At 38.8% G+C, this 72,089-nt stretch overlaps 3 protein-coding genes across 6 annotated transcripts in view; all 3 read right to left on the reverse strand.

Annotated features, from left to right (window-relative positions):
* Nucleotides 1-17,895: 17,895 nt before the first annotated feature.
* On the reverse strand, nucleotides 17,896-31,536 carry mn1b (meningioma 1b). Its single transcript, XM_042757050.1, has 2 exons — nucleotides 26,969-31,536; nucleotides 17,896-19,083 (listed from the first exon to the last, which is right to left on the reverse strand). The coding sequence occupies exons 1-2, from the start codon at nucleotides 30,456-30,458 to the stop codon at nucleotides 18,884-18,886; spliced, it is 3,690 nt and encodes a 1,229-aa protein (XP_042612984.1). The 5' UTR covers nucleotides 30,459-31,536; the 3' UTR covers nucleotides 17,896-18,883.
* Nucleotides 31,537-47,190: 15,654 nt separating this feature from the next.
* kat5b (K(lysine) acetyltransferase 5b) lies at nucleotides 47,191-54,295 on the reverse strand. 3 transcript variants are annotated; one of them, XM_042757053.1, is made up of 17 exons: nucleotides 54,122-54,295; nucleotides 53,569-53,706; nucleotides 53,417-53,483; nucleotides 53,113-53,181; nucleotides 52,868-53,004; nucleotides 52,722-52,790; nucleotides 51,741-51,745; nucleotides 51,540-51,708; nucleotides 51,369-51,440; nucleotides 50,963-51,025; nucleotides 50,451-50,699; nucleotides 50,234-50,323; nucleotides 49,972-50,112; nucleotides 49,774-49,867; nucleotides 49,468-49,627; nucleotides 48,040-48,121; nucleotides 47,191-47,708 (listed from the first exon to the last, which is right to left on the reverse strand). In XM_042757053.1, the coding sequence occupies exons 2-17, from the start codon at nucleotides 53,581-53,583 to the stop codon at nucleotides 47,574-47,576; spliced, it is 1,617 nt and encodes a 538-aa protein (XP_042612987.1). In that variant the 5' UTR covers nucleotides 53,584-53,706; nucleotides 54,122-54,295; the 3' UTR covers nucleotides 47,191-47,573. The 3 variants fall into 3 exon arrangements, with proteins under 3 accessions (XP_042612987.1, XP_042612985.1, XP_042612986.1); XM_042757051.1 differs by lacking the exons at nucleotides 51,741-51,745; nucleotides 52,722-52,790 and having other exon boundaries at nucleotides 52,863-53,004; XM_042757052.1 differs by lacking the exons at nucleotides 50,963-51,025; nucleotides 51,741-51,745; nucleotides 52,722-52,790 and having other exon boundaries at nucleotides 52,863-53,004; nucleotides 54,122-54,294.
* Nucleotides 54,296-58,524: 4,229 nt separating this feature from the next.
* im:7154036 (fermitin family homolog 3) overlaps nucleotides 58,525-72,089 on the reverse strand; it is a 14,994-nt gene continuing 1,429 nt past the window's right edge. For both annotated transcript variants that reach the window (XM_042757054.1, XM_042757056.1), the window contains exons 3-15: nucleotides 71,240-71,473; nucleotides 71,047-71,163; nucleotides 70,017-70,185; nucleotides 69,702-69,804; nucleotides 68,521-68,628; nucleotides 68,265-68,393; nucleotides 65,499-65,545; nucleotides 65,190-65,314; nucleotides 65,004-65,110; nucleotides 64,603-64,818; nucleotides 64,236-64,360; nucleotides 59,109-59,250; nucleotides 58,525-59,005 (exon numbers count right to left, since the gene is read on the reverse strand). In XM_042757054.1, the coding sequence (XP_042612988.1) occupies nucleotides 58,826-59,005; nucleotides 59,109-59,250; nucleotides 64,236-64,360; nucleotides 64,603-64,818; nucleotides 65,004-65,110; nucleotides 65,190-65,314; nucleotides 65,499-65,545; nucleotides 68,265-68,393; nucleotides 68,521-68,628; nucleotides 69,702-69,804; nucleotides 70,017-70,185; nucleotides 71,047-71,163; nucleotides 71,240-71,473 (1,802 nt within the window). In that variant the 3' untranslated portion in view covers nucleotides 58,525-58,825. The remainder of the gene's footprint in view (nucleotides 59,006-59,108; nucleotides 59,251-64,235; nucleotides 64,361-64,602; nucleotides 64,819-65,003; nucleotides 65,111-65,189; nucleotides 65,315-65,498; nucleotides 65,546-68,264; nucleotides 68,394-68,520; nucleotides 68,629-69,701; nucleotides 69,805-70,016; nucleotides 70,186-71,046; nucleotides 71,164-71,239; nucleotides 71,474-72,089) is intronic.

Here is a 72,089-nt window from a genome sequence, read left to right on the forward strand (position 1 = left end):
CATGTGTTAGGTGAGTGGGCGGAAGTTGGCATGAAAGTCTGCCTTGTCTATTTTGTAAATGTATGTTTAGATTTTCTTGTGAATGATTCATACATTTTTAAAACCTTGTAATGTTTCATCAAAATGCTATAACTCAATCTTCCAGTGAAAATGTAATTAACTATGTTTCATTGCGACTTAATTACAACTGAACAATAAAAAGTGTGCCTGACACATTATGGCACTGGTATGTCATCTACACAAAATTTGGAGTTTAATTTGTACAAGCATTATATATTTCCATATGGCCCAGCCATAAAACTGCTCTATGTTAAATTGTGAAAAGTGCTAAGTGTCTAAATTTGACTAGACTTGCTTCACTGGTGTACGGTATGCATTTCCACTATAAATATGATGGGGTCACATGCATTGTTACAGCCATTTGTTGTTTCAGTGATTCAGTTACAAAACTTTTTTGACCCGGTTTCCACCTAAATAAAACATACAGTTACCTCTTTTCATTTCAGGAATGAACGAATGTCAGGGGGCCCTTCTCTCCCCTCACTTGTGTGCTCGTCCTCTGCCTGTGCTCTAGCAGAAGGTCAGTTGAGGTCATTAGCAGAAGAGGGATGAAGGTAAACTTGACTGCAGTTCCTCCTTATCTTAATTCTTTACACTCACGCTTTTGTTTCAAGGACTTTATTTTACACCCAGCCCATTAATCAACTCCTGGGTCCTATCTGTTTCTCTGCAGGCAACAATAAGGACAGACCAAACACCCCTTTAAGCACATTCAGCTTCATTATTTAAATTAAAACAATAATGCTCAAGAACTGCAGTGTTACTCTTTCCTTTGTTAGCTTTTGTTATATGATGACAGTGGGGTATTCAGTGGATCTTGGGTATCTATTCATTGGATCGTACTCGTCAAACAACGCTCTGAATGTTTTTCAAGAAATATAGTCAGTTCCAGTACTTTTATTGTTGCTAGTAGTATGGATACAGACATGAAAACCTGTTCAGAGTACTCTATGGTCATTCTTATTTAGTATGCAAGGCAAAATCACTTGAAGCACTTTGAGAAGTTGGCAAAAGCTTGATTTTTAATTAGCTGCTGGCAGTTATTCATTTAGGTCTGGTGCAGCATTGAAAATGAACTGATGATCTGTCAGGCAGAACAAAGAGATGTGCTGCGAGCTTGTGTGCAATGTATCGCTACAGAACAGCAGCGGGTCTGGAATGTGTGTTTACATGCATGCCTCACAGTACTAAAGGAATACTTCGCTCAAAAAAAAAAAAAAATTACTAATTTTTGTAACTATTTACTCACCTAAAACATGAACAGTTTGACTTTCAGAATGTGCTGGTTGTTATTTTCAGCGTAATTTCAATGATTAGGGACTGTGGGTTTTAAAAAAGAAATTAAAGCATCATAAAGGTGTTGTCTGTAGAACATTACTCCTACAGTTTGGTGGATTTTATGACCCCATGAATACTGTATATGTTACATGTAATGTTAAACGACTTTGCATGCATAGTTTGTACCCTCGTTAATTCTGACCCTGTCATCCGAATGTTGCAGCAGAAATCAAAACCAACTCATCAGACCAGACAAATTTTTTCGATCTTCTATTGTCTAATTTTGGTGATCCCATGCAAATTATAGCCCTCGTTTCCAGTTCTTAGCTGAGAGGCGTGGCACCCTTCTGTAATAACATTATAAAATGTTGTTGTTGTGGTTGTTTGACAGTGGGGTTAATGTGATGAACTACACCTGTGCTCAGCTTAACTTTGAAAGCATGTTGGCCTTGCACATTCCTCCAGCATTGAATCTGGTTCTTACATGCTGTCTATAGCTCAAACAGTAGAACATGGATCCAAAGAACACCAGAGCCATACGTTCAAATTCCATAAGAATCATAAAGTAATAAAGTGTGCACCTGGAATGCAGTGTATTCTGGATTAAAATCTTAAAGTTTAAGCGATGCAGCATATTTGGGTTGACTCAAAGTCAATGACTACTTAGTCCCACACTTCTGGATCATTCCTTCAAATACCTTTGTGTTTAAAACAGCATACTTTCACACACTCTCTAAGATATTTCTTAACAGTGTTTAACTATATATTACTGTCAAATAAAAGCCTCTTTGTAAAATATCACTACTAATACTGCTGATATTATGACTTCATTATCACAGATTTTGGAGTCTCGATAAGTATTAATTGCATCCAAACTGATGTCTCTGTTTAAACAGGCTCTGTCCAATGTGTTTCCACACATACTGTAAATGATCACAAGTAGTCACAAACCTGCAATTAATGTTCTTATAATTTAACAACTAAAGATACATCTGATCGATTCTACACCATTCACAGAGGAAATGTCCATCTCTAAGCTTTTTTGTTTCTGTCATCTTACAGGTTTAACATTCACATCTGTCAAAGTCACAGGATGTGACACATGGCAGAACCAACACAAATACCACATGCAGCGGTAGGCCAAACAGATTTGGCATTATTAGCCTCTTATTATGTGTACAAATCATATTAGGATGTCCACCAAAGAAGATGTATGCAAATCTTCAACATCATCAGTGATGCGGTTACAGCGTTATAATGGATTTTCAGCTGTAGCACAATCCCTAGGTGCTGTGTGAGAAATTCAGTGCTTGGACAGCTAATAAATGTATAAATATACAGTAAAGAAAGTGATATGAACATTTATTGATTAAATGAATCCAATCCAAAAGAAAAAAAAAATATTAATTTCATAATTTTTGACCACAAGGTGTGGCATGGTCTGAAGAATATCTGATTTGATTTTCTCAAACAGTCAGACAAAGAGTCTAGGGAAACTTTGAAAAAGTAGTTTAAAAATTTAAATAAAATGTAAAATAGTGGGAAAAATTCTGTGTTGAAAAATTGTCATTTGCCACAAAGAATTGTGTTGCTTGTTTATTCATTGCCTAGTTACACATATGTGAATATGAGTGAAACTGTACACACTGTTTCAGAGGAATCGTTAATATAACCAGAAATGTAAATGAAAAGAAATTAAAATATCTGAACATGACAGATGTGTGAGTGCATTGAATTTACTCTCATAGAACTAATTATTCATCGTTTAAACTGTAGGGAAGTGCCGGCAGTCGAGCTGTCATACAGATGTAATTACACACACACACACACACACACACACACACTCCTGCGGTGTGACCTCTTCTTCCATTGCTATTTATGAGACATGTTGATGGCTGAAGGGGAAAAATTGTAAGGGGAAATGAAGACAAAAACCAACCGTAATCCTAGGAAATTAAATAATTAATTGCAAAATTAGGGCAAAATAGACCATTCTGGTGATAAAGAATTACATACAACATGTACATCTCACTTTAAAACCTTCACATCTTTTGACTGTCAACAAATATTTGAATACATTTTAATGAAACACTATTTAAATCTATGACACCACATTGAGAACTATAACCAACATGTTACTTTTCATCTAAACATTTGGAAACTTTTTCAGTATGCTCCTTAAGCAACAATCAATCTTCAAACAAGACATTTGCTATTAATAAACCCAGACACACAAATATTCTCAGTCCTCCAATATACAGCAAACATGACAGTTCACACGGGCCACAGCTGGCTAACAAACAACAGCTTGAGCCTGTGGCAAGACAGACCCCTTCAGAGGACTAGACACTGGACTTTATGGGCTTTTCTGAAGTTCATATAACCATTTTTGACATGCTGAAAACCAATGAAACCCATTCCACCCAATAAATTACCAGAGATACAATTTAAAATATATAAAACAGAATACTGATATTAAAGCAAATTATTTAGTTATCATTTACTCACTTCTTGCAAACCCATATGACTTTCTTTCATCTAAAAATCATTGGCAGAATATTCAAGCTGCTCTTTTATATTCAGTGTATATTGTAACCTCACAGGAGGCTAAGCGACTTTCTCTTGTAAGTTTAAGAATACATGGATAACCTCAACTCTCATTTCCAAAAGATGAGCTAACTTTAAGGATAAGTAACCAAACATACTTATTCTCTGAACCTAATCTGCTCTGGAGGCTCCAGTGAGCGTGGTAATTAGTCATTCAGCGATCCTACAGCCTGAACCACTGTAGAGAAACCAACCTTACATCGCATCACAAATGTGGAAACAAAAAGGCAAAACAAAAAACGAAACTATACAGTTGTCAGACCCTCGTCTCACATGTTTTGTGTGTGTTTTTGCTCTCCATGTGCTCTGTGACCCAGTTTCTGTCTCCCATTGATTGTGTTAATTTGATTCCAAGGGCCCATTTCAGAAAGGAGGTTAAGAAAAACTCTGAGTATGTTAACCCTGAAATGAGGGAAATTCTGGGTTTTCGGTCTCCTCCCCCTTTTCAAAGTGCAAGCCATGTTTAAATACTTCATTCATACATGGACGCTGCAAAAATGCTTTTCTTACTAAGTATTTTTTCCCCCTTATTTCAAGTACAAATATTTTTCTTACCATATTGGCAGATCATTTGTAAAATAAGAAAAGTGCACTTAAATTTTTTTTTTGCCCATGAGAAACCATGAAAATGAATAGCCTATTAGTTCAATAACCTACTGTTCTGCCAGGTTTCACCTGTGATATTATAACAGTGATAAGAAATAAACTTGTATTGAGTCTGAAGTATGCAGATGTCTTTTGGCGGGAGCTGTTGCCATGGTGAATTGTAATATCCATTGATCATGGCTTTTTTTAGTCGAGGTGCACACACTAAACTCAGAGTCAACCTACTCAAAGTTTACTGAACTTACACAATTCAGTTGTTCTGAACCCGAAAACTCAGAGTTTCCCATCTCAGAGTAAGTCAATTCAGAGTTGAAGTTTTAAGTCAGAGTTGGTTGAACTTCCTTATTGAAACGGGCCCCAGGTGTATCTCGTTCCTCCCTGATTATCCTGTGTTTAAAAGCCCCAGTCCATTCAGTTAGTGTTTGTCTGTTCTACTTGTAACGTCGATGTTGTGTTCTTGTGTGTCTCTGCCTGTACTGTGTTCCTTGGAGTTTTGAGTTTGGATTATTAAAAGACTGTTTATGTTGAGTTTATCCTCGTCTCCTCGTTCCTTCATTTGCCACAGAGCTCAACCGTCAAAACAGTATAATAACAGACCAAGCACAAACTGAGAAAAGGGGGGAAATAAAAAAGGGATAAGATTAAAAATGATTTCACAACAGCATGGTAAATTTACACATTTATGGAACTGATAACTGTGCTTAGGTTAGAAGAATGCATGTTTTTACCTCTATATATTACCTCTATAAATCAGATATAATAATTTTAAAATATTGAATTACAGTAAAATAACAGGGTTATTGTGATCATCATTAACTTCAATGAACGAGCCTGAGTATGGTACATTATTTTGAAGGAGACTGAAATTACACAAGCTACAAACAGGTCCAATGACAAATTAATTTACAATCAGAAAATACTTAACAGAAATTACTTTGAACCCAATAATTAACTTGCGAAATGTTTAGCATGAAAAGTTAAGGTTAGTTATGGGTCCCAAAATCATCAGACTACAGTAAAGGTAAAATGGAAAAACAACCACAAAAATGTGGGGTGCTGGCCAAAGTAAACGCTGGTGCACTTTCCTTTTTTGAAATAAATACCACTTGGTTGGATGTTTTGTTCTAGCTAATATCTGATGCAAAGACATTTATTGATGGTAAGTGTGGTTTAAGTGTCCATATATTTTTTTAGGGACTCTACTTTTTGGGCTTATTCAAAGGAAAACGCATTCTGTCTCTTCTTTAGACATAAACTCTCTCTCTCTCTCTTACACACACACACACACACATACACACACACACACACACACACACACACAAAATGAGTAAAAAGATTGAATACACTTTGAGTTTTTCCAAACAAGTCATTTGCACACCAATTGTTTTTTCTTTTCTTTTCTGTGAAGGCAGAGAGACAGAAGGGGTCCGCCTCATTCCTCTCCTTCTCTTTCTCTCTCTCTAACCCTTTCTTCGTGGATCGCTTCTTTACTCCTCCCACTCAAAAGCATGTGAATAGTGGGTTAGAATGAATTAATCAAAAAAAAAAAAATGAGTGGATGTGAGAATCACACATTTATATGCACACTGCTTAGATATGTAGGCAAAAATAAATACATAGCACAATTTTTATTTAAGGGTAAATGTTTAAACTTCAGTGTATAATAATCTTTGTAATACATTGTAAGACCTAAGAGGAAAGTAAACATATATAAGAAGTTTAACACTTTGTTCAAATACCTAACAGTGTTCTTGCATTTACAAGCAGCACAAAAAAATTAATAAATAAATAAATAAATAAATGTAAATAATAAAACAGGGCCAATACTTTTTATTGGTCCCCTATTCGCCTAGGTATCCTCTGTAATAAAATGAGCCATTCCTCTATAATTTTCAAGTCCCAAAATCATCAGACTACAGTAAAAGTAAAATGGAAAAGCAAGCACAAAAATGTGGGGTGCTGGCCAAAGCAAACGCTGGTGCTGTCTTGGGATGCAGCAGGTTGACGAAACCTTGGCTGACCTGCCTTTCCGGTTTCCATCCTTGGGACAGGAGCCTAGAGAAAGAGTTAACACTTCACCAGCCAGCAGCGGAAAAGATTGTCTGTGGTGGGTTGTTTAAAGGTGTGTATAGGGAATAAAGGTGTATTAATACATCACTCTACAGGAAGTGGAGAGGGACATTTACCCAGCAGTCATTGTGTATCTTTACAGTTTGTAAAGACGTTTGATTAAAGGCAGTAAAAATTAATTGGTTAAACTTGTGGCCACGTGAAAAGGAAGTTGTTACCTCAACAGAGGATCTTGAGGCCACTACTTCACATTGTGTGACCACAACGATAGAATGATCTTGTGAACATGATGTATTATCACATTTTATTTTTTTATTTTTTTCTTCTTCTTTTCATTATCGGTCCATTCACAATAATGAGTGGTGTCTAGTTGTTTCAGATTCTGTAGAGCATATGACTGGACAGAAAATCTGCTGCGCAGAATGTACAGAATAATGTCATTACAATTTCTGAACCGTATTGGTGGTAGCGAAAGATTTTATATTTTGAATGCATTTATCTTCTAAATGCAAATTGTGTTTGGGAACACACTAGCTTATAGGCTAACACAAATACTCAAAAAACTTCCATTTTGATTTCATGGGGATTTCAAAATATCCCCATAATAATAATTTCAGCCAAAAATATGTTCCTTGAAAGCATTAAACTCTCCATCCAGGTTTCTCATCACAATGAATGGTGTCAGAATGACCATTCAACGTTGCATACAAAACAGACTGCACCAGTACTGTGAAGCTGGCGATCATATCTCAGAACGCCCCGTGAAACCTCCTCGTCTTCCTGTGAGTTCCATTGATACTCACTCACCATGGTGAACTAAAGTCACAGAGACGGCCCTCCTCAGCGTCATCTCTGGAGAAATCCGCCCCTCCATGACTGCCTGGTCCACTACACTCCTGATTCAGTTAATAGTAGACAAAAGACTTGCAAAAGAAGTGCACCATGACTCAGACCAATGGACAGACTTCACATTGGATGCACTCACTACTAAAGTGATGGACTCCACAGCCAACATCCTCCTGGAATGCCCCTGGCTTCTACATCACTCTCCAGCGATCTCATGGTCCACCGAAGTGCTAGCGTGGGAAGATAACTGCTTCCAGCAGGAAGCGGGCTCTGTTCTATTCTTGTCTGTTCTCCTATAGTCCTGGTTTCAAGAACATCAAGGTGGAAGGTCTGTCATGACTTCATGTTCCTCACACTCCAAGTTCCAAGACCTACTAGAAATTGCAGAAGCTTCAACCACTGAAACTGCTTCACCAGGAAGCCTGTAAGGGCTCTTTACATAACCTCTGTTGTCAAAGAAACAATTGATATACTGAAAATTTGTTCTTTTTTTTGTTTTGTTTTTTTGTACTTTCTTATGTATCTACACCAGGACCACTTGAGCAGTGACCAACAGTAGAGGCTGTCAAGTGATGTAATTTGAGAGTCAGCTTTGTTTTTTTTTCAATGGTCAAAACATTTGTACACTAATGAGCTGTAGTGTGATTTGCTCAAATTTGTATGACCACTAGGGAACAGAGAAAATAAGTTTCCAAGGAACTGAGATAATGCCACGGAATGTCTTGCATTCAAAGGAAGAGGAATTCAGCAACAGCACACACACAAATCCACAGTGTCGACTTAGTGGCCAGATGTGATAAATCATTGCCAGAGTAGTTGACGTGAAGCAGTTTGTAAGCCTTAATGAGGCTCTTCCGATGGCCAGCTTGCTGTCATTCACTAATTAGGTTTGTTTATGCATTTGTGTTTGAGTGGGACTCATAGAGATGGATGGAGGGAAGGGGAGCGAGGGAGTCGCTTGTCTTCTTCAGCAGCAGCCTGTGATGTTGTGACTGTGCAGTGACATGCCATCCAGGAGAGGGAGAAATAGGAATAGGAGATAGAGAAAAAAACGATATTTTCCTAAACGTATCAGCCACCAGAAGCATGGGCAACACATAGGAAGAAAGAGCGAAAAACTGTGTTTATGTGAGCAGTTTTTTTCTCCCTTCCAATCTCAAAGTCAGCAGTATCAGTCTAGAACAGGGATAGACAACATCAATCCTGGAGTGCTGATGTCCTGCAGAGTTCAGCTCCAACCCTGAAAAAAAACCCTCACTTGTCTGTAGCCTTAGTAATCCTGAAGGCCTTGATTAGCTTGTTCAGGTGTGTTTGATTAGGGTTAGAGCTAAACTCTGCAGGACTGACATTGCTTATCCTTGGTCTAGAAAGAGAAAGGAAGGAAAATAAAAAATAAACAGTAAATGGGTGTTTTGGTGAGCTGAGAGTATAAATTGCATTGATATTTAGATTTTTACACTCGCTGGGACACATTTCTCAGTATTTGGCTCACTTTTTCAAAACACACACCTCTCTCTCAATTTTCAGCTTGGCACAGCAGTAAATGTCTCATACAAAATGGACTAAAACACTTAACGCATGTTTAAAATCAAGCCATTCTTCCATGACATCAAGGGTGTCACCCAACCAACACAGTTTATTACTCATAAAACAATGACCTACAAACTCGAGTAGCATTTTAAGGGGGGGGGGGGGGATTCAGAGTTATTCATATAAGTGTAGCAAACTGCTGACTTGTTCAGTTTTTGCATTGGGCTAAAGTTTAACTTAAGTCAGTTTTGAAAAAAGTACGCCAAAGTGCAAACTGCCCTTTAGTTACATGGAAGGTAGGCAGTGGTTGTGTTTGAGTGAGAAAAGAGTTCGTGTGATTTGAAAGATGTAGTCCTTGAATGCATTTTGTGCCAAAGCAATGAGAAACAGTCCACAGTCTAGCCCACATACACTGCTGTTGTGCTCAGTGCGTGAAAACATTTGGAAAATGTGACCGAAGTATTGAGAAACTGACCCTGTAATAGATGTAAAAATTGTTTCAGCTACTTAGTTTTGGTCTTTATTCCAAATCCTTAATTATTTTATGAATGAGCGGTTCATTAAGAAGAAAACATCTATTAAACAGAACAGCTAAACATGATATTGGACATGCATTACAGCATTCTTTTGGTTACACTTTTTTAAGTAACTTTGCATCTATATGTCAACTAACTCTGATTGGAGTGTTAGTAGACTGGTAGGTTAGGGTTAGGGTTAGACTTAGGGGTTAGGGTTAGTAGAATAAGTTGACATAGTTACATATAAGTACAATGTGTGTTGGGAAACCATCAAAATAAACTGTTTTTGTGCAGATATTAAGCAGACAGTCTACTTATACTCCAATGACTTTCAATTGACATAGTTGCTTACAGTTACTTACAGTTAGTAGAATTTCTAAAGCGCAATCATATCTAATCTCCCCACTGGACACACCACTCTTAATCAGAGACTTTATTATTATTATGATTATTGGTAACCATGAATCTAGTCATTGTAGTACACCAAAGAATGTGAAACATGTGATTGTGTAGCATGAAAGAGAAATGTTTACATTTGTAGAAGAGCTTATTACTTAAATCTACATTGAACAACACAATTCAGAGCTTACAATCTACTTTTAAAATGAAGTCAGATTAATGGGATTGCTTTGCATAAGTGTGTCACTGCATGACATACAGAAAACGATCTGTATCTACTTGGCTAAGCATAAAGCCTTTGTCTTGGTGAACTGGTTATGTGTTCTGTGAGTAGGTGGTCCTTCATTGTTGTCTGGGGGCACATCGGGATGCATTAGCGTTTACACTACAAATGAAATGTTGCCTTATGTGTCCCTGAGCAGCTTCAAAGCCGGACATCTGATTGGATTACAAATGCATTCGAGGACACATGTGGACCCCTTTTATACCTGTATTTGGCACTGTCAGCTTGTCACTGGATCTCCCGAAATGGATGCTGATGCCAGTTGTTACCATGTCTGGTTCTGTGTGTGAAAGTGGTGTTTAAGATAGAGTTCAGGTCCAGAAGGGGGTCAGCAGACTGGGAAATAAGGAGAAGCCTCCTGCTCACTAAACACACAATCACCTGATCTCAAATCATCTGTAGCAGATTGGGTTCTGATAACATGTGATGTCTGTGAAACAGGAATTTTCTAAAAACAAAGGATTGTCAGTGGTTCTTTGTAGCACCTTAGATTCAGCCAAAGAACCATTGTGCTCTTTAAGGTTCTTGAGTTGTCTGTGTTGATGTTACATTCTAGATTCCTACAGTAAGATTCTCATACCTTTAAATCACCAGTACATATAGGCTATGGTCTTCTAAAGAACTACACAATTAAAAGTTAATTTACAAACAGACCAAAAACTGTCTTTATTCACAGATAATCTTACTCTGTACTCAAATTTATGAAAGACTGTTAAAGTTAACTGTACACTTTATATTTTGCAATTTGACTTTATAGCTTACAGTTTGACTTAACATGCCACAATCTGACCCATAATCTGTGAAGAAGAGTTGAGAATTGCCTTTCATTTGCAGCTTTATAACCCTATAAAATTGTACATCTACATTTTCAAGTGTGACATTTGTAGTAATTGTGACTTTTTACTGTGACTATTGTTCATTTATTTATTTTTATTTATTTATTTAAAAAAAATGTCTTACAAACTTTCCTGGTGTTGTATGGAAGAAAGTCATACAGATGATGCGAGGTTGAGTGAAAAAAAATAACAGAATTTCCTTTTTATGCAATGTAATCAAAGTGAGTGAAAGATAATCAAACAAAAATAAACATATGTACAAAATATCTCCAACAGAAACACGTCACAGACATGTACACTGGAAAAACACACAAGGCTATGCTAGCAAGTGTAAAAAGTAGTGTTACAGCCATCTTAATTTTCTTTGAATAGAATTGGAGAAGAATATTTCTCTTGTTATTTTGCTAACGGAGAATCAATGAAACTTTGTTATTCTTCTGAATTTAATAACTACCCCTAGTGTGTGTAGACGGGTTACTGTAGGACACCTGTGGGGTCCTACTTAAAGAGATGTAGTAGCAAGGACGGATTGCCTGTCTGTAAAAAACAAACCCTTTTCAACTGCATGGTATATTGACGCCTTGTTAATTTTTGCCAATTATGTTGAACTCGTTTAGAATGAAGGAACATACCATACGTTGGACAAAGGAATTGTACTTCTTTTTGATGAAAATAAATAAAACATATTTATCAGGAAGTGTGGACTGTGTGGCTGGTACAGATGGTGAACAATGAAATAAAATGGTTCAGAAAGCTTCACATAAATCCTCCTCAGACATCCCAGACAAACACACCCAGGGGGCGGGCAGTCATCTCTGCTCAGTCAGACGGGGGTGGCAACATGCCATGGGGTGGAAAGAGCACAAACCGCCCCCACAACCCACCCTGTGCTCTGTCTTACAACCTGGGGCTCCTTCCTGAATTAGCCCCCCACAGGGTGGAAATATTTAGACAAGAGGACTAGGGCAGCTCCACACATCCAAGAACACAAGCACACACACTCACACTGACCTGTGTAGTACTACACAAGCGGACACACACAGCACGTTACAGTATATGCAGGACATAAGTTTGGTGTATGAGGAGCTTTGCTGAAACTTTTGCCACTAGACGTGATTACATAAAAATCACAAATGAGATAATACTTCATAGAATATGCTGCATTGAAATAAATAAATAAGTACATAAATATAAATAAAAATCATGCATTTAAAAAAATCATGATAAGAGTGGACTCGAGACTAGGCCTAAAGATCTACAGTGCATTTTCTGTGTCATAAGGACAAATGCTTTCCCATGGCACAAAACACTACACTGAAAAAAACAAAAACAAAAATCTATACAGTATTTTATTTTATTTTTTAGGACACATTTCTGAATACTTAGATCACAGTCTATGTGGGCTAACTTGGATTATTTATCATTGCTTTGGCACAAAATGCATTCAATGACAGCATCTTTCAAATTGCATCACTTTTCTCGTTCAGACACAAACACCACCAAAACTCGATGTACCTACAGTGCAGTTTGCACAAAACGTTTTTATACATATTGAAATATATTCTGCATTTTAAAAATATACTATCAAAGCATTTGATGCAGTTGAACAAACTGAGTAAACCAGGGAAGAATTTTCTTCTGTAATCTACTGCAGTGAATTATGAAACGTAGAGAGTCTCATTCTTGTTTAGTAAAGAAATTATGAAGTGTTTTACTGCATTTTGGATGTAAAATTAACTTATGTGCCAAGTTGAAGTTGGCTAGGAGAACTTTGTGAACAGTTTTGAAAAAAAAAAAAATCACCAGAATATTGAAAAATGTGCCCTAGCGATTGTCAAAAAACTGTAATTTAATATACTGTGTTGCCTCTCACTCACCACGGGCTGAACTGAGTCTCATGATGCCCTGTGGGGTATATATGGTGAATCTCATATGTACATTTTTATTTTTATATCAGAATAAGACATACTGATTTAGCCAAATCTTTCAAAGAATTTTAACAGTGTTGGCTGTGTGTAGAAAATGTGTGAGGTTATATGAATGAAAAAAAATAAAAATAAAAATAATAATAATAATAATAATAAAAGAGTTAATTTTGGAAGATGTTGTCTCTGAATGCATTGTGTGTGAAAGCAATAAAAATGTTCACGATGTGAAGAGTTTTTACAGTGTGACTTCAGTTTTAACCAATACATGTTAGCAATCTGATAAAAAATAAAGAAAAAAAATCTAAGACTCACTGCTGAAAGTTCAAGAGCCTGACCTCTACACATATATTCCCCTGTGCTTAAAAGAGTTCCTGCTGTGGATGGTAGGAGCTAAACGGCTTAGTGGCTTTCAGACCCACTTCTCCATATGTGTAGAAGACAGTTCTTTGTGTGTGTGTGTGTGTGTGTGTGTGTGTGTGTGTGTGTGTGTGTGTGTGTGTGTGTGTGTGTGTGTGTGTGTGTGTGTGTGTGTGTGTGTGCGTGTGGTGCATAAAGAAGATCTGTAAAGTTGCAAAGACTAAAGTCTCAAATCCAAAGAGATATTCTTTATATAAGTTAATAGTCAACCACACCCCCATAAAATGGCTCGTTCTAACACGCCCCCACATGTCTACATCACAATGTGGGAAGATTTGTATAACGCCGCCCAAATGTTCATGCAAAGAAAGAAGGCGTAACTTTGATTCTCGCTGTTGCCGCCACTGCCATGTTGTGGAGATGCTGTTTCATTATGAAAGTGAAAATACTTTGTTTGGCCTTCCAAAAGACGACACAACTAGAAACCAGTGGTTAAGTTGCATTTACAACACTGTTCCAGAACAGTTTAATCCAAATATTTAGTGTGCAGCACATTTTATGTTCTGTTCCTGGGAGAGAAGACTACAGTGCCGGCTGTTCTGACTCACAGTCTGTAAGTACGTTTACACATGTAAAGGATTTGTCACTGATGACTCAAACACGAGTTTAGATCAGTGTAGAGCAGCGGTTCCAGTCCTCGCGCCCCCTGCTCTGCACATTTTGTATGTTTCTCTTATGGCTTCAGACATTTGTTCTATTCGAACATAAGTGCCCTGTGAAGTGGACATTACAGGATATTCCACCATGATTCCAGTTTGAAGCGAACGTATATGTTCCATTCAAAGGTCATTGAAGTGTGCGACACATGAATTTAAATTGTATTTATTTACAGAGGTATATGATGTCATACTTGTCCATGTGTGAAGATGTGAATCCGTGAATGAATGTTCTGAAGTGAGGTTAACTTCAACAGATTTCCCCTGCTCAGGGAATAGGGAGCAATGAACACTGTGTAGGGAGCATGTCAATGGGAACACAGTTCATGCTCAGAGCTCACTTCTAACGAGCTGATTATCTGAATCAGGTGTGTTAACAAAGAGAGACATGCAAAATATGCAGAGCTGAGGGCACGAGGACTGGAATTGAGAACCGCTGGTGTAGAGTAGAACTAGCTGTTTGTTGTTTCTCCGAACACAAATGCAGACATGGTTTTATGTTTGCGCAGCGAGATGCAACTCAGCGCGTAAAAACACAGTATAAGTCATTATAATCCGTAATTATGTCCACACTGGATGCAACAAATGGCTCGTTTGTAATGCGTTTTATTGTTTTTGTCTTGTCTCGCCGGTGTTCTGACTGGACACGCATCACAGTATGGCAAGGCGCGTAACATTTCCATCACACGCATGAGCATTCGGCCAATCACAACGCACTGGATAGCTGGCCAATTAGAGCACACCTCGCTTTTCAGTCCGATGAGCTTTGTAAAAAACAACGTGTTTCAGAAGCGGGGCATTGAGAAGAAACAATAATGTACAGTATGTGAAAAATAATGTGTTTTTTGAACCTTAAACTTCATAAACACATTTAATTACACCAAATACACCAAATATTGTTCTTTTTAGCAACATCATATGACCTCTTTAAGAATCTAGGATTATCACTTAAATCATGATCTTGAACACTGAAAAGTTTAGAGTATATTAGTTTTAGTGGAAACACAGTGGAGAGAAAATGTTTTAGGAGTGTATTTGACACCCGTTTAAAAATTGGGTAAAAGAATGCTCCGGAGCAGAGGTGAGAGCTGGGAGCATGTGAAGGAATGTGTGTAAGTGCATGTATGTCTTTTGGGAAAGAATGAATGGAGGACTACTGTGCTGCTGGCAGTATATTTTCCACTTTCTCACTTGCACACCAGCTGTAGATCATTAGCAGCACTCAATAACCTTTAATCTGTTCCCCAATATGATTTCAACAGGTAGATCTGGATTTGATTTAATGCACAGACTAGGTGTTTGGGTAAAGAAATGGAGAAAGAAATGCTAGACCAGTGGCCAAACAGAGCAGAAACACTGAGTGGTATACTCAGACACATCTGTACGAAACACTACAGCAGCACAGACCGAATACAAGCATTTACTCAGATACACAGTTTACCTCAAGACTGAGTGTCCTTGTTTTATGTTCTTTAAAGTGTACAAAAATACTTGCCCTATAAAAACACCAGCCATACATTATGAACAAACCTGTAAAAATGTAAGGTGCTGTTTATATGTTGGAGCTCTTCTGTCATTGGCTGTGATGGGTTTGAATTATACATTTGCTTGCAAAACTTACCAACTTGCTAAAATGATACACTGTCATAGATATTTATATTTTTTTTATTTCTAGAAATTAAAATCAACACAAATGAGACAGTTTGACTGTCATCTTATTGGCATTTTCTTCATTAGTAAGTACATTCAAAGTGCAATTTACATTAAATACATTTAATTTAATTTAATTTAATTTAATTTAATTTAATTTAATTTAATTTAATTTAATTTAATTTAATTTAATTTAATTTAATTTAATGTAAAGTTTACAAAAAATAAATGTAACAGTTTGATTTTACTTAAAACCTTAAGCCAGCAATTTTCAGCAATTAAACCAAAGTTTTAGTGGGTTGATTTTATTAGTGTTGGCAATTTGGTTTCTGATCTAAGAAGAGTTTGAGACATTGTTTAGATCATTTATGAAACTTTAGAGTGATACTAATAAGATGTCTTTTACTCAAAATAAAATAAAAAGTTTACTTTCCATACTTTCAATTTATCCGTACTGCTTTTAAAAATTTAATCTCATTGCTTTCTACAAAACAAAAACAAACAAACCGAAAAAAAGGGTGAACAGAACAAAATCAAGAATGGAGTTGCTTCAGTTCATTTTGGCAAAGTAACTTAAAAAAGCAGCAAAACTGTCCAACTCTGTGTACCCTTTTAAAAGCTATTGTTCCAAAAATGAGGTTTTGGGAGCTTTATCAGATTCACACACACACACACACACACACACACACACACACACACACACACACACACACACAAAGACTCAGACACACACACACACACACACACACACACACAGACTCAGACACACTCTGTGTGTGTGTGTGTGTGTGTGTGTGTGTGTGTGTGTGTGTGTGTGTGTGTGTGTGTGTGTGTGTGTGTGTCTGAGTCTTTGTGTGTGTGTCTGAGTCTTTGTGTGTGTGTCTGAGTCTTTGTGTGTGTGTGTGTGTGTGTGTGTGTGTGTGTGTGTGTGTGTGTGTGTGTGTGTGTGTGTGTGTGTGTGTGTGTGTGTGTGTGTGTGTGTGTGTGTGTGTAAAATGAGTAAAGCTTTCTCTGAACAAATGTAGACTGAAGCCCTCCTATGACTACTGGCATTCGTAAACAGCTATGACCCGCTGAAAATCAAATGATGTCATGTTATAACATAATTTTAGTCCTTTTCTGTGGCTCAGAGTCTCAAGGCTTTGATAAACCTCTCTCTATGGGTTACATAAAGTGCATTCAAGGGATCGCATCCACAACTATGCTTCAGTTTCTCTTGTGAAGTGGGAATAATCTGCCAGTGCCTTTGTTGTTTTCAAAGCTAGGAGTCCCATCAAGGCTCCTTTGTTTTAACTCTGACTTCTCTTCTTGGTTTTCTCTCTTTCTCCTGTCTTTCCTTTTTTAAATGTAAAGTTCAGTAAAACCAGGCCTGTAAGTGAAAGGCAGCGTGACTAAAGCAATTTCAGCACCTATGTTACTGACGCAAATGTAGCGCTCCCGCACATTCTCTCTCTCTCTCCTCTGCGAGACATTCACCTCTGGGTCTCTGTGAACGCTGGGTGGAGGGGTGCGTTCATAAGCAGGGCGGTTTTAGAGGGGGGAGGAAGCAAACTTAGGTCAACATTGTGGTATTTTCTCAAAGATGTATGTCTGCCCTGAACAAACATGCTGTGTATTTATAGGAATTAAGCATCCAGCTCAAACGGCATGAGGCCAGTTGGCTTTTTCTGCAGTATTTGCTTTGCTGCAAAGCTCCATGGGGGTTTTTAATTGAATGGTTTACACTTAGTTAGACTTAACAGGCCTGCTGATAAAAAGAACAACAGCTTACAGCTAAACATATGGGAAACACTTTATAATAAACGTCATTAACGGGAAATTAACGGATTAGTAGTTAATGCATCATTAGATCATTTACTGTTATGAGTATATTAAAAAGTTTCATGACATTCATAGCTATTGGGATTACATTAACAAATGATATATTAATCATTATTTAAATTATTTTATTATAAAATGTTCATAAAAAGATTTCTGCTTCTGGGACAAAGGATAAAAACACATTTACAATTTTGGTCAACTCTTGTAAAGGCCTATACAATTCTAATTTCATGTCATGTATGTGTCACGTATGTGCTCTTTTGAGAATTAGTAATTGACACTTAAATACTATAAATATCTGATGTGTAAATATTTTATATAACTATACCTGTTACTTGATACTCACAGCAAAAGCAGCATAAACATACAAAAAAAGACAAAAGCTGTCACCATTGACATCATATTTATTGTTATTTTACTCAATAAAACATATACATATATATACAATATGAAGGAAAACAGACAACTGCACGTTACATGTTACTTTAAAAAAATGAAAAGAAACAAGGACCTCTGTAAATCTTCACATTGCCATTAAGACCTCTGTCAGGTATTCAGGGTCGACTGAAGCATTTTTCTAACGAGTATAAGATTGCTTAAAAAATTACATGTGCAATACCAATATTCTGGTTTCTATATGTTATCCACGTAACATCAAATGGTTTCCTCTTAGCTGTGTGGCATACCAGTGCTGAAGCATCTGATGGGCTAAATATGGAAAACGCTGTGAACCCAATACACAAGTCAACAGAGTAACCAAAAACATCAGAGAAAGGCTGGTGGTGGGGGGGGGGGATCAGCGACGGACGGCTTGAAAAGACACGGCACATCATTGAATTTCAGGTTCTGAAAGGACTCCTCTTTGACTTGACTCCGAGGAAGCCAGCGGGCAGCATGCTCACAAGGACCACGGTTCAAAGCGCGCTTGTGTCCCTTGATGACAATAGAATTACCTGCCCTGAGGTCTAGCATGTGGACTACAGGGTCAGGAACAGACTCTAGATCTTAAACAGAATAAGGGGCATTTAATAAGATGAAAGAACAATCATTAATTCAAAGATGGAAAAAATGAAACCCCCAGAGAGGGCAAAGAAGAGGCTATGAGAAGCACAGGAAACACAAAACTGGATAAAAAGAAAAGCCATCAGAATGCATAGACATAAAAAGGAATATTGAGGGGTGGATTTAAAAACAGCATCAGTACTGGTACACCCTTTATACACCATCCTACAGTAAGATCCTCATGTTTTTAGTCTTTTCTACAAAAAAGGGCACAAATTTTCCAGACAAAGAAACACTGATTTATCCGGCTAAAACAGGAAGTCTTGTTTCCTTTTTCTCATCCCAGTAGGTGAGAGGTGTTTTCACCCCGTTTTCTTCAAGTCAACGCAGCTACGAAGGTTCCAAAGCGGTTTGAGATGTCCGAGTGAAGGGAACGCCAGGAAGGAGCAGATCCCTTCGACTCCTCAAGTTCATCTGTGCAGTGCACTGACAGCCGCTGGAGATGAGAACCCATGCCTCCAGTGGTCCCCGAGGAACCTGATACTGCTGTGCTCTTATTCTGAGAGACGTCTGCTTCTGGAGAAAAAAAAAAAAAAAGGAGGGAAGAATTCAGTAGGTGGACTGCCCATTGCACTTTTCATTGCAGTCTATGTACTGACGAGATCATACAGCTCTTTAAAAATGTCTGCTGTTGTGATGGACAAATTAATCAAGTTTTTAATTAATTATTTACTCAATTAATCAGGTCACTAGTGTAGGGAAGAACTTGTCTATTCCTGGCAACCGTGTGAATGCTTTGAGAGCGTGTATTTTAGAAGTGTGTGATCTTAAAATCCATCAAGCCTCATGCAGGAGCATTGGCTTTAGGTCCTATTGACCTCGTGCAACCACGCAAGACCAGAGAGACCTTTCAGTCAAGGAGTCACAATGCTCTGAGAAAACTGACCTTTGACCCTGTTTGACCCTATTTACCTGCATAATGACCCTACCAAAGCACTGACCCACACGCCAGCCCCTCACAAAACAAAATCCATAGCCAGGATTATAAGGGGTTTTGTTTGAAATGTCAATTCGAGGGAAAAAGTGATTGATGGACAGAGAAATCGAGAACAATGGCAGTACAGTCGTATCAGTTTGGTACCCAATTCACATCTTAGTTCAGATATATATGCAAAAACATCTTTAAAATGTTTCTTTTTTAGGGTTGTAATTTTATTTACAACAATCAAATTATAATTTTAAACACAATATAGCTCTATTTCGTTTAATGTAAAAAGTATCACACATTTCCCTTTTAATACAGAATAAGTGTTTGAAATGTTCAATGGTATCTAAAGCATTTTTGGTCATAAATTTAATCATGCTAAATATGTCAAAGACAATGGAGGTAAAATTTCACATCTTAGGGCTAGACATTTTTTCAATAAATGCAAAAATCAAAATGTGTCACAAATATCCCTGCTCTCCCCTAAAGAAAAACACCTACACACACACACACACACACACACACACACAGGCGCCTGGTCTCGCCCTCGAGCCTGTCTGGACCAGTACTGCAGAAATAAATGGTAAGGTGTAGGGAAAGGTCAATAACCCGACACCATCCCCCAAACCCTGAGGATAGAGGAACAAAAATAAAGGGAAAAGGAATTCAGAGAGGAGGGAAGACATGAGCGGTTAAGAGAAAAGACAAATGTGCGACTGCACATCCAAGTATCATTTGACTTGGGAAGTTCCTAAATGCGTGCTAAATAATGACACACAAAACAGCATTTCTGCATACGGTGTCTTAAACTATTATATGCTATGATATATAGCAAGAAGTTCATATATGCATAGAGCCCCCTCCCCATCTTCACACGCCTAAGGCAATAACACACACACACACACACACACACACACACACACACACACACAGTCCTTTTCTCTTGTCTTACGTCCTGCAGAGTCTGCCAATAGTCTGTGGTAGCTGGGCACAGCATGCTGCACTACGGCCTGGAAAAGCAACCAAGCATTCCCAACACACACACACACACACACACTGCTCAGCAGCCATCAAGCTGCCTGCTGCTACCCCCAACGCACGTGCACACACACACACACACACACACACACACACACACACACACAAATGTATGCATTTCAGAGGCCCAGTCTCTCAACACAGCAGCCTCGTGTGCACACATAACAAACACAGCACTTTCTATGTTAAATCCACACACAACATAGCCCTTTTAAAAAAAGAAAAACTTGTCAAACATAAATATCATCACAGTCCTGTACTGATATTGTTCAGAAATTTACTTTTCGAAATGTACTTGTTTGCCTCCGAAACCCTTAACGCTAAGCATCTAAACCTGGATCAAAATAATTAAATGTAAAAATAAATTAGCATTGTACGGCATATTAAATTGTGATTGGTCTTCTTTCTTTATTATTTTTATATTGGATTATTGGTCTTATCTGTAACTACACTGAAAAAAGAAATGGTGTAGGATTTACTTTGAAACAATTTTAACAAATTCCTAGTAAATTTCACAAATTCTAATTTTAATTATAATAACATGGCAATGAGAGTTTCTTGTAAAACATACATCAAATTAAAAATAAATAAAAAAAAGCTTAAAATATACTTAAAAAAATAAGAAAGCCCATTAATTTCTGATCAGCAAACAGAGCTTCTTTTAGAGAAGAGATGCTCATGTTGATCTCTTTGCTGGCTCTTTAACTGCTATCCACAAGAGAATTTGCAAAAGACTTATTTGCAGGTTTGAACGCTTAAATTCCCCTTCCTGCAGGAGTCTGGTGGGAGGTCTCTTGTCTTCCTCTACTCTCTCTCTCGCTCTCTCCCTCCCCCTCAAGAAACTAACACACACATCAGCAATATGGCAAGTGATTTACTGCTGCAAGACATAAATCTTCAGCAAATCCTGCTTCTATTTGACTTCTAAGTGGAGAACATGATATAACTGTCTGATCTAATATTTTTAAATGATAAGAATAGACTGAAAAATATTAAAATAACAACAATATTTATGCAGTATTTTAAATTATGTAAACATTATGTAAATTAGTTTTGTTAATACTACAAAATTATATATTTTTTTAATTATTATTGCCATTTTAAAGCAATAATCTATATACTTAGTCATTTATACTTTCTTAATTTCCCAAGTGTGCAAATTACTCAGCTCTCTTTTTATATCATTTTCCTCTCCTTTAACAGCACAATTATCTACATACTTTGGATGTCTATAAGCAGAATTGAGCATTGCAATTTTACCCGAAATGTCATAACTCCCCCTAGCTGCCTGGTATCATTCTTTCAGGCACGTTACAGTAACGACAAAAGTATTTGGAGAACACAGTTTAAAGAAGAAGAAGAAAACTAATTCTCTAAGCATGCACAAAGAAGAAGCTTCTAGAACCAAAATGAAGCATATAAATCTATAGCATGCACTTGCAAAGTCTACACCTGTCACCTGTGAAGTCAGCATGCGCTCTGCTGTAGATATGCATGAGCACATCAGAGACTGCAGTTGTCAAATCCATCCTCAAATGTTCTTGGCTACTTTTTATAAGGAACGAATCTTTGGCTACAGTTTCTTAAAAAAACACACACAAAAAAACAAAAAAAAAAAAAAACAAACAAAAACAATGCTGTGCTATTACTTGGCATCCAAAAAGCTTTCACAAAACCTTAAATGTGTTTTTTTCTTCTTCTTCTTCCTCTCTCCTTTCCCATCTTTATACACATAGACAGTGAGTCATCTGAAGGTTAATTCCACAGAAAGGCATTAAACTATAGAGCTATTAAACAACTGCTTGGTGTATTGGTCACATAGAAAATTACAAAACATGTCACACTTCAGCTTTAAAATTCCACCTGGGTTTAATATTAATATTGCATTTTTAATAATATCATATCTTTGTAATGTTAGTGCAAATCCATTTCTTATCTGCAACCCCTGATAAAGTGATTGGTGAATCGGTGAATACATACGTTGTAAAGGAAGTCGATAAGAAGCAAGCTAGTGACAGAATGAGAGCATGGGTTGCCCTGAGCTGTTTTTCCATTTTACACCAAATGTGAATCACAGCTTTGTTTTTGGGGTGTTAGGAATGGAATGAAAGAAACAAAACAAAAAAGCTATTAAAATTATTTATGTTTTGCAACTTGTCACAAATGAAGCCTCAGTAAAGTGTGATACCCACACCCTGTCATAAAAAAAAAATCATGTTTTACAGAACTATGGTTACTTTGGGTGTTTAGTGACCTGTCAGTGCTATATATAAAATATATATGCAATATATAAAGTCATATCTTACTAAAGCTCTTGAGCACATAAGGGGCACAAACACAACTGACATTACTTTGTATTGATTTGTAGAGTTTTAATGCAGAAATGTTGTCAGGCATAATAAAACCTCTCCTAACTTGCTCTGTCATTTATCATGTTCACAAAGAGTCCAGTGGGGGCCATTAGAACCATTTGCAGAACAGACTTCAGGGGCCCAGTGAGAAATCCTCACCAGTGCCTCACTGCAGTAATGACTGATCTCTAGCAAAAACCCCAAACAATAAATACAATAAATATATTCACACATGCACAAGACATTTGAAAACCTCTCTAGTTCTAGCTTTATCTAAAAGAAATAAATATATTAATTAAAATACGACTGTATACTGGGACTAACTGAAGAATTCATTAATATTAAAAGCAGTATATACATATATTTCACAGAGGCTACAGACATCAGTAACACCGGTCACTCATAGCAAGAGCTCTTCAAAGGTGCGGTGAGAGAGAGAGAGAGAGAGAGAGAGAGAGAGAGAATGTATATGTGTGTGTGTGTGTGCTAGAGAGAGAGAGAGAATGTATATGTGTGTGTGTGTGTGTGTGTGTGTGTGTGTGTGTGTGTGTGTGTGTGTGTGTGTGTGTGTGTGTGTTAGAGAGAGAGAGTAATTTTTTTACTTTGTGTGTGTGTGTGTGTGTGTGTGTGTGTGTGTGTGTGTGTGTGTGTGTGTGTGTGTGAGAGAGAGAGAGAGAGAGAGAGAGAGAGAGAATGTATATGTGTGTGTGTGTGTGTGTGTGTGTGTGTGTGTGTGTGTGTGTGTGTGTGTGAGAGAGAGAGAGAAAGAGAGTGTGTGTGTGTGTGAGTGTTTGTGTGTGAGAGAGAGAGAGAGAGAGAGAGAGAGAGAGAATGTGTGGTGTGTGTGTGTGTGTGTGTGTGTGTGTGTGTGTGTGTGTGAGAGAGAGAGAGAGAGAGAGAGAGAGAGAGTATGTGTGTGTGTGTGTGTGTGTGTGTGTGTGTGTGTGTGTGTGTGTGTGAGAGAGAGAGAGAGAGAGAGAGAGAGAATGTGTGTGTGTTTTTTTGTGTGTTGGTGTGTGTGTGTGTGTGTGTGTGTGTGTGTGTGAGAGAGAGAGAGAGAGAGAGAGAGAGAGAGAGAGCATGTGTGCGTGTGTGTGTTTTACGATTGGAAGGACTGTGGATTTAAGAAAGATCCAATGATATTTTCTAACAAAACATTATTACATGAAAATTAATTGAAATTTTATTTTTAAATACAAATCAAAAACTCGATGTTAAAATGAATATTTTGCACATTATGCAAATATAAATTGACATAACCTGTCCCTCAAACTGTACTTAAAATCTTATTTATGACATATATGTAAAATTACACACTGATGCACAAGCAATTGTGTTAGTTTAGTTTAGTTTAGTTTAGTTTAGTTTAGTTTAGTTTAGTTTAGTTTAGTTTAGTTTAGTTTAGTTTAGTTTAGTTTAGTTTAGGCTTTGCGCTGCTAGAACTGACATCTGAGTTCATGTATATTCCTTGCATAAGGTGGTGTTATTTGTTGTTATTTTATGAAAACAAATAAAAAAAGACATAACATATAATTAAATAAAAAGACATAATATACATGTATTCCCAATCATTACATTGTGAGCTAAAGCATTTACTCTTATATAAAAAACGTGCACCCTTACCTACATGAAAAACTGTTAACCTTGGTAGCCTTGCTCTTCAAGTACCTCATGACTTAACCTTGAAACAAACTGGTTTTATTATGTCAAAAACAGTATTTAATACCTTGCTACTTCAAGTTACACCAAGCAAAAATTTTATTGGTCATATCTGCTAGAAATAGCTCCTTTATTTCACAACTACACATATTCACTTTATATATCGCTGTGCAATTAATTCCAAGGCGCCTTAAAATGATCTTGAGACTCATAAACTGAATTACTGCATCCTATAAATCTATATTAGCAAAGTCCTATAAGCACCTCAGTCACCTAATTAAAATTACTAGAAGCATTCCTATCCTTTGAAAGTTAAGTGTTATAAAGGCCTGTAAAATATTATGGTGTGAATGAACCTCTTCTAGAATTTAACAGTCCCCTTGTGTGCTGGCACGCAATGCATCCGATGCAAACACTTTGTAACCCTTCTCTCATCTCTGCTGTCTACGCCACTCAAATGAAAATCTGTCAAGGCTGGTGATTTGTGCTAACTAGCTATCGATCGCACCAGCACGACGTGCGTTTACAGCTCTGGGGCTTGAATGCGAGGAGGAGAGGGAAAAAAAAGGGAGAGAAGGAGACTGCAAAATAAGAAGAGCAATGCACAGTTGGTGGGGGAAAAGAAAAGGGAAAAAATACAATGTTTTGCATTTGGTTTACATCGAGTACGTAGACAGATGCGAGACAAATCCATCTGACTGTGTGGTGGTGGATGCGTTTGCTAGTCTATAACACAAAATAAGCACGGAGAGATGGGGATGGTGCACTTGACAACAGTGAATGTTAAACAATGGGCCTTGACTTCTCTGAAAGCACCCCCTTGCACCCTCCCACCTTCCGTTAGCCCAAACAAAGGGGCACATAATGCACACCGGGGGCGAACTATTAACACGTGTGAAAGCGCACTCCGGCTGTGGCGATTCAATTATGCGTGTCCGTCCCGCTGCCTTTTCAGTAAAGACAATTACCGTTTCATACACTGATTAAACTAAAGGACAAGTGCCAAGTGAAGGACACACACATCAAATATATGAGCTCATGGTTTAAATAATTATGCTGCTTCATGTAAATTATTACGATATTATTATTAATAATAAGTAATATGTACTGTCAGTAATAATAATGCTATATATAGTAACATTCTAGTTTTGCACTTATATTATTATTTGTATTGTATTGTTTTGTTAATTGTTATATGTTATTTCTTTCTAATTTTTATATTGTGGATCAGTAGTTTTATACAGTTTTATATTGTGGATCAGTAGAGTTGGAAATGTGTGGACTTGTTATGTGTGTCGTGTGTGTTTTTTGCGCGTTGAAGCTGCTGTGAAAATGTAATTTCCTGTAAAGGATCAATAAAATATCTAATCTAATCTAATCTAATTTAAAAAAAAAACAGATATTTTAAGAAACTTTGAAATAATTAGAAAATAGGCATTCTAGGGCCAATTAAATCAATAATAATTAATATTATTACTATTATTGCAGCCAACATCCATTGTTTAAGTCTATAGGTTTCACACACGATGAACTTGTACACAAAAATATACGATAAACGTCCAGTGTAATATCAATGGGATTATTTTTATATAGTAATAGAAGTACTAATATTACTACTACTACTACTAGTAGTAGTAGTAGTAGAAAAATGAAAACAAGATGAGTAAGAGAGTATTGATGTGAAAAAGATTTACAGAAAATATATTTTTAGACTGACTCTGTTATTTAATGTATACAAATACGACTGACAAAATTCGTAAATCAATGTTATACAAATGCTTAGAAAGCCATTTATCCATTTTTTTTTATGATGTCTTCTAAAAAAAACTACAGGTACTCTAAATGCATTTAATAAATAACAATTTGTGTCTCATTTTCATTATTATTATTATTAGTAGTAGTAGTAGTAGTATCATTTATTTAAGCTTTAATAATTTTTATAATTTTGTACAATTAGTAAAAAAAAAAATAATATCATTTTCGAAAAACCCTCACTATCATAACTTAGACCTTAAATCATATTCAGACAATTTAAAAATAAACAAATAAATGCATGAATGCCATTTTCCGCTTTATAACAATGTATAAAGGACAAAAGCTCAAGCAAGAGTGAGATGATTGCTCTTGCTCGAAAATGCTGTCATGTAAAAGAAAGCATTCTTGGCATGTATGACTACATGAGTGTATGTGTGTGCGTGTGTGTGTGTGTGTGTGTGTGTGTGTGTGTGTGTGGGCGGGCACAAGACAAAAATTTAAGAAGCTATAAATTAAAAAAAAAAAAAAAAAATATATATATATATATATATATATATATATATATATATATATATATATATAAATATGACTAATGCCACCTCACAAGATGTATGCAGTGCTTTTACATGCACAAATAAAAAATTGGTGCTATAGTAAAATGACAAATATTTACCTTCTTTGACGGCTCCCTGGAATTTATTTTTCTCCCACACAGACTTCTCCTCCTCTGAATCCTCAAGCAGAGACTTATCACTGGGCACATACCAGGTGGCATGCTGCTCAGCCATGAGTGTGTCCAGATCAATAGTGCCCACAGAGTCCTTCCCGGCATCTGGGCTACAGCTAGCAAGCTCTCCGTCTCCATTTTGACCACTGCAGTCACTACTTGTTTTGTTATTTTTTACACCTAAAGGCTGTTCCTCTGAAATGCTGAACTGCTGCCGTTGAAGCTGAATCTGAGCCTGCAATATTTCTAGCGGGTGGATTTCATCAGGGCCAGAGGTGCTAGAGGGTGTTCGGACTTGCTCCATGCCCGGCGTACCCGGATGGCCCACTCCTCCAAAGCCATCCGATGTTGAGGTAGTGTGGTTGGAGAGGCCCATGCCTTGCCCTTTCTGCCCTCCTATTAGTCCATTGTCTCTCTGCAACTTGGGCGAGCCTAACAAAGGGCTGCGGCCAGCCTTCACAGAGGTTGGAGCATCCGAGCTCGATGAAACCTCATCCTCATTGCTATAATGTGTGCTCACGTCATCTGTAAAATCCATGCGAGGTGAACAGACTTCAGATTTTGATATGTTCTGGATGGCACTGTCAAGAGATGAGATAAGGTCAGCCTGATCTCCCAGCAGCAGGTCACCCCCTTTCCCCCATGAAGGAGAGGTGTGGGGCTTCTCTTTAGGCGTGCCTGTACTTCTCCCCCCCACACTAACTGCTGAGGTCACCTGCTGGCCTGGACTTACAACAGGGTTACTGTTGTCGGAGGGGAAAAATATCCCAGGACTCACATGGCCACTGTCTCTTTTTCTCCTTCCTCTCCCTCTCCCACTCCCTGTTGCTGCCTTCCCCTCATTACAAGGGATAGTGTCCATGCTGTAATTTGGGGAGAGGTTGCTGGCTTCCCCCTGCACTGCCTGATTTTGACCTGGTGGCTTAGTGTTGCTATTTCCAGCAGGAGGCATTTGCCCACTTTGGGGGGCAGTAATGCTCGAGAAATATTCAGTCCCAGCATTCCCCGTGCCATTAACCACACTGTTATTCAGGTCCTGTTCTGTCTGACTCAGCTTTCGTTTCCCCTCTCCCTGAGTCTTCTTGTTGAATGTCACATTGAGGTTAGGGGCCGCCAGGCTAGCAATCATGTTCTGACAGGCAGTAGAGAGGGCTGCCAGGCAGCTCTGTCCAAAAGCATTGTCCTTGCCGCTCGTTTTGCTAAAATTCCCTAAGGAGAGTCCCCCAAGTTTGCTGACAGAGGAACGCTGGCTAGTGGGAAAGTCTGATTGGGATGTAAAACTCCCTGGTGAGGTGCTCACCCCTTGAGAGTTACTGAGAGAAGCTCCCTGTCGATTAGAGCCCCCATAGGGAAAAGAGGATGGACCACCCATGGGTGGTCCTGAAAAGTCATTGGGACGCCTTTCTGATGGTGTGTTGGGCAATCCGACACCTGTACTGGGAGACTGCATCTGTGACAGGTTCCCCATGCCACTGCTGAATTGTGAGTGGATGTTAGGTGAAAGTAAGGGCTGCACGTGGCCCTCCCCTGGTATCCTCATTGGCTCCTGCATGCCCATTCCATTCACACCTGCTCTGAACATCACGCCAGGGCCATTTTGCTGCATTTCATGAGCACCCACCTCTCCACCTGCACCCATGCGATGGCCCAGCACTTCGCCGGGTGGATGTGTCCCAGGAAACCACCCACTCTCCAGAGTCATGTGTGCATTCCGTCCATCAAAGTTCACCATCCTCCCACCATTTTCTCTCTCGAAATTCGACTGAGGCATGCCTCCCACTGGGCCCCCATGCCCCAGGGGCCCTTGAGGAACGTCCCCGTGATGACCCAGCTGCTGCAGATTGGGTTGTCTCATCCTCTGCTGCTGACTTCGAGAGGCAATTTGTTTGATCATCATTGCTGCATTTTGTTGCTGCTGCATTGACTGCTGCTCAGGCCCTGTAAGCTGCAGCGATGGGCCTGATGTAAAGCCATCCGTCACAGGGGGGGTGAACTCACCAGGCAGGCCAGAATAGGCTGCGGGAGATAGATGATTCTCCATGCCAGGCGGGTTATGCATACCACTGTTCCAACTGCCGCAACTCTCCCCGCCGTGAGTGGCATTGGGAAAATCAAACCTGGGCCTCTTAGCCATATTTACATAAGGAGGCTCAAAGTGTTGCAGTCTCTGATTGGAAGGCTGCTGAGGAGGGGGTGGCTGCTGCTGCATGTTGAACATGGGGTCACCATAGCTATGCATCCGTCTGTTCTCCGGTCTGTGAATAGGGTATTCAAACTGAGTATGCTGGCCAGGCATCATGACGCCACCCTCCTGCATACCAGCATTAGCAGAACCCGGCTCTGATTGTGGGGGCTGTGGGAGAGATGGTGGGCAAGTGTTCTGTCGGCCAATCAAGCCTGGCTGCTGCTGTTGCATGAGAGGATGCCTGGCACCAGGCTCTATCCCCACTGGTATTTTGCGTCCACCCCCAAAACGTTCAAAGAACACACTGTGCTGGGCTGAGGGCTGCTGCTGTTGAGGTGGGGCATGGGAGTGTTCTTTAGAGATGCCTTGCATTCCAGGAGCTCGAGACAACCCTGGGTTTCCAGGAAAACTGGACCCTGGCACCTGACGGCCAGGCCCGAAATGAGAAAGCTGAGAATCAGACTCAGAGGGGGAGTACACAGACACTTCAAAATGCCCAGATGAGGGCTCATTAGAATAGTTATAGTCCAGTCCTTCAACACCACCTGGTGGGGGCATTCGTCTGGACTCTAGATTGCGACTTTCTGATGAAGAGGATGAAGAAGACAGGCCATGGAATGAAGCAGCACGATTAGGTGACTGGTCCAAGGGGAGGCATGGGGCAGGGACAGGGTGGTTTCCACTGGGGGGTCCGTGGTGCTGAAAATCAGTCATGGAGCCTGTCCTTTGCTGCTGCTGCTGAGAGAAGCCATCTGCTGACTGACCCTCAGAGAGTGGGTCAAAGCCCTCTGTGAATCCTTGCTGGAGCCCCATACTGCTGTTATAACCCATCATCCTTCCACTGTGCAAACAGGAGGACCCAGGTTCAGATCCAAAGTTTCCCCCAAAGTGTTGATGGTTTTGGTGTGAATGTGTTTGAGGGCAGTGAGGATGATTGTGAGGTTGCTGAGGGTTAAAAAATCCATGCATTGAGGCCTGTTGTTGTTGGAGATTCCCTGCATGCAATTCAGAATTTCCTCGCTGAAATCCACCATACTGTTCCCCTCCGTTCATGTTAATGTTCATCTCAATCACAGGAGGCTCGTTAAGTGGGCCCATGCCAGTCTCGACTGTCCCTTGTGGGCCTCCAGCATGAAAACCTGGGCTCTTGTAATGGGAGTTCATGCTCACTTTTGGCTGGTTAAAATTTTTCTCAATGTGGCCAAAATTTCTGTTATTAATTTGTGGACTAAACTGTTCCAGCCCAAACATACTTCCCACAATCAATCCTGCATGACAGCCAGCTCTCCTGGCTCCACTGCAGTGTCTACAGTCTCCTTTATTTTACTTTTTTCTTTGGCAAACTCTATTGATATCAACAATAAAATGTGAAATACTTGAATAAAAAAAAATTGATAAAAGATTATTGTAATTGAAAACCACAGTAATCAATAATTAATTACTGAGAAACCCTATTATATTGTAAATTAATGTGGAATTGTAAGACAAAATGCTCTATAAAAACTATAAAGTTTACAGTCTAGTCCATAATCTGTTTCTAATCTGTAATTAAATATTTTTTACTACTTTTTTTTTTTTTTTGGTAAATTTGCTGTACAGCGCAGCAAAACAAGACTGCTATAAAACAATCCCCTTACCACTAAATTACCCTCACCTTGCGATCAGACAACAGCTACAACACGTATAGAAAAAAAAATATATATATATAAATATAAAACATGTTCCATCACATCATTCTCCACAGACTGTAATTCCAATGTGCTGTCAAATGTCCAGAGAGAGGTAAACATGCGTTTCTGTTTAAAAATCCCTTTTGAGTGCACATTATTACACCATCCAGAGTGCCATAAAATAACATCCACGTCCATATGAATCCAGAACAGCGTCTTGTTTGGAATCCACTTTCCTTTAGAAATGGGTAAGAGTTTTCAAATCGCATATGTTGAAAAGAACTAGTTCCCTTGGGCTGATCTTAACAAACGCTCACGCAGAGCAGAAGAAAGTGGTGTGTGTGAGGGCTAAACCCCGAGCGTCCGTCTTTGTGCGCGCTACCCAAAGCCCGCCACCACTGAGCTGCTGGGTAACACAGTCCCATCGGTCCTGCGCATTATCCGCGCAATCGAACAGTTTGACTGCAATTTCAATCGCAGGCAACACTTACACATTCATGGAGCCCTCTTCTAATAGCACCAGTTTTGAGATTTACTCCAGCTGGAAACAAGTCAGCGAAAGATCATACACTAATGTCTGAGAAGCTCAGCAGTGCGCGCATCGACCGCAAGAACCAGCAACAAGTTTTACATTTCAGCAAGCTCCTCTCTGCAAACACCAGCCAATGGCATACGAGCCGAGGGAGGGACGATCTCTTAAGGTGGTCCAGGATGTGTCTGTTTGCGATCAGAGAAAAGATTCAGAGAAAAGATAGAGAGAGAGAGAGATCCATTCAACTCCCTGTAAAAAGTGCTGCAATGCATTTGATTGTATGCATCTAAAAGTCAATACTGTATATATATATATATATATATATATATATATATATATATATATATATATATATATATATATGATTATATATATGATATATGACTGTATATATATAAGTATGATTATGCAGAGAAAAAATATCACGATACAAAGGCGTATAGCTACTATAAATATGGTTAAAGTATGATTAAGAATATATGTAGGATATGATTAGAATTTATGGAGAAACTGTAGGCTCTACACGATATCTAGCGTATTCGTGTTTACGGTAAAATTGTTGAAATAATGTTTATAAGTAAAAAGACTTGGATTGCCTTGAGTTTATTTTAATGGAGAAAGTATAGCATTCCAGAATATCTCCTGAGAACATTTTGCTTGGACTGTTTTTAAACAAAAGTATTATTATTTATTGTTATTATTATTTTATTTATGTACATTGGCGTTTTTTATATTTGATTTTATGTTGTTTAGGTAATATATACACACACATCATTATTGTAGTGTCATGAGTATTTTGTTTTGTTTAGTCTTTCAGCACATTTTAAAGTTACATACAGATTTTAAGCTCTAATAGGTTGGCACTGTCAAAACAGCATGATTCAATCACGTACGATAGAGTTAGGAACTATAAATATACAGTCGCCGAAATATCAATTATCAGAACATCGTCACCCACGAACTGCTGTGATTCTCGTGTAATATCTGATTTACTGCTGCTGGTAAAAGACCAGCTCTATGAGTGTTTGGTGATGCTGCTTGGACACTTATTGAAGACTTTTTGATTATATCCAGGTGAAAACAGAAGGTTTTCCTGCAAAAAAAAAAAAGTTCATTTAGCACAGAGCCGCAGTCCATCCCCATGAAAATGTTTAACAAAAGCGCAAACGCGCAGCATAATCACCACCCGGAGTGTGCATTGTTAGCGCACTTTAAACAGCGAATTAACATTTCCATTCAGATTAATGGATCAATTACCATAATTCTGTTTGCATTCTAAATTACCCCGACTTAGTTCGTGACAGCAGCTCATTCTATCTATCTATCTATCTATCTATCTATTCTGTTTGGATTATAAATTAACTGGACTTAGTTATTGTAGAATAATGGACTGTGGAACCTGATTATTTCTCATTTTAATGTTCCAGCTACTGTAACGCCTGTGCGTAAAATTGCTTTTGTGATCCACAAGTATTTAGGAATTGCATGCGTTTCAGTTTCCCCAGTAATGTAATTAAGGAAGAGTAGAGAAACCCGTCCGTGGGTGTACTTTAACTTAACGATCAGCATTAAAACAAACTCTTTTAGATGTGAACTCAGCCTGTCTATTCAGAGTAACCTGCTACATAATGCCCGTGTCATCACGATATACATCGACAGATCAGTCTGAGCTCGTCATCAACAGAGGGTTTTTTATTATGTTTTACCTAACTGTACCTAACGTAAGTGAACATGTAAAGTAGCATTATATTTGCCCTTTTTTCATTTCCCAATAGGTAAACTAAAGCACAGCTGCTTTATAATAATAATAATAATAATAATAACAATTAATTTACAATTTACCGAGATGAATAATCATACCCATACACCACAAGCATCTGTTATTCTACTCAGAACCTCTACGTTTAACTCTAAATTAATCTTGCAAGAGAAATACAAACACAATGTAAAGAAATGAGGGTTAAATGACAATAGTAACAACCGAAAAAAATCTCCTGTACCTTCTATAACAACAACAATAATGATAATAATATTAGTAAACAATTTTACTGAGATGAGTAACCATACATATTTACTGCAACTATTTGTTATTCTAACTAAAGGACCTGTAAATTTAACTCCTAAATTAATCTTGCATGAAAAATACACACACCTAAATAAATGAGGGTCAAATTACAATTTAAAGCATCTTATTTCCCTTCTAACATAACAGAAATATGAAATATCGTGTCATGCCATTTAAGCGCAAGCTACTCTACAACAAATACTTAGAGACTTGTGTTGAGCACATTGCTTTTTTTCTTTTTTCCCCTTAAAGTTAAAAAAATAAAAATAAATCAATCAATGAAAATCTTCGAGGTTGAAAGCCATATTTCCCTGTAAAGGGTTCTGGCTGTGGAAATTCGGTGAAAAAGACACAGTGCCATCTAGCGATTAGTAAACAACCTGCAAGTGTGCTAAACAGTACAAGAATACATACATGAGAAGGCTCCTTGTAAAGCAGCATGCATGAACCCTGCACACGCAGCAGTACTCTGTTGCTGAGTCCGGCGTCTCTGGAGACTAACGGTTAAAGAAATCCTTCCTTCCTTCCATCTATCCTCCAAACCTCTTATCCTAGTCTATGTGTCATGGTGCTTAAGATGATGAAATACAGCAGTCCAGAACTATTAAAACTGATTCATTTATTGACTTGTTTATTTATTATTTATATTTTTACCAGAACAGTTGGCTGAAAGATTTCATTTAGGTCTGTGTAGTGAGTATATCGCCTCTTGTGAGTATAATGTTGAGTACAATTGCACACTGGGCTGTTAACGGTAATCATAATTTATTCTTGCAACCCAATTAATACATTCTTCTGTTGTTAAATCTGGAGTTTCAGAGCACTCTGTGAATATATAAAGATGAAATAAAAAAGATTCATTGGAATCTGTTCATGTTTGTGTGTTATATTTAATTTTGGGCAATACCGTGACAATACTGTCAGTGACTGAATAATAACAGGTTATTGATATTTGGGTAATCAGAAGCATGGAGCAGGTTATGTAACAGCACAGAGAGATAAGAAATCAAAAATCAGATGTGATAGACAGTGTCTGGGGGATACCTGGAATATTGTTTAGTCCCAAAATGTAATCAGCAGCAAATGACAACGCGGTCAAAGGCAATGTTGAGAAGATAAAGAGGAAGGCAGCGGTGGAAAAACACTCGAAGAAAACACGATGAAGTCAGAAACACTGAACAACAGAACTGTTTTCTTCTTCACAGAAGGGCTGCAAGGAATGTGGCAAACATGGGAAGCACTGAAAAAAAGAGAATTAAATGTGAACATCTAAATGCAATACAATGAGGGAGAAAATAGAATAGAATTATAACAGAATAGAATAGAAGACATCCTCTAACAATTTAATGTCAAATAATTTTTAAAGGTGAAAAACTGTTACAGAATTATTGTATTATAATTGTAAAAAGATGAGAAACAATGGGTTTTATTATTTTATTTATATTTCTTCAGTAAAAGTAGCTTGATTAGGGATCTTCTGTTGAAAGCCTCCATGCTACTTTGAATTATCAATTAACAATTTTCATTTTAATTGGGTGTGTTGATTGCGTTTTTTCCCTAATAATTCTAATAATCTAAGAATCTAATAATTTTGAATTAATGCAGTACTAAATATAAATTCAATCAGTAATTTCCTGAAATTATTTCTTTCAAACGTTACTTTCTTAAAACAACAGGAAGCAAATATCAGCTGATGAAAAGAATGAATCTCCGGCAGTTTATGAGCAGGTCAAGAGCAAAACAAGTCTGCGCTGACGCAGAGTACAGAGGAGTCAAGACATTGTTTTGAAACTGATGACATCTAAACATCCTTTCAGGGTTTTTTTGTTATTATTATTTTGCTCACAGTTGTCCTTCCTCTGTGGATGGGAAGCAGGAGAATGCAACCGTTTTCTCTGAAGCAGATCCAGTCCTGTCAGTCAGCAGTGGTCAGTTCAGCGCTGAAGGTCAAGGGTTGAGGTATCATCTGTCAGCCAAAGGAAAGCAGTTCTTCAAAGAGAGAGAGAGAGAAAGGGCATAAAGCAAGTGTGTGTGTGTCTCTGAGTGTGTGTGTGTGTGTGTGTGTGTGTGTGTGTGTGTGTGTGTGTGTGTGAGTGTGAGTGAGTGAGTGAGTGTGTGTGTGTGTGTGTGGAAGAGCACATATGAATGCAGTAAAACACTTGCACACAGTCAGAGATTTCTGATAGTAGCGCATGATTAGACAATTACATCAGGTGCTAAGGATCAACAAATTATATGTAGCTTGAAAGAGAATCATTACCTTAAACAGAAACAGCTGTACATGAGGAATGAAAGTGGGTGAGGATCAGCAAAGCTCTGCTTCAGAGAAGACTTCAGCCAAAAAGCCCAACCTCAGTTTAAGCTAAACAACGAAACCCTGCACAAGAGCACAAGAGCTCTAAACCTCTGGCTCTGACAGAGGACAGTTTGTTCACCACAGTAGCTCACGATAATTGGTTCAAGATTTTCTTCTGTTTACACAGTAAATACAAACAATTAAAATGCATATTTTTGAAACCTTCTTTATGACATCTTTATTATTATTATTATAATTAATTGTATCATAACTATGTACAGTCATTCAGCAAAATGAAGGTTAGCATTTTGATTATGAAATTCAAAAATGTTATAAAATGAACACGAGAGAAATGCAATGTTGAGCAGCAAGAGATTCGTTTCAGATATGGTCAAGGCCTGTTTGGGGACTGGATGAAAAGATTCCCTCGAGGGGTGAGAGAAAGATTCAGATTCAGAGTCCTAAATATTCTGTTTTGCACATGGCAGGTGTTTTCTGTCATTGTTCCTCTGCTATCAAACACACTTCAGAAACAGTTTTCCTGTGATTCACTCGTTCAGCCGGCGAAGGGAAGGCCAGGAGAACACTCTTCCTGATTACTTCACACCAGCTCTGCTGCTCTTTCCGCTCTGAGGACCGCTGGACATGGGTCTTCAATCTGACTTGATACGATTAAATAATAATAATAGTAAATGTTCAAACATCTCTCAGGAACACACTACTTTAACTGGTCCTTTAAAACAAACAAATACCGTTCTAATTACCATAATTATCCCTCTAATCCCGTCCAGAAACAAAGATTAAAAATCAACATCTACATAAATAAAATTCAGTAGAACTGCCAAATAAAGGAGCATCACTTCCAGAAGCCCACTATAAATGTATTATGTGTATTGCTTTGTATACATTTGTTTCAAAGATATGTTTGCATATGTTTACAGAAATAAACAAATAATTTGATGCTATAAATTATTCAGATTTATGAAAAGTCTAAAAAATGTTTAGGAGGAACTAGGAGGAAGGTGTTGGTACGAGACAGTGTTTTGACTGTTGAAATCATATTTCTGTCATGACAACTCTCAGAGTTCAGCACAGTAACGTACATGACACTGTTAATGTGTTTGGTCTGGGCGGAATAGATCTGCCGCTGCACATATAACATATAAATAACCCTCATATATAACAGATCTATGCAGGTGGAGCTGGGGAGGGGGAGGGTAAAATTATATTGAAATGTATTTAATCAGACAACTATATTTGCATATCTTTAAACACCCACAAAACAACATTCACACTATTTTGAATTTCAGATGCATTTGCAGAAAATTCATTACAAAAATATCACACTTTTATTTCTTCAGACATTTAACAGTAGATTTCTGAAATGAATTAAACACTTGACTTTACTCCAATAACATTTGTCTGGAGTACAGTAAACCTAATATTAAAAGTTTGTGCTCGTTCTCTCACCAGCAGAAATATAAAGACATCAACAAGCAGAGAACTGATTATCCAAGCAGGTTTATATATGAATGCCACTTCAAAAAAGATGCCCCTTCAATACTCGTTTGTGTGGAATAGTTCAGCTATATTTCAACTGCAGTTTGTAAACAAAATATCGCAGAGCTCTGTTATTATAGAATGTTAAACTCTGTACAAGCCAGTTTTGAGGTGTTTTGATTCAACAGTCATTTATTCTACAATGCACAAGCTATATATATATATATATATATGTATAGTATTCTACAAAAGACCCATTTCAGAATATTATATAAAATACATCCGGCTGATTTGTTTTTTGTTTCAGTGAGGTAAATGGTACGAAGGGACATGTTATGAAAAAGTAAGACAAGACAAGTCAGTACAAGTATGAAGGAACATATTAAAAGGTTCATATCCTGAAATCAGTGATAAATGTACTGTAACAGTGGGTCTGTAATAACATTCATGCAACACAGGCCCCTGAAAACAAATGTCATGATGTATTTGTATTTCATTGCAACCCCTGCTGAAGTAAATTAACAAAATGTTCATTTTTGGTTGAACTATTATTTAACATGGAACATTATTTTAGAACACTTGGTAAAGTATTTCAAGAGGACATTGTTACAAAAGATATTTGAGAAGAAGCATGCAATGAAAGCACCCGAAAAAGGTCTTCTGGGAAATCAGCACAAAGGAATTCACACCTGGCCGTGTGTGTGCATCCATGAGCTTAGATATGCTTGTAGACCTGTGTTCTTTGGAGCCAGGAGTGTGAGTAAATGGTACGTTCCCAAAGTAAAGTGGCAGGACAAGACATGAGTGAAGGAAGTTAACACAAGGCCTGCCCTGCCCTGAGGGAAATGTCTGGAAAATTGCTTTAAATGAGCAAGTGGATGAAAACAAATATATAGAATAATAAAACAATAAAAACACTGTTTTTGTGCTTCAGCATTTTTGATAAAGACACTGTGGGGAAGAGAGGTCTGTATTTAAAGTAACAGTAACACAGTAAAGCTCAAGACTGAGTAAGTGTACGCTGACTGGTTCAAATGCTTGATTTTCTCCCCCGATTTGATATATATATATTTTGTTTTTTGTTTTGTGTATTTTTTTTTTTTTTTTTTTTTTTGTGTGTGTTAAAAAAGCCCAAGATCTTTCTCTGTGCAGACGACATGTAGGAAGAACAGACTTGAGTTCAGGACCTTGAGCTGAAGTCTTGACGAAGCCAATTAACGGCTGAAATTGGTGGCGCTTGGTAAGAATTCCTAAACAGACAAACCTCAGTATCACCTGAGCAGCAGGCGGTGGGAACGAACCCATCCTCTCCTCATTTACAATCATGGCACAGGTGCTTTTCAAGCACAGAAATCCATTTGTATGTTAATGAGCCCTCGAGGAAGCTGAAGCATGCCACACACAGACGACCACACATCAAGCACACAGCACACAGACTGAGAGCGCAGTCAGATTCTGCTAGAGTCACACAGTCAGAGGTTTTCATCGTGACAGTCATTTATTCCCCTGGTAATGGAGCAGATCCTCTGTCTTCATCCATGCGTCCTCTCCAGACAACACACATTGCTCTCTGATTCTATTACTGGCCAACGGGCCTCACATGCGAGTTTCTGCTTGTTGAAAACATACTGCAGATACTTTAACTGTCAAAATAATAAAAAAGAAAGAAAGAAAGTGAGATGTATTTTATACAAATCTTTAATGCTTCGTCACACAGAGTGAACTGTGAAAAAAAAAATAGGTATAAATATTTCTTGCTGGCCATGAAACTGTATTTGCCATTTTTTATTATGATTATTCAAATATATATATATTTGTTCGTGGGACAGTTGAATTATTTAGTTGTTTTCCTTATTAGTGACAAAGATGAGCCATTGTGAATTTGTCTGTTATTTGGTGACTTAATGCAAGAATTATTCCAGTTCTGGAGGAAAAATGTATTATGCATTATGCAAGGAAATTAATTTTGGGTCTGTTTATCTCTCTGTAACTAAACTGCAAACCTCATTTTTTACGAAGGTGTATCTTCCAAATATAATAAGTACAGTACAAATGAATTAAGAATAAGGATTTTTCCTTGATTGTACTTAATACTAAAATATTTAGCTTTTCTTCACACAGAGAAATAGAGCATATGAAGTGTCAAATATATTTACATCAAGATACGTTTCACTGAATGTTTAAAGGCATATAAATGCATTGACACAGTAATTACAACTACAACAGTAGTTTTCTTTTTTTCTTCTTCAGGTAACAAGTCTTAAATAATATGTTTCTGCTGGAAAAAATATTAATAATTGTTTTTATCCAAGTCAAACATAATTTAATGTGACTCTTTCAACCTTAAATTAGGTTACATCCAAGGGAGAGATTTTTATGGGTTACATCAGATAGAAATAGATACTTGAAATAACAATTTCACATCATTAAAACTGTCCTGGAGGTGCCATGATATATTAAGTTGAATTTCCTTAAATATATATATATATGTATGTAAATTACATTTTTTTTGTAAATTAAAAAGCTGTTAAAGCTGTTGTAAAATAGGCCAACAATACCACTTTAAGTGGATAGTTCACCCAAAAAATACTCTCAAGCTGTTCCAAAACTATATGGATTTTTCTTCTGCTGAACATGAAAGGAAGGGTTTTAAATAATGTGGGTAACAAGAGCTTGAGGATGAGTAAATGATAACACAATTTTCATTTCTGGGTGGACTGTCCCTTTAACTCTGGTCAATGCAACATCATCCCTTGCATATTAAAGTTTGTTTTCAAGTTTTAAGACAGACAGAAATTCTGATCTACACCCATTTCAAACATTTATTTGACCATTTTTTTGTGGATTTGGTCACAGAGTTATATGATTGTAAAGATATTGTTCATTAGTTCATACACAATTTTCCCACAGAAAGTGTTTTAAAGAAAATGTTTTTCTGTACATCAATTTAAAAGGTAAAAGGGAGTGACAGTGTGTGCCAATTTTAGAATGACCCAACAATAAATCCTTTTATAGACACTGTATACATAAATAAATAAATTTGCAAAATACATCTGAATATTGATAAATCTGAAATTCAAAACCCTAACCTCCATCAAGAGTTATTAAAAACGGACTGCCTCTGTTTCTGTTTTTCTTTCTCTTTCTCAGCTCTCCCTGCAGCTTTCTTCTAGCCGTTACTCATCAGCGGACGGCAGAAGAACTGCATTTGGACTAAATTCCAAAAAACCTCTGCTAGCACGCTCGGTCTGGAAGCGCAACCAGACAATGCTATTTTTGTTCTGTCTGGATTCGTACTGAAGGGGTGGACCTCTAGGCAAACGATTACAGGCCAATGCACACAATCTGCCTTTTTACTGGCTTCATATGGATTCAAGACCAAGACTGAGCCACAGAGCACTTACAGATTTCAGATGCAATCAAAAGAGTAGGTTCTGACACACTGCAGTGAATTTATGTTTCTCGTGATGTTAAAAACCTTTAGATCTGCATTCTAATGCTTTAACACTTCAAATTAGTTTTTCAGAGAGAGAGAGAGAAATATATATACACACACACACAAATACACAACCATGTACTGTACTCTAGTGAATAAGATTGGATTATTGACATCAGTTAATCAAATATAAACCTTCATTTTGTAATACCTTACTAATACCCTTACTAAGCAGATTCATTAGGGAATATGTCAAAACTTGTGTCAAGTATGCCCATGTAGACTTAAGTTATGCCTAATAGAGCCCAAGCCATTAAAAATTATTCAAGGACAGATACAGTGAGGAACAAAAAAAAAAAAAAAAATAGACTAAACCTGAGAGGGTAGAAACCAGGAGAAATAGTGAGAAAAACAGCGGCTGGTAAAATAAATGGACGAAAAGCATTTAATTTTAACTGGACCTCCAGGGCCTCGCAATTGTAAATAAATCATGATACGCCTCCGGCAAAATAACAACTTCTCAGTTTCTGTACAGTTAGTGAGGCAAACAAGCATTGAGGGCTTGCACGCACACACACACACACACACACACACACACACACACACACACACACACACACAGCACTGTCACACTGAGAACAAACCGACCTGTTTAATACCAAGTGTGCTGTCTGGAGGCCAAAGTGTGATGATACGCTAACAATGCTTGGTGTGAATTCATGTAAAGCAGAGGTTTGTTTGTGTGCCAGGCTATATAAGCCCTTAATTACTCGAACCCAACTCACGGTTCTCAGCACAACGCCTGCAGCCATGCCTGAGGCCAGAGCCTGATAGGGCCCAAAGACACGGACCGCCGCACACCAGAGAAAACTGCTTCATTAGACTCTAATCCCTCTTCCCCCTCACACAAACACTCCTAACTAGCTAATCAATGGCGGAGGGGAGCATTACATTATTAAAGTGCTTTTCCACCCTCTCACATGTACGCAGATTCTCGAAACCGAAGCCCTCGTTAAATCCGTCTTGCTTTCTCATGCACGTCATTAACTTTACTTGATAAAATAATTAGAGGCTAAATCTAAAGAGAGTAAATATCATTGAAGAATATTTTTAAATATTTTAAATACATTACATGGATGCAAACTCATCAGAGATGAAAAGGGGTGAAAAAAGATGTGAACCTCCTATAGTTAGATTTTTTTTTTTTAAATCAGTTTCAAAATGTGGATTTGCTGTTTAAGATATACAGAAAAAAACACCTGTACTCTATACAGTTTTTAAAGAACCCATTAAATATGACTATACAACCACAAAAACTTACAGGAAGAATGATGGCATGTGTTCCACCCAATTCACAGCACTTACAGAGATTATAATGTACATTTACAGTAGATTTTACATGAAGACATGTGCTTTCGGCATTAGACTACACTGTGACTGCTGTTGTATATACTCAGTTTTTAGCATAAAAGTAACATATATAGGCTACTTAAAATGGTAATAGGTTACAATTCTTCTCTGAAAGTTTGACCAAAATGACCAAACATACAACTCAAATATAATTTTCAATACACTTATAAGATTTTTAAAATATAGCACCTTCAAAGTCTTGGCATAATAATACAATCAGTCCGAAGCCAAATCCCTGTTGGCCAGAGCTCATGGCTGTAATGTTTAAAGTCGTTTGGCTTGATGAGAACGATGTATTTACCATTTTTGGTTATCCTTCCACTTCAGTGAAAAAGGGGCAGAGCATTTCCTAAGCTTTGCCTTTGTCTAATCAACAGCTCTGATTGGTGGTGGTACCATGGCAGTATTGATATCGCAGGTTTACATTAGTCATGTCTTGTCATTATTCAGAACAAGTCCGAAGCAATTTGGGGAAATATAAGAGGATGACTTTAAAGAATGCTGTAAGCGGCACAACCACGTGTCACACAATAGACACATCCATGTGATCAGCCTCCTTAGCTGAACATACTGCACACGTTCAGCCTGCGCTCTAACCACACTGTACCTGCCCAAGCTTACAGCGCCGCCTGCTGGCTTCAGGAAACAGTGCACTGTGGGCAGATGCATTTAGCCCTGTGGTAGTCTTTGGTTCCTAGCAACCATGAAAATTTTACATTTTACGTATTTTATGTACAATCTACAAATCAGTCACAATGTAGAAAAAAACAACAGCAGCGAAAAGTTTCAATTCTAAAAAGACCAAGAGTGCAAAACAGACAGATCAACTCACACACAAAAACACCTCTGCTCTCACACACAAACTGGTGTGACTGTTACACACAGCAAACTTGTGAAATTAAATCAATAATTCTGCCATAATGCAAGAAAAAGGCAAACAGCTTGAAGGGGTGAAACTCTAAAACATCAAGGGTGTAAAATAAGTTGTACAGTTATTACATATTAGGACATTACCAAAAGGAGGTTTTGGGGGATTTAGCTCACTTTTTGGGTATTTGTCACCAAAATATAGTTGAGTAGGTTTACAAACACACACACACACAGAGAGAGAGAAATTGAGATCAGAGGCTGAGTTGGAGAATATTTACCAGTTAGGAGCCTTTCACACTGATAGTTGAATTCAAAATAGAGTACGGTTCGCGTGAAAGCTGTCATGCAGACCCCGGAGTGTACCACAATATCAAACTTAAGATTATCTTTGGCTAAGTTCACTCTGTGAGTGTTTGGGATTGACAAACACTTTTACTTTGTTCACACGACAGCTTACGATAGATGCCTGAATACTGTCTGTATGAACATGCAAATTAAATGAAGGCCGTATTACAGACAATTAGCTGCCAAGTACGATTCAGTTCACACACCAGGGCTTCACCAAAAATATAGCTGCAAGTCCTGAAAACGTCCTGGTGTGAGTTCGGTCACAGAATCCAGTTGTCACTACTGAACGCAGCTCTATTAATAACTCAAATACAGGACTGACAAGCGTATTCTGCTGCTCTGTGAATGTGGCCTGTAGGAGGTGGACTGGGTTCACTTGCAAATAATCTGTGGTGTGAATTTCATGAACAAGAAAGCAACTCAAACTTGGGTCCGCACTTGTTCAGGGAGTAAAGTAACCTGCACCTGCACTTAGCCTTTTTTGTGTACAGGCCTATCTTTTCACATCTTTTATATAATTTCCACTTCACCTCTTGTCCAAAACTCAGCATATTGTCTACAATAAATGTTTTTTACATTGTGCTTATCAAATATGATTATCAAATATCATTTTTTCTAGCATATTTTACAGTCCCCGTTATGCACATTGATCATAAACAGTATGAATGAAATGCTGTTTAATGCTTGAATCTGATTGGCTGGTGAATGTTCAAATGAGTGGAATTTTTTTCAGGGAAATGCATTAATATTTCTCCTCAGTATGACATCATAGTGAAATGAAAGACCACCTCTGCAGAAGATCAGTGCTTCTACATCACTGCCTTCTTGTTCTTAGCCCCGCCCACTGGCTCACACATGTAGTAGGAGGAGAATAAATCACAGACGTAGGCATTTACTTGTAGGAGGAGAATAATTGAATGTTGTTTGTATTTAATTTCTGTTACTCGAGAAGTAGAGCATGAAACTAGCAACATCAGTGTTATGGGTTTAATTCCCAGGGAATGAATGAAGAGATAAAATGTATACCTTCAATGCACATACAATGCATGTCACCAAATGCATAAATGTAAACATAACAGTATACTACTTTATCTGTAAGACTAATTAAAAACTTGAACACTAATAAGACAATCAATCAATCAATAAAATCATGACATATTAATTTGGCTCAATGAAGGATTTGTCCCATAGCTGAGTAACACAGAGGTAATTAATCCTCAACGGACTGACTAATGTTGTTATGCTGGCTGGCAAGTTTCACTCTAGTCTGAAATATTTAATCAGATAGATAACATTCTTTACAATGTTTATGTAGAATACACTACAGAGTAACACTTTATTTTGTGTACACTTTTGACATTAAAAGTAAATTTGTAAGTAACTTTTTTGTTTATGTAGAATACACTACAGAGTAACCACAAACACTTGAACAAGTTGTTTTCAACCTGGTATCATTATTTCTTTCACAGAACAACCATCTGGACGCTAACCAGTCAGGATTTAGAAGTGGCCATTCAACTGAGACTGCACTACTCTCAGTCACTGAAGCCTATCTCTCTCCTTCCAGTCATTGCGAATCATCATTCTCATTCTGCTGGATCTGTCTGCTGCTTTTGACACTGAATCATCAGATCCTCCTGTCTGCCCTCTCATCACTGGGCATCACAGGGATTTCACTTCGCTGGTTTGAATCCCATCTCATTATCGGGGTGGCCTGGGGAGGGGAGGTATCCAAAGCACATCAACTGGGCACCGGGGTTCCTCAGGGCTCAGTCCTTGGACCCCTCATCTTCTCCATATACACTACATCACTGGGACCCATCACACAGGCACATGATTTCTCCTACCATCAGGGCCATACCCACCATTGGGTATTTTTCCAATAACAAAAGTTGTAAAATAATTACCATATATCAATTCTGCTCTGGTGCTGCAAGGATACAAAGCCAAGATAGATCTTCTCATATGAGATGTCTCAGCGGTCTTACAGCGCTCATCAATGTCAAAGTGCTTGTGATGGCCAATCAAATCAAAGTAGACAGGGTTTATGTTCACAGGCACTAAATGTTAAAAAAAAAAAAAAAAAAAAAAAACTTGACTCCTCAGTTATGAAATGCAAAATATATGTAGCTAAACCAAATATTTCCTATTTGACTGCTGTTTTATGATAGAAATGTTAAACAACTGATAGAAATATTAAAGGGATTTACACTATTAAACTTTTGCCTAATTTTGCTATTTAGAATTATGTACGTGATTAGGTTAATGTACTATTTTTTCATTGTCAATGTGACAAGGAAAGAGACATTATCAAATCTGTTTTCATCATATTAGACATAGATTACTAAACCAAATATTTGTGAGTGCACATATTGTGAATGAATTTAATAAACTCAATTCTGGTTTGATTTGTTCAACAGCTAACTTTGTGATACCATTGATGTGAGATTATATTCCTCATTTGAAATGTTAAAAATGTAACTGAGAAACAATTGACAAATAATTGCACATTTATTGAAATAGCATGATCCCACAAAGTGCATGCTATGCAACTGAACTGAACATTACGACTGAGTGCTTGTGCAGTGCTGAACCTGTGCTGCGTGAAGACTGTGGTGATTGATCAGAAACACAACACACACACACACACACACATATATATATATATATATATATATATATATATATATATACTTTTTTATTAAATTAGTGTGCTGTATTTTACTTTAGTAATATTTTTTCTTTATTTTACTTTGAGGGGATTTTTTTTAACATAATATTCACTTCTAAATAATGCAACATTAATTTATATGCAAAACAATAATTATATATATGCCATATTCAAGCTAAAAAAAAAAGAGCAAAAATGTTTCAAATCCAGTGAATGAAGGCAGCTCAGTGTCATCCGGTGGAAATAAATAAAGACAATTACAAGTAGTTATTGAGAACAGTGTTTCCGGTCATAATCACTCACTTTTCTTAGGTTCTTTTATTAGGTTTTTGGTTTTGTTTTTTGTTTTTATATTATAATAGTTTTTTTCAAAGTTTCGATTTTTGTTTAGTTTGAAATGTTGAAGTGCCAGGTTTTGCAGTGAAACCTGAACACCCATGTTTGTTCACCATAATCTAACTCAAACGTCAAAATTAAATGAACACATTTAAACATTAAAGTTCAAAGTTTGATTTATCTGGCTGTGGTCTGATCTCAACCTCGAGTCTTCCGACTCAGCGGTCAGTAGGCTGTTCTGCACTTGTTTTAGTGAAACTCCTTCACTGTTGTGATTTTTGTTTTTCTGCATAGTGGCTGCATGATTTTTATTTCAAAAACTTACTGTGTGAGTGTGTATAATTATGTGTGCCTATTCTGCAACATTTGTAAGCCCACTGTGTTTTTTCTGCATCGTGGATGATTCATTTACAGTCGTTAGTGATCATAAAGCATACAAGTGTGACCACTAAGACCATTTTGCATTTTATATTATATCCACTATTATGCTCAGAGAGCAAGTTCCTCAAACATCATTATGCTTCATTCCATCCCAACGGAGTCAAAACCTACACTTTTTCAGCACTGGAGGGTTAAACCAATTATAAAACAGAAAATTTCTTCAGACAGGTATTTTAGATTATATTATATAAAACTGTATCTTTAAAGCTACAATTTCATTTCTATACAGAAGATTTTTTGTTGTTGTTGTTTTACCCAAGACAGATTTGCTGGTTTAAAAAAAAAAAAAAAAAAATTTAAAAAAAAAAAAAAAGGCAGAGACATAACATGCATAAATGTTACTGTAAGTCACAGTCACTAGTGGGTGTTTCCACTATTAACAGATGTTACTGAAATCACACAGAAATCTGGAGGGAAAATTATATTTACAAAGATGCTGTACATCAAATGTATAATATAAATGAGAAACAATGTGTGCTCTTAGCCACTGTGCCAATCTATAATAACCTATACACCAAATTATACATCTGCCCCAAAAACGGACAGAGTGCTGATAACTGTGTGCAGAACGCTGTCGTTTTTGGTCCAAGTAATAAAACATGGCATTGACCATGAATACCGATATTTGGGAGGTATATCAGTATTCTTCCATTTAAAAGACATTCCTCCATTCTACAGACGAGTAACAGACTGACAGGAGTTTGACAGAATTATGGATTTTGTAAGACTGAATCACGTAACATGCAGATGTGGTCTTCCACGGGTCGAGTCTGTCTGTGAGCGGCCGCTCGTCACCACTTGCCCCTCTTGCTCCAGTCTTTAGGAGTGAAATGCAAACCTTTGGAGTCGATACGGAGGTGCCGCTTCTGCATGGCCCGCTCATGACCTTCCACGATGTCCTCTGATAAGGTGAGGATATACTGACCCTGCGGGGAGATGAACAAACCATACTCAAGTTAAGCAAAAAATAATCAAATGCAATGCTCTGTTGCACTGACCTGCATAAAATACAATTAACATTCACAACACACAGGTATACAGACGATCACATAACCACACACAAACAAAACCCCTCGCTATTTCAATACTTTTGAAGTTTAATAATCACATTAAGCCTTTTCATGATTCCTGTTTTTCCATCCCCAAATTTAAGACTTACGACTTCTCTCATATTCAAGACTTTTTTTTGAGGCCTTAAATGTGATATCTGAATTTAAGACTTTACTCTGAAAACAAGCATGCTAAGTGATCGCTTACCTTATAATAATTGATGAGGTTGAGGTACTGGAGAGTTGAGATCACATCCTCTTTCTTGACACTGGTGATCTCACTGATTTCACTGAGAGAATCCACAGTTGATATAAGATTAAAAAACAAAACAACCAACCTCTTTAAAGGGATAGTCCACACAAACATGAACCCACATGGGTGTATGTGACTTTCTTCTCTCAGACGATATTAAAAAAATGTCCTGGCTCTTCCAAGCTTTATAATGGCAGTGAATGGGTGTTATTTTTCAATAGTCCAAAAGAAGGCCAATAAAGTGCATAAATCCATCCTGTGGGTTAATAAAGGCTTCCTGAAGTGGATCGATGCGTTTGTGTGAGAAAAACATGCATATTTAAAACTTTATAAAGCGTAATCTCTAGCTTCGGGTAACTGTTGTACACGCGATCATTCTGGCGGATGACGGAGGACGTAAGCGTAGAGTAAGGTCCGGTGATGGATTAATGGATTGGTGCAGTTATTTTGCAGTAATATTGTGCTTATTTTGGACTGTTGAATAATAACACCCATTCACTTCCATTATAAAGCTTGGAAGAGTCAAGACATTTTTTATATAACTCTGATTGGATTGGTCTTAAAGAAGAAAGTCATATGCATCTAGGCTGCTTTGAGGGTGAGTAAATCATGGGCTAATTTTCATGTTTGGGTGAACTATCCCTTTAAAGGCTTTATTAAAAGCACTGAGCCAAAATGCAGCTGGGTAAATCTCAGGAAGAAATGTTTGGGTCATATTCAACCCCCAAAACCAAAAGAACATTCTTTGTGGAAAAAAAAACCAACCAAAAAACTAAAGTTTATCATTAGACTCTCATTATTGTCATTATTTCATAATGATAATATCATTATTATTATAATGTCTTAAAATACTGATATCTAATACCATTTTCAATACCAAAGATAAAAATATTAAAGAGCATAAAATTGTAAAAAAATGTCAGTAAAATTATAAAATAATACCAACAACAACATTAAGACACTAACATTACTTCTGGAATATAAATTCACTGCAAAAATAACATAATACATATATTTTTATTACTGTATTTTCTTTAACTTTAAAGTAGTAAAATTGCAATATTTAGTTTAGAAGATTAAAATGAACAAATGATGAGCATAACTGCATCCTAAACTAGACACACGAAGTGCACTGCAGTCACCGTGAAACGAGCGGAGTGAAATTAATTTGAATTCAAACACACACTGCAGAGAACACTGTGTGTATGATAACACCCACAAAAATGATGCCAGAATGCAAAGAAATATTAATGGTACAAAACGGCTTTAAATTATTAATGCAAAAAAAAAAAAAAAGTGAGACCAAGATTCACCCAAATACACTTTTTGGTTCAGATTTCTGCCTTGATGTGGGGTTGAGTTTCAGAAAGAAGATGCACGCACTTGATGGTGATCTGTGGGCGCTCTCCGTTCTCTGGCTTGAGGTTCATGAGGATCTCCAGAATGGTCTGAGTCCAGTACGAGCGGTAGGAGAGCAGACCCAGATCAGACAGAGGCTTCTCCGGAGTGCCCGTCTTCCCTTCCACCTTCGAGAGCTCATAACCTCACAACCAAACATCCAGGATTCATCATTAGAGCAGCTGTGCTTACACTACCCACGGATTATTCTGAGATGGCAAGCAATCATTTTGCATGCACTATAAACTAAAATATATTAATAAAACACCAAATAACGGTTCGATTACTCACTAAACTCAATCAGGAGTTTGCCGTAGCCTCTTCTCTGGTAAGGCGGTAAAGTCAAAATGCAGGCCACATTATAGTCTTCTGTTGACTCCTTTTCCTTTAACGGGAGGAAAGCACAATGCTTTCATACAAGCAAGGCTATCTTCATGACAAAAACGATAAGTAAAAAAACAAATACATTCATTCTAATGAATTCCTTACCTTGGAGAAGTAGCCGACTATGTGGAAACCCTTCGAGTCATACTCCGTCATAACATAGAAGAGGAACGGATCCGTGTCGTAGTACAGGGTCTTGTGGTCCAGGAAGCATTTGGCCAATAAACACAAATTTTGGGAATATGTCTGCGCGGTTGGAGAAAAGACAAAAAGGTCAAATGTGTTTCTACGATAAGTGCCTCACGATGCAATCCTTGTGTTAAACTCAGTCCTCACCATTGATCATCACAGAGCAGAGGCTACCCACCTTGTTCTTCCTGCCATCAATCTCAAAGAAGGATATCGTTCCTTTACGATAGATCTCATTTCCCGGCGGGTGTCGGAGGTTGCATTTTGTCTGTGAGTGTAGCAGACAGGTGAGCGTTATCAGTGCACTACAAGACTCCAGCTTCTCCAGGTGCTTGCCAAACAAACAGAACCCGTACGGCGCTCATGCATGACGCTGACAGTTATCTGGCTCTCACCAGGTGCCTCTGCAGACACTTGAGGCTCTTGAGGTACTTGAGGCAGTATTCACACAGGTAGAGGATGGGGAGGCCGGTGAGCTCCTGCGGGTACGGAGAGAAGTACCAGGGCTTCAGCCGGTGCCGGCCCAGCTCGATGCAGTCGATGTTCTTCATGCGTGTGACGATGTCATCGTGGCTGCGGTCCGACACCAAGCTGCCGGTCATGCGAGGGGCTGATGGGATGCCGTCGGAGCTGTCCTGGGAATCCTGAGAGCAATCAGAGACACTGTGCTACAGACAAGCGATGCATTTAAAACAGATCCCTGCACTTTATTATAACGCAAAGAGGACTCCAGTCAATATCTTTATTATTGGCCTAAAAAGATGATTAATCAGTTGAACAGCCCAAATAAAGCATCGATCCAGTGGATTTTTAGCTAAAGGTCTACAGTGAACACACACACACACACACACACACACACACACACACACACACAGAATCAAGGCAATGGGAAGTAAAGGAGCCGGACCTCTCCTGGCGGTAAATAGATGCTGGAGCAGCGAGGGTTGTTATTCTGGAACACCTTTACCATCTAACAGAAAAACACAAGCGGATGCAAAGCTGTGGGAGGTTTTACTTGAGAATCAGGAAATGATGAATAGGGAATGCAAAACATTTTAAACGTCTGACGATTAAGGGACAACGTGACTGATTTATTAAGAGTCTAAAAATGTGGCAGCAGGAAAAAGCTCACTTGCAATGTTTTTATATTTTCTTCTGTGCCACACACACATCCACATCTCTCCACATTCAACAGATTCATTCTAACCGACAGGAACAATGATGTTTGAATGTATTAAAAATGTTTGCGTGTTAATCAAAACACGGGATTCAATCATTTCTGATTGCATTAAAAAGCTGCTAAGAAAACATACCTCGTCCGTCCCTCCACAAGTCTTCCTCTTTCTTCCCGGCTGAGGAGGAATAAGACGACGTGTGCTGCCATTCTTCCAGGAGACAAAAAATGTAATCAGTTTCTGTTTTCCACATACCAGTAAAAACCAAGCTCTCCACATGTGTGTGAGGTGATTTAAGGGGATGTTTACAGTGGTGAGAGCGGCGAGCGGCTGGTGTTGTTCTCGGGGTGTGCTGCTGAAGGACGGGTCTCTCAGGGCCGGATACACCGGGGCCTGGCTCTCCTCCGCAGAGCTCGGGAGGGACGGCACCGGAGTCGCTGCGCTCGCTTGTGTGGCCAACGACACAGACTCCGCTCTTCTTCTGAAACAGCCGTCAGAAACACAGATTACCTTTTCTCAGCACAGAAAAGCAAGCACAACATTCTTGCAATCCTTTCTGAATACAGTGTTGCTGTAGGGTCTGCTGTCTGCGGAGGGCTGAGTGGGTTTAGCGCGGGGTTCTAGATCTTCTCTGGATCTGCCTGGGCTCTCTACTTCAGTCTATCACATGTTTTCCTCACCAGTTTAATAAATACGTCTCTAAAAACTAACCAGAGGCTTCATTCGCTGTAGCACAAACACAAAAGTCTACAACTAGTTGGTAGGGTGTTGCTATGTGGTTGCTAGGGTACACTTGGTGGTTGCTAGTGTACGCAGGGTGGTTGCTAGGGTACACTTGGTGGTTGCTAGCGTATCCAGGGTGGTTGCTAGGGTACACTTGGTGGTTGCTAGCGTACCCAGGGTGGTTGCTAGGGTACACTTGGTGGTTGCTAGCGTACCCGGGGTGGTTGCTAGCGTACCCAGGGTGGTTGCTAGGGTACACTTGGTGGTTGCTAGGGTACCCGGGGTGGTTGCTAGCGTACCCAGGGTGGTTGCTAGGGTACACTTGGTGGTTGCTAGCGTACCCGGGGTGGTTGCTAGGGTAAACTTGGTGGTTGCTAGGGTACCCGGGGTGGTTGCTAGGGTACACTTGGTGGTTGCTAGCGTACCCGGGGTGGTTGCTAGGGTACACTTGGTGGTTGCTAGCGTACCCAGGGTGGTTGCTAGGGTACACTTGGTGGTTGCTAGGGTACCCGGGGTGGTTGCTAGGGTGTTGTTATCTGTTAAGTCTACATATTAGTGTATGTGTGTGATTTAGTCACACATCTCTATTTCTCAGTATCTGTGTGTTGTTGTTGTTTCTGTGCACTGGAGGCTTCTGTCACCTGAACAAACTCCTTGTATGTGCAAACAAACTTGGCATTAAAGCTCCTTCTGATTCTGATTCTAATAATAATAAACGCTCTTTCCTGACAGACCGAGCGGTCAGTGGTGTATGGTGGGGGTCTGTACCGGTGCGGGGAGGGTTTTGCCTCTTGAAGGAGCTGAAGCAGACTGAACGCTGAGATCTAGACTCTTCCTCTGAATGTGAACAGAAAGGAGGATGGTAAAGACTCTGACACGACACGACTGACGCTGAGAACGAAGCACGGCCTCACCACGTCTCTCTCGGGGGACCCGGGCCCCGACCCCGGCAGACCGTTCTTCGGTGGGGTCCTGGCCTCCTTTTTGGGAAACTGGAGCTTCTTCATGTCCAGACGGTCCGGAGTCACCCATTCATCCAGACGCTTATTGACTTTACAACAACATAAAACAACCAAATAAATAAAGAGTGTGAACAGAACTTAGATCACAGAGAATCGTGTGTGTGTGTGTGTGTGTGTGTGAGAGGGGGCATACTCACAGTCAATATAGTGCACATAATAGAGCGGTGTCCGCGGGAGGTCCCTGACACTGAGGACCTCAGCCAGCGCTGCGGAGGAACACAGTCAGATCACACACACATCTCTATCAGAGGAAGATCACTGCGCGGTCTGGATCAGACCCGTGTTAACCTCTGCTGTAATATCACTGACCTTCAGCCGCTAAAACAAGAGATTAACGGGACTGAGAACTGGTTAAGGTTAGAGAGAGTGGGGGTGGGGGGCATGTTGATTTTTTGTTTACTCGTTTTTTTTTTGTTTGGATTAGGTGCGGATGATACTTACGCCACTCGTCTTCATTCTCTTGGTTTTTTCGCAGCACGGGAAGCCGGCAGCCTTCGATGATTTCGACCTGTGATGAGATAGTGCCTTCATTAACCACAGCGGAGCGGTTTAAAGCGGGTTAAGACAGCAGAAAAACACACACACGGGCTTACCGAGGAGTCCGCCATTTTTCCAGCGCACAGAACTGTGGGTAAAGAGAACACTGCAGGGGGCGCGTGACATCAGTGCGTCACAGCTGCTGCTTCCTCTCTCTGTTCTCTCGCTCTCTGTTGTATTTAGATGCACCTATTCTGTATATTGTAATGTGAAGATGTTTTGATATGGCCAAGTTGTTTGTACATTGATGATTGTTCAATAATAATAAAAAAATATATATAAAAAATTAATAAATAAATAAAAACTTCTTCTTCTAGTGCTTTATGGCGGTTTGGCAAACCAACGAAAAAGGTGCATCAGCGCCACCTACTGATCTGGAGTGAGCATAGATTTGGAAGAAAGAAACACACAAATAATAATAAATAAAAAATAACCTAGATTCTACCTCTTGTTCCTGTGTTTTTCATGTATTTAAACAATATTTCATGCACTCTTGATTGACCCATTTCCTAACAATACATTTAAAGAGATATTATCGTCTCCTAATTCTTGCATTAATTGAAATCTCTCCGTCTCATATGCACAGCATTCAGAAAGAGCATGCCTCACTGTTTCTAACACTCCACACTGGTCACACGTCCCCGGTTCATGCTCAGCTATCTCATAAAGACCAGTTCAGTGCTGTGTGTCCAGTCCTCAGTCTTGAAAAGATGACATCTTTCCTCTCCTTTCCAACACTCTCCTGAATCTGGAAAAGATGTCTTCCTCTAGACCCACCATTCCATAACCTTTGCCATTTCTTACTTACTGGTAATGAAATCACTCTCTTGAATTCAGCTGTATTAAAGCTAACTCTATTTGTGGATGATTTAAGTCTGCTTCCTGATTTCCATCCACACCCAGGAATCTTTCCTCAATCCTTAACTGCCTTCTTCTGCACAAACCGTGTAACACTTCTAATCATCTCCAAGCTCTTCTTACTACTCAACCAAAGCTTGTTCTTTCTTTGTGTTCATGACCAGACATCATTCAGCTTGTAACGAAGCCTCCGGAGAAGATCTAAATGGACCCCAGCATATCCACAGAGCTTGATTTGGTATTACTTCTACTGTTTTAAGTAAGGATTTGTTTGCAGAACTGTGAACTACACTACCATAATCTATGTTTGTCCTAATCACAGCACAGGAAATTATTTTCAGTGACTGACAGCTTGCCCCTCTCCGCTCCTGACAAGCACCTGAAGACGTTATGCTGAGAGCCATCACTGTTCAAGGATTTTAAGATGAAAAAGAAAAATAGATCGTGCAATCTTTTCTAATTGTTTTTAAATGCATTGATCATGAACGACTGTGATGACGCGTTTCAACACTCACCAGCATCATAAATGCTCCAATAATTATTATTTTTTTTTTAGCAATGTATGTACATTTATAACACTATACTTTGTATTATATTACCTTTGCATCAAATTACAAAAAAAAAAACTAGATAAAAAACGAGTTAAATGTTGTTTGTGGTGCAGCGTCTAAATGTGACATCTTTCTACTGACTGTCATTATCAGCCTCTCTCTATCTTTTCCTTCTTGTGAAAGTCGTGAAAACACTATCGTGGAGTTTTTCTTCTGCTATTTAAGCAAATGGGAACACAAAAAGTAAATTTGTGGTAGTCTCCTATTCACTGCAATAGCAGTTTACCCAACTATGAGAAACCCGGATATGTGAGAAAGGTCCATCAGTTCATCACACACTCTGTGTATTAGATGTTTTACTTTCTGTGTGTAGGTAGGATTTTTGGGGGTAATGCATTACAAGTAATGCGAGTTACGTAATCAGATTACTTTTTTCAAGTAACTAGTAAAGTAACACATTACTTTTTAATTTACAAGAAAATATCTGAGTTACTTTTTCAAAAAAGTAACGCCAGTTACTTTGTATCCCTTTTTTTTGACTGACAAGCCTCCTGTTCCCATATTGGGAGAAATCGGAAGTATGGAGGCGTTGTGTGCGCTGTGTGAACATGATGTTACTGTAGTTCTAGACTAAATGTGAATGTGCATTAATTCATCCCACTCACAAAAAAACAAAAAAAAAAAACCGATTTAGTATTCATCAAAATTAATCAAAACAGTGAAAATGCAAACTCAGAATATGACGCAAACCTGCAATAACTAAATATATTAAATAACACAAATGTATCTATTCCCATTTTATTAACAGTGTCTTTGCTGCTGACCTTTAATGATCCAGTTCAACCATACCTATAATCAAAAATGACTTTAGATAAACTAACAATTGTGCTTCATTGTTTTTTTTGTTATTGCTGAAGAGTGTTGAACCTTCTTCTCCTGTGTTCTACTGTACAGACGTGAATTTACTTTTCCTTCAGCCTGAGGTTTATTCATTACACTTTTTGGTGTGAAAGGGCTTTTACATTTGCTATAAATAGAACTTTTATATTAAAAAACAATCAAGCCCTGCTCATATTTAAAAAGTAACTTGAAAGTAACGCAAAAGTAATGTAACATTACTTTCCATAAAAAGTAACTAAGTAACGTATTTAGTTACTTTTTTAGGGAGTAACGCAATATTGTAAGGCATTACTTTTAAAAGTAACTTTCCCCAACACTGGTATGTACTACATTTGAATTAAAATATTTACTTAATGACTGTTAAAAAAGTATGTTCTTTATGGTATGAATATGGGTAGTATGAATGAAACTCAGAGGTTGTTACAGTCACATGATCTACCAGCGTCAGTTTCATCACTTCATAAATCCTCTCCCGTGGCCTCATGGGATAGTGGCGTGTCCATGGAATTCACACTTCAGAATCACAAGAATCCTACTGTTTTTAGAATACTTATAGATTCGGACATACTCCTCACCTCGCATACTGTTTTTGGCCTACTATATAGTAGGGAAGTATGCTTTTTTGGATGCAGCGACAGTCTATGGTCCATCACAAAGCCAGCAGAAGGCAATTCTACAACCTTTAGCCAAAAAACACAACAGCTAATGCTAACGCTTCCACTTTGACAGCACGCAGGAAAGGAGACCAGAGGCCGTTTTTTTTTTTTTTTTTTTTTTTGATGGAAAAACAGCATGGTTTTGGATGGTTTCCTCAAAAAACAGCTTTTTAGAGGAAACAGTTTAATATTTAATGAATGGACAGCCTATGAGCTAACTCAAATCAGCCAGAGATCAGGATTAAAAGCTCCTGCTTCTGTCAGATCATCTCAGATGTGTTAAGCGAGGTATGAAGTATGGACCTCTGTACTGTATTCTCAGTAAGACTGGGCCCAGTTCTTCATCTCAGAGCTGCAGTCATCATAGTAACAGGTCTGTATAATGCTGCTTTCAGGTGAAGCCCGTACGTCCAGAGTCTGCCGTTCATTATAACCAGTAACCACGTCACGCATCCAGGTTACACTGAAGTAGCCTAAACAAAACAAATTCACGATATTGTGAAGAAGAAACCCCAACAACAACAACTGAATTCAAAATGATGAACAATATGATCTGATGCAGCGTTATTTACTCACTGAGACTGATTTGTTAGTAAAATCTTTTGGTCTTTAAAAAAAAAAAAAAAAAAAAAAAAAAAAAAAATTTATGTTCTTTTTCCAAAGTTGCTCAAGAGGGTAATTCCTTGTCCACTCAACCAGAGTCCCCAATGGCTAAATTATTATTATTTTTTAAATGCATTTAATTATTGGAGTGAATCCGCTGAATTGTTCCTTGAGTCACTCCTGAAACTGCTTTGATTGGCAGTGATTAGTCGTGATCTGGTGTCGAACGCAGCACTGAGATGAGATGCAGCCCTGGTCTGACACAAGAAGCAAGTCATTTGTAATTTTAACAAGTGCAGTTTCTGTTCAAATGGAATTGTATTTGCAATTACGTTTTCAATTTGTGAACGCATATGTTGAGAGTTAATCCAAATGCAATTACAAATCACGCATTTGTGTTTCCATTTTCTTTTCAACCCTCACAAAATTCAAATGTAATCGCAATCCCCTTTGCACTCGCATTTCTACCTTCTACACAGGCAGCTGCCGATCAGTCCTGAGGGTGGGGTTTATAGATATGGCCACGCCCACTACTGTTTTCACTTTTAATCATTTCTATGAGGAAAATGGGGACAAATATGCAATAAATGTGTCTGTACCAGTTAAGGTTAAAAGAATTGTTTGCAAAGCATATAACATGCCTGAAACATGTCCATCACTGCAATAATGTGCCAATCCTAAAATCTTAAGTATTTGTTTATTTAAATCCGAATTACAACTTTTTTTTCAGGGTATTAGTTGGAGCATAAAAAGTTAACCAGTAGAAAGGTGTCTTTATTGTGACTGCGATTTTAACTGCAGACCCCCTGCAAATCGTGAGTATCTTAAGGACTCTTCCACAGGTGCATGTGCAATCATTTTATGGCTCCTTGAACAAACATGAGAGACGTTGTTTAAAGATCTGTAAAGCTTATTTTAAAATACAAAAAAAAAAAAAGTGAAAAAGTGATGCTGTTGTCAGTTTGTTTCTGAGAGGTTGCTGAGTATATATATACTGGTCTGCTGATGTTATTAACAGTAGACAGGAGAATAAAAGTAGATTTAATGTTTTTAGGAGATGCAATATAATTGCAACGAGTCTCACATCTAAAAACAACAACTTCTGAGTAGGTGTCTATGGAGAAACATGTTTTCGCTATTTATGATTGCAGTTGAAGTCTGCAGGATTAATTGTAGTGCACAGGATGCTATTTTTCATAGTCTGCTATACGCAATGCTTGCGAAACTTGCACTGTGGTTTCCTGCGCCAAATGATGACAGCACGATGTATCCTTTTTAACACTTGAGCTGCAAGTCAAAGTTTCCTCGCCTGACAACGCTGTGTTTAACACAATGGACTTTCACACTACATTCATACAACGCAAAACCTTGAACTCCGAATTTAAGAACAATAAAGAGCAAGCAATAACAATAGGATGCATCAAAATTAAAGCAAAAGGCTGACAAGCTTTGACGGTACAATTTAATAACTATAAGATATGGTGTTAACAGCAATGCTAAGAACGAGGGAAGCCAATTAAAACACGAAGACAGAGAAATGCCACGCTGCTAAATGTCAGAAACCGAAACACCTCAGGTCTCACAAACCTGTCAAGACACAATAGTGTTTTTTAAGGGAAATACTCATGAATGGCCATATCTGTATGCATATGCTTTTTAGGGTATGAGTGAACATTTCTTAGATTTTGTTTTTCCTGCAGATCTTATTCTCTTCAGTCCATAGGTGCACAGATGTTTTATTTCTCTCATAGCGCTTCGTGGCCTCCTGTCAGTTTGTGAAACAGCTCCTCGTTCAGGGTGTTGCTCTGCTCCCGGCTGCGTGTGGACATGAAGATGTAGCCGCCGATGTACTCATGGACAATCTTACAATCTGCTGTCACACAGCTAAAGGCGATGTTCACATTGCCATCAAACTCAATGGCAACCTGGTACAGATACAGAAAACTATTTAGTGATAGTTACATCAGCATGAGAGCTTGGAAATCCTGACAAATCTCACTGGCGTAGAAATATGTAAAGACAGATGACCTGTTTGATGTCCCAGTTGACGTTCCACTGCCTCATGGTGTTGTATCTCCAGGTTTTCACGACATCTCCGACACTCAGGTCAATGCGGATTAAACGATTGTTGGCAATGCCAAGCACCTCATCCTTGCGGCAACCTTTAAACCTGCAGAAATAATAATGTGTCGTTTCTGATGTCACGTACAACCTTTCTTAGATTACGGTTCACACTGAAAATTCCCAAAAGAAAAATTGCATTTGAAATACCCGGATGATGTACTTAAATCTGGAATCAGACTCTGATGATGAATTACATAACCTTATGAAATCGATGAGGTAAGTATCATAAATATACAGTGTCTAGTGCGTCATTTGGGGAGCAACTTGTGATTTATTTGTTTAGTTCCTGTTTGCTTTGTTTCTCTGTTGCCTTGGTTTGTGCTGCTGTTCATTTGTTGTCATGGATGCCATTGTTATTTTCAGTGTATCAGATAGTTACGCGTCTCTCCTCTATATTTCACATGTTGCTGCAGGTTGGGATTTTTTCCGATACTTTGCAGCCCGGTGTTCTTATGTGTTCTTTAGTATTTAACCCATGGTCCTTCAGCAAAATGGGTTCTGAATGCAACGCCAAGAAAAAAAAAATTACATTTGTACCTATGTGTTTAGTGCAGAACCAAGGAATTTGTGTGCAGGTGGTTGGGTTGGGGGGGGATGGGGGGTACAGATGAGGGGGTAGGATGTGTCTAAAATCTAAACTGAGGACATTTGAGGGACTCAAACACAACTATTAAAAAAGGTTTAAACGCTCACTGATGCTCTAGAAGGAAACATCCTCATCCTGTTCAAAAGTTTTCACACCCCCCCGGCACTTAATGCATCGTGTTTCCTTCTGGAGCATCAGTGAATGTTTGAACCTTTTTTAATAGCTGTGTTTGAGTCCCTCAGTTGTCCTTAGTGTGAAAAGATCAATCTCAAAATCATCCAGTCACTGCTGGAAAGGGTTCAAATTTGCAAAAGATGATGGAAAACGTTTCAGGTTACGAATGTAACCATGGTTCCCTGAGTAGGGAACGAGACACTGCGTCCTCTAGGGGTCGCTATGGGGAACACCTCGTCGTGACCCGTGTCTGAAGCATACAAATGAAAAAACACCAACGAGTTGGCCGGCGACAGCCTCTGACGTCACTACCGGTGCGACTATAAAACAGGCACCGGTAGACACGTCATTCACTTCTTCGTCTGAAGCTTGCGTCCGAAGCATGGCAGGGAGCTAGAGGACGCAGTGTCTCGTTCCCTACTCAGGGAACCATGGTTACATTCGTAACCTGAGACGTTCCCTTTCAAGGGAACTTCGAACTGCGTCCTCTAGGGGTCGCTATGGGGAACAGTATGCCCACGCCGCCATGCTGAGGGGAGTGCAGGCCAGAATCATGGCGAACACTAAGTACCAACTCTACCATTTCAATGGGAGTTGCCCCCGGGACGTTTAGACGGCTGTCTGTGACAATACCCCTTACGGCCAAAGGCCTAAGCTACATACCCAACTTAATTGTTAGGGCCTCGGCCCGGTGGTAGAGCTAAAGGCTTGGAATCAGGAAAGATTCCTTTATAGGGATACAGCTAGGAACCTAGCATTTTATGCTAAGTCTTGCCTGTCACACAGGGGCTAACGCTTGCTTCCGCAAAAGCTTGCTGAAGGAGCTGTCTCAACAGATCTCCAGTAGCAGCACCCTGTTTAGATAGGTATCCGAGGATACATGGGTGGAGTGACGCCCAAGATGAACGGGGCTTTTACCAGCTCAAGAAAGGGCACGAAGCAACCGCGCGAAGCCCTCACCATATAGGATTTTAGAAAGAACGCAGAGTACTAGCGTGCGAACTTACCACAGTGTGGATTTCAGAAAGTGTGCAAAGACTTCACGTGCACACTTACCATATCATGGATTTTCAAATACTGTTCTAAGGAAGGGCTCTCGTGGCACTCTGATAGAGCAGCTCATAGATGGAATGGTGCATCTCAAAAAAATATGTATGAGAGTCATCAACTCGATCTGTGGAAATAATGCTGGAGCGCTCTGGGAAAAACAGTGAACTCAGTCTCATATGAGAGGAGAACTCCTGAATCCAGAGTAGCACGCTCATAGGCGACCCTTCTTGGAATAGAGGAGCGCTGCTAAACTACCACGAGAATCGCCCGAATAGCCCCTCATGTTGAGGGAAGCGATGCTTGAAGTGTATAAACGAATACACACTGGCTGAATGGAGCCCAAGGAACCAAGGTCTAATCATCTCAAGAAAGGGAACGAGGCGGAGCGCGTAACCCTTACCATACAGGATTTCAGAAAGTGCGCAGAGTCTTGCGTGCACACTTACCAATACATGGATTTTTAGAAAGTGCGCAAAGTGTTCGCGTGCACACTGACCACCATGTGGTTTTCAGAAAGTACACAGAGCTTAGCGTGTGTACCTAAAGGTTCCTAAGCATCGCAGAGGCGCTGAACCGCACGGGAGAGGCAAGCTCGAATTTTATAAACCTCTAGCGAGGGGAGCATCACCTGAGGCAGCATATACAAGAAGACTTCTGTAACTGCCACCTTCACTTCCCGCTGGATGCGACAGCACAGCTTAAGCCGCCAGGAGACCCCTCAGGGTGACCTGGCTGGACATCCATGAAATTCCCTGCAGTGCTGTGCCAGGCCTGATGATCAAGGAGGCTCCCGCAGAAACCTGTGATCTCAGCCGCCTAATCGGAACATGAAGCCGGATGGCTGGTGCTGACGAGTGTTTAGTAAACACTGTAACTGAGCACTGCAAAGGAAACTCACAGAGTATTATTAGTAGACACATAACCACCAGCAATTTACACATAAGTATATACAGAAAGGGTTATTTCCCACCCTCCTGCGCTGGAGCCCCTCTCAAGGGGCTCCTCCTTTTAGTCCGGACCATCAGTAAGGTGGTTGCTATGAACATAGAACCAGCCAAAAACATTATAGGTCCAGCATAGGAGACTGTTATGCGTTAGAGGTTTCCACCTAACCTCGATCAGGTGGAGAGCTGGTGGTTACAGGGGAATTAGGAAGGGGAGGATAAAAGCAGAAGTTAAAAATACGAGCCTCAGTATCACTCTGACTCAGACGAGAACGCTGCCTCGTCTGGATCACATCCCTTAGGTTCTGCTTACCTCCTTGTGACCCACAAATCCTCTAACCCCTGCCCGCAGGTGGGGGAGGAGCGCGAGTCGCGACACTAGCCTTCTGTGCCCGTCTTTGATCCTCAGATCGAGACAGGCCAGGACCCCTATGTTGTTCGGGCTCAGACCTGGACCTTCGTGGAACAAAGGATCTGAAAGCAGTGGAGTGCGCCTTCGTCTCCCCGAACTTCTCGATCACCGTCTCAACGGAAATACTGAAAAGTTCAGAAGGCGAAACCTGAGCATGGAGAAGAAAGCCTTTTCTTTCTTCCTGATGTCTGCCAGGTTCATCCACAGATGTCTCTCCACCACCACCATGGCCGCCATAGTCCTGCGCTTGGCAGAGGCGGCCTGCTTGGTAGCCTGGAGAGAGGCCTGTGGTGCGGTGCAGCTCAGCTCCCTGATCAGGAAAAAGGCCTTCGCCTCTATCCAGGTCTCTTAGCAGATCAGTCTGATATGCTTGAAGCATTTATTTTGTAATAAAGCCACAGCCTGATCTGCTGCTGCGTATGCCTTGCCATTCAAGCGAGATGTATTTCTTGAAGGAGCTTAGATGGCAAGGAGGGAGATTAAGAGAGGATGTCTCCCCCGCAGAATGAAAGCTCTTTCTACAGGGGGCATCCTCTCATAGCCGTTTTCGTGCATCGCCTCGATGTCGGCAAAACTCTTATGCTGAAACCGATGGATGCGAGAAGAAAAACGGCCTCTTTCATTTCCTTTCGATCTCTGTATGGAGATCAGGCAGAAATGGAAGGCTCACCTGAGCTGGAGGGCTATGGTCGGAAAGATAACGCTCATCGAGGCGCGATCCATAAACTCCAACAGCTCTACATACGCAGGGCAGGAGAATTGAGAAGGCTCAGCCTCAGCTTCTTCACCATCCTCAAATATCTCCTGCTTTTCCTGGGTAAAAAACCCAGCAGAGCACTAACCTCAGTATCAGAAAGTGTTAAAGATATAACATCATCCTCCCGAGGTTCTCTCTCGTCCGCCGCCATTTTGAGCGCGAAAGGGAAAGTCCCTCTTTAAACCATTCAGACAGATCCACCTGAAATTCTAACGAGCTCATTCTTCTCCGTGCCTCAGCAGCGGCGGGTCCTGAACCGCGGGAAGCAGATGGCTGCCTTTTTTTTTTTTTTTTCGGAAAGAGAGACGAACGAGAGCGGAGCTTTTTCCTTGAAAAAACGCTCGCAATGCACGCAGATTGCCTCCTCAAAGACATCGCGTGCGTGCTCTTTACCCAAACAAATCACGTAAAGATCGTGTGTGTCATCAGGTGTGTCAAATAACGCCGACACGGATGCATACATTGTCTAAACGCTTGCTAGTAGTCGCCATGATAGACAGAGAAAGAGCGCTCTTACCGGTTCTTTCAGATGCACGCTTCAAACAAAACAGTCAGTGAAGACGAAGAAGTGAATGACGTGTTTTCCCGGTGCCTGTTTTATAGTCGCACCGGTAGTGACGTCAGAGGCTGTCGCCGGCCAACTCGTTGGTGTTTTTTCATTTGTATGCTTCAGACACGGGTCACGACGAGGTGTTCCCCATAGCGACCCCTAGAGGACGCAGTTCGAAGTTCCCTTGAAAGGGAACTAAAGAATCTGCAGGACCTGGAGGTTTTTCTGAAGAACAGTGCTCAGTTTAACTGTTCAGGACAAACAAGGGACTTATGAACAACCATCACAAAACAGAAAACAGTAATGGATCATCCAGGAAACCACACACAGTATTAAGAGCCAAGGCTGTGCACATGCTTCATAATCTCAGGATCAAAGCCTGAGTCGACAGAGAAGGTTGATGATCCGCGTCATGGTAGAAACACAGTTTGTCAACTAAAAACTTGTAACCCTGAGTTTGTTCAGCCATCATTATGGTACAGGCCCCTGGTGTTTCCTCCGAACTAAACAAACAAACAGGTGTGTGACGCCGTTACAGACCCTTTTAACTAAACTCACCTGACTACAATATAAGAGAGGCCGAAGTCAGGCAGGGCCTGCCAGATCTGAAGGAACTTCTGAATGGCGTCTGTTAATGAGAGCTGAGCTACGTTCTGATAGGCCTCCAGGATCCTCGGTGTGAGCTGAACAATTACAGAGAAAAAGACCAAAATCAAGTTCCAAAGCACTGAAGATTTAGATCACATTTTAATTTGATAGTCCTCTTTAAACTAACTATACGTAACTTTATAACTACATACAAGCCCTTAGCAGATATTAAACAGATACTCTAATGTCTGCTTGTTGACATGAAGTACTTCTAGTTAGTAGAATAGTGTTACCAAGACGAATAATGCAGTGATTAACCACTTGACACCGGTGCTACCTGCTTGGGTTTGTACTTCTTCTGGTAGCGTGGAGAGACGAGGCTGTGTGTGTTGATGCTTTCATCCGTCTGAGCCGCGTTAGTGCTGGGTGTGGTTTTCTGCATGGCCAAGAACGACTGGATACTCTGCACCTCGCTGGAGAAGGAGCTGTCCGCTAAAGTCTTGCCTTTGGAGGCCAAGCGACACGCAGCCATCCACCGGCTGTACTGCTGCTCCTAGAATACGACCGAGAGTCAGAGTCTGTCTGTAGTGATGGTGGACCTGTGTTAGCCGCTCTACAGGCCCCAAAATGACATTGTCATGGAAATGAACAACCAAAATGCCTCATTAGGTCTAAACTGGCCTCTACACACATACTGATGGCGCTCGAGCTGTTCTGCACAGATGATGGATGACTTACATGCTCACAGCGCAAGTAGACCTCATTCATGCCTTCTGGTCCAGGAATCAGCAACCTGATGCAAAACTTCTGCCCGGCAACACTCACATCCGGAGCCACCTCACAACCTGCGTCCAAGAAGAAAGAGTTGTGCGTTGTGTGTCTGTGCTGGGTTTACGTTCATGCTTCCTGAGAGAGTGTGATCACCTTTAAGGTTCATCTGTTGAATTGGCTCTTTACAGCTCTCCTCTTTACTCTTGAAGTAGGAGATGGTCGTGTCCTTAAATGTAAACCAGTATTGTTTATATCCTTTCAGTGTCAGCCTCTTCGGTCTGAGAAAAGGTGAAAGCACAGGGATATCCGTCATAAAACGTCAAAGTTTCAAAGCAGCTTTACAGACTGGATTCCTATATCGTGGCATTTATCAGTTGCTGTCATTATGAACTTTGGTAAGAGTTAAGAGTCTTTGATTAGTGAGGAATGTATGAGGGAGGGGAGCTGGGATCTGTGTCTTACCTGAATATTTTCAAGTAGTCATGTAGTTCTGGTGCCGTCATCGTTTCCTGTGTAGACACTTGAGATGTTAGAGATGCCAACAGTTCATTTTAGATGTATGTGTACGTGACTATCACTGAAACACACCTACAGCAGTAAAAAAAAGCTCTATAAAGCCTACTGCATCATATCTGATACTCAAAGGCCTCTAAATTACTGTTTCAATTACCAGCATGATCAAACCTGCTCATGGATGAGAATGAATCCAGCCACCTGAGCCCAGGATGAATATAACACATCAGGGTTTAGAGGAACTCTTACTTGTACATCTCTCAGTCAATGCATCAGTGTACTGCACTGCTTTATTTTTATTTTATGTTATTTTTGTATTTTATTTTATTATTTTATTTTATTTTATTTTGCCCCCACAATAAGAAAGAGCTTTGGCCAAACAACTAAGCAATGAGATATCACCTTATTAAGACATATTGGTGGGAGATATAAAGTGACAACTGATCTTTAGATGCATTTTATGTAAGTCGTCTGCTATACTGTTATAAAGATCTCATTAATTTACGTTACAAGCTATCAGAATTTCATTTTACTTTTTGACCATATAAACCTTCTCTACCTTTTCTTCATTTTCTTTTCTCCACGTGGCCCGCTGGTTTCTCACCTGTTCTCGCTTCTCCCATTAAATCTATGCTTGCTCTGTGCTTCTCCAGTGTTTGGTGAACGTCACCGTCACTATATTTCCAGTCCTGTCACTTCTGTCATCTCAGTCTGTTCAAGCTCACAAGCTCATGCTGAGCCTCTGATTACTTCACTTCTGGCCGAATGTCTGATGCACAAGGCACATAAAATGCGAAACACTAAGAGTTTTGGAGTCGTCATCTGATTGACTGATTCTTACAGGATTTCCAGGAGATGTGTGTGCCTTTGTGATGCCAAACCTCCTCATGGAAGGAAAAACAGCTGTTGTGTTTGCATCTGTTACAATGATCTCTTATCAGGATCAACTAAACGCTGGATTTTTAAAAGTATGTAAAGTTCACGGCATGGACTCTTGAAAACTGAAGACGGTGTTTTTTGGCTGAACACTGGTCTGTTATTGTAGACACATCAGCTGTGTCTCATTTGAAACATAATCATTAAATTCTATTATTCAGGACACTAACTGACCCTGCAAAGAACAAGGGCTTTAACTAGTTGGCTAATGCACAGCAGATAACAATTCCTGGGCTTTGCCAACTTCTATCAACAGTTTATCTGCAATTACAACCAGGCAGCAGCCCTTTTTTTGATGTTCGCCCTCCTAAACCCATCCTCCCTCCATCCAGTGGAGATACTGTGGTCCTCACCATGATGGATCACTTCTCCAAGGCGGTCCACTTCATTCCCTTCCCAGACTCCGTCTACTAGAGCACTGGTTCTCAACTCTGGTCCTGGGGACCCACAGAGCTGCATAGGTCTGTCACAAAGCTTTTAAACATTTCCCACGTGATTGTCCAGCAAATACAAACGCAGATCGTTTAACACATATATCAGGGCTCATTGCATCAAGCATGAGGTATGCTGTCACAACAGGAACCTGCTGTGTGTATTGCTCTGCTCACCGAGGGCTTCCTTCCTGCAGACTTTAGTTCCAGTCCTACTGTATTTTTCTAGTAATCTGAACACCTTGATTAGTTGCTTCAGATGTGTTTGATTAGGTTTGGAGCTGAACTCTGCAGGAAGGTAGCAGGGTTCCCACTGTGACAACTATATATATATATATATAGTGTTTCCTGAACCGTATTAGTATTTCCTGGGCATTTATGGAGGAAATGTTCAAAAGCTTTGTGATAGTAAAGACTTTCCCAAAACTGAACTGATATAGGAGAAAACCAACCGAGCTGCCAGAATGAAACGTATTTATTATTCAGTAATTACTGAGCTTTTATATATGGGTCATTCTGCAGAATTGGTCCAAAGTCAGAGCTGGAAACATCTTGAAGAAAAAAAAGTGTCTTTTTCCAAACAATTTTGCTGTATGCAAATTGTATAATATCCAAGGTACGTATTTCTAGTAACTGCGCAGTTAATTCTCATATTGTATTTTCAGAAAGTTTTTGAATATTTGTCCTCTCCCCAAATTTGTCACTACCGAAACATAGTCATAATAATTTATTTAGAAGGGTGATATTGTCCTATTAAGATTTAGCTTACGTCTACATTGTAAATATATATTTTTTCTATTTTATTTATTTATTTTTTTCAGAGGTAAATCAGTAACAATTACATTTTTAACAATATTTCAAGTGTAATTTATGAGATACGTTGTACTTGGAATCCCAAATTTTCATAAAAGGCAAAAAGTTGATCAAAATGAATTCAAAGTTTGAATATACATTGATCCAAAAACTATCATAACATCTTAGTTGATAATTCAATATACTCTCATGTTTTGGTCGTGACAGTAATGCTTTGGTTGTGACCACATCACGTTACAGAATTTTAACTTCTACTAAAATACTAAAAAACTGCATAACTTTACTATAATTTTGTATTATAATTACAATAATTTCGTTTATTTTCCACAAATATGAGGATTATGTGTTCCCTTTTGTCTCTATTTAAACAAAGATGACATGTTTTGATCGTGGCTGTTTTGGTAGTGACAATTTTATGGGATAACACCCACCAAGGAATATAAAAATATGTTATTATGTGATTGGTTTGGTGTAGTCTTGTGATCATGTGTTAGAGCTGTGTTTGGAAGGACTGTGTATATATCATGGAACTGACCAGCATGTCGTCCGCACTGCTCTCTCCTTCCATCTTCACCTCCAGACACTGTAGAGCTGAATCCAGATCGTCCATAGCTGGACACGACGCCACGAACTGCTCCGTCAGAGACACTTTCCCGATGTGGTACTGAAGCGATCACAAAAACATAACCCTGCACTTAAGCTCCAGTTGTGTTAGAACACTGTCCGCAGTGATCACGATGATAGATCACTGTTCATTTGTACGGTGAGCTGATATCTGTTCTCTTTCACACCTGTAAGGCAGCGAACACCATCATCTCCTCCTCAGTGCATTCAATTTCCTCCAGCAGGATGGCCCACCTCGCCTGTTCATACAGCTGCGTCAGACGCACCGCATCAGCCTGCCGGACACAGGAAACTTTTTTTTTTTTTTTTAATTTTTCTTTATTTTTATTTTATTTTATTTTACTTGACTTTATTTTACTTTGTTTTTATTTCATTTTACTTTATTTTTATTATATTATATTATATTATATTATATTTTATTTTATTTTTATATTATTTTATTGTTATTTTACTTTATTTTAATTTTACTTAATTTAATTTAATTTAATTTTACTTTATTTTACTTTATTTTATTTTAATTATATTTTACTTTTTTATTTTTATATTATTTTATTTTACTTTATTTTAATTTTACTTAATTTTACTTTACTTTTACTTTATTTTACTTTAATTATTTTTTATTATATTTTACTTTATTTTATTTTTATATTTTTTATTTTACTTTATTTTATTTTACTTTATTTTTATTTTATTTTATTTTATTTTATTATTTTACTTTATTTTACTTTACTTTATTTTACTTTATTTTTATTTTACTTAATTTTACTTTACTTTTACTTTATTTTACTTTAATTATTTTTTATTATATTTTACTTTATTTTATTTTTATATTTTTTATTTTACTTTATTTTATTTTACTTTATTTTTATTTTTATTTTATTTTATTTTATTTTATTTTATTATTTTATTTTACTTTACTTTACTTTACTTTATTTTTATTTTATTTTTTATTATATCATTTAAAGAAAGTAAGTTTCATTGTTTCATTCCGTTTATACTTATACATTTTTATTTATATTTATATCTACAGATTATTTTACAAACATGTTCCATGTAAATAATGTGATGTGCTTTTATGATATTTAAAAGTTAAGGCTGTCATTTTGCACTTATTTGGCCAAAGACTAAAAAATAAACACAAGATGAACCTCAAATACTAAAAACGGAAATCTTTTTGTTTTGTAATTGTGAAACACAGCAAGAATAGACTGAAGGAATGTGCTGGATTTGGTAGGTGCAACTAGAATATGCAAATATTGTTTTATATATGTTTTGTTTGTTTTTTCAACATGATGAAGAGCTATGGCCAGCACTGATGTGGTCTGGCGTCATACTGTACCTACTGTACCTGTGGTGAGATGTCGTGAAAGGTGTAGTATTTGAAACGCAGCAGGAGTTTATCATTTTCTTTGACTCCCTGTTGTAGAAGAGAACGGGATGAATCCAGCCACCTGAGCAGAGATCACAGCACATTCTCAGTCATTTCCCTCATACTCACACTGCACTGGGTTTGGGGCACGGAGTGCAGCATGATGTGGAAAAATAAAGCTCTTTAGCATAAGGCTGAAAGAAGAACATCTGGATATTTTCTGAATGCACTGCACTGTAGTCCCTCCTCACACGCACAGTGAATGTAGTCCTGTGTATTCTGCCGTTACTCTACCTGCTGTTGATATGTGCTTTCTCCGTGATGTTAGTTGAGCGGTAGAGTTTAGCGATGGTCTCTGGGGCCGGAGCAGGCTGACTGACCGCCAGCATCTTGTACACAGCCTCAGTTTCAGGCGTTTCAGCGAAGAAAGCAGGCATGCCGTTCGCAAGCTTTGGGATGATGCCTGCGAGTGCACAAATAAACACACGTCTAAACACTTTTCTATTTTAATACACAAATGTAATTTATTTCTGTGATGCGCAGCTGTATTTTCAGCATCATTACTGCAGTCTTCAGTGTCACATGATCTTCAGAAATCATAATAATATGATGATTTATTATCAGAGCTGAAACTGTTCTGCTGCTTCAGATTCTTCTGGAACCTGCGATGCTTTTTCAGGATTCTTTGATGAATAAAAAGTTAAAAACAAGAGCATTTATTTAAAAAAGAAATCTTTTCGAACAATATACACTACAGTTCCTGACATTTTTATTCTTTCTTTTTTTTGAAAGAAATTAAATCTTTTATTCATCAAGGATGTGTTAAATTGTTAAGAAGTGATAGCAAAGATTTATATTGTTAGAAAAGATTTATATTTTAAAATAAATGCTGTTCTTTTTAACTTTTTATTCATCAAAGAATCCTGAAAAAAGTATCACAGTTTCCAAAAAAATATTTGGCAGCACAACAGTTTCCAACACTGATAATCCTAATAATAAATCATCATATTAGAATGATTTCTGAAGATCATGTGACACTTTATACTGTAGTCATGATGCTGAAAATACAGCTGCACATCACAGAAATACATTACAGTTTAAAGGATATTAAAATAGAAACATAAGATCAAATAAGAACATAAGGGACTTCTTTAACAAACATCACAAGTGTTACTGATGCCAAAGCTTCGGCCGGTCGTGTATGTAACATATATTCAGTATCAGAGCAGCTTCCGCTGACCTTCACTTGTGCGCGTAACAACTAAATATTTCCCCATTTATTTCTTTATTGTGTGTAAGCATTCTTTCTACATGAATTGCTCACTTGAAGGAAGTGGTGCGCGTGTGATGTCATACAGCTCTTCCTCAACATCTTTATCTTTCTTCTTCTTCTTCTCCTCCACTGGCCAGAGCAGGGACAGTTCCTCTGGGCGGCGGATGTCTAAGGAAAGCAGAAGCGGACTCGTGAGCAATGTTTCGTTTGATTTGCTGCAGACACGGATCAGTCTGACACTCACTCAGGAGCTTGCAGAGGCCGGTGACGCAGCGGAAGACGGGGCTGGAGAAGCAGGCTCTGAGGCGCAGGGTGACGCCGCTGGGCAGCAGCAGACGCAGGGGCTTGTGCTGCGGAGTGAGACAGAGCCGGGCGTCCGCGTGAATCCCACACTTATCCAGCGTCCAGGACGGCTTCAGCAACCACTGCTGCTTCTGCTCCCACCACAGAGCGTGATCCGACCAGTCCTGCTTGATTTCTGGACAAGCACCCACATGATTAACACAACAGAAGCTGTTCGGAAGAATGTGCCAGAAAATCAGAGAACTGCATGCATTTTTTATTTTTATCATTTTTTTATTATATATTAATGAAAACCATCGCAGAGGTTTGGAACAAAATGTTTTTTTTTTTTTTGCAAACTAACAAGTCTCAGTTAGCTTAATGCAGTACATGAAGCAAGGTTTTTTTAAAATCATATAATAAAAACAAATAAAAACAAATAAATAAATAAATAAATATATAGAATAGAAAAAGAACAGAGCAAGCTAGTGTTAGAAGCCTTTTTTTGCTTTTGTTAATTGTATAATAAATAAAAAAGGAAACAAATAGAATACAAAAAGATTAGAGAAGCTAGTGTTAGTTTCTTTCTTTTTTTTAAGAAAACACGCTGTTAATAAATGAACAGAGTGCAAGTCTACAAGGGGCATGTTTTTTTAAGAATAGAATTAGAATAGAGAGTGCTAGAGTTAGAGGGTCAAATAAAGAAGGAAGAGATGTGTTTTTAGCCGATTCTTGAAGACGGTTAAGGACTCAGCTGCTAAATTAAACTCTTCAGTCTTAGACTAAAGTGTAAGTCTGAGCTGTTTCAGCTG

The sequence above is a fragment of the Cyprinus carpio genome, chromosome A5 (assembly GCF_018340385.1).
Source record: "Cyprinus carpio isolate SPL01 chromosome A5, ASM1834038v1, whole genome shotgun sequence".
Lineage (NCBI taxonomy): Eukaryota > Metazoa > Chordata > Actinopteri > Cypriniformes > Cyprinidae > Cyprinus > Cyprinus carpio.

Coding starts and splice junctions, on each gene's coding strand:
- mn1b (XM_042757050.1), bottom strand. CDS start 30,458: ATGTTTGGGCTGGAACAGTTTAGTCCACAAATTAATAACAGAAATTTT. Junction 19,084..26,968: donor CCAGGGAGCCGTCAAAGAAG/GTAAATATTTGT, acceptor TTTTTTCTCCAG/AAGCAGACGTCTCTCAGAAT.
- kat5b (XM_042757053.1), bottom strand. Junction 53,005..53,112: donor TTATGTGCACTATATTGACT/GTGAGTATGCCC, acceptor GTTGTTGTAAAG/TCAATAAGCGTCTGGATGAA. Junction 48,122..49,467: donor CGCCCACAGATCACCATCAA/GTGCGTGCATCT, acceptor GGATTCTCTCAG/TGAAATCAGTGAGATCACCA.